Source organism: Poecilia mexicana, unplaced genomic scaffold, assembly GCF_051168715.1.
Source record: "Poecilia mexicana isolate PSO_F unplaced genomic scaffold, ASM5116871v1 scaffold_3, whole genome shotgun sequence".
Taxonomy (NCBI): domain Eukaryota; kingdom Metazoa; phylum Chordata; class Actinopteri; order Cyprinodontiformes; family Poeciliidae; genus Poecilia; species Poecilia mexicana.
In genome coordinates, this window is record NW_028263372.1 from 34,106,487 (window position 1) to 34,171,743 (window position 65,257).

General features: G+C 36.3%; 3 protein-coding genes, 1 long non-coding RNA gene and 1 pseudogene across 4 annotated transcripts; 2 read left to right on the forward strand and 3 right to left on the reverse strand.

The window, feature by feature from the left end:
• Nucleotides 1–15,867: 15,867 nt before the first annotated feature.
• On the forward strand, nucleotides 15,868–18,028 carry LOC106924050 (immunoglobulin superfamily containing leucine-rich repeat protein 2 pseudogene; annotated as a pseudogene).
• A 5,501-nt stretch (nucleotides 18,029–23,529) lies between these two features.
• LOC106924051 (receptor for retinol uptake stra6-like) lies at nucleotides 23,530–33,137 on the reverse strand. Its single transcript, XM_014997543.2, has 17 exons — nucleotides 33,021–33,137; nucleotides 32,875–32,941; nucleotides 30,522–30,607; nucleotides 30,299–30,438; nucleotides 30,052–30,218; nucleotides 29,117–29,224; nucleotides 28,825–28,892; nucleotides 27,979–28,061; nucleotides 27,833–27,894; nucleotides 27,591–27,753; nucleotides 27,413–27,488; nucleotides 27,188–27,321; nucleotides 26,401–26,518; nucleotides 26,211–26,312; nucleotides 25,231–25,394; nucleotides 25,016–25,150; nucleotides 23,530–24,039 (listed from the first exon to the last, which is right to left on the reverse strand). The coding sequence occupies exons 1-17, from the start codon at nucleotides 33,116–33,118 to the stop codon at nucleotides 23,792–23,794; spliced, it is 2,019 nt and encodes a 672-aa protein (XP_014853029.1). The 5' UTR covers nucleotides 33,119–33,137; the 3' UTR covers nucleotides 23,530–23,791.
• Nucleotides 33,138–37,936: 4,799 nt separating this feature from the next.
• On the reverse strand, nucleotides 37,937–46,387 carry LOC106924053 (photoreceptor-specific nuclear receptor-like). The gene is made up of 8 exons (XM_014997545.2): nucleotides 45,432–46,387; nucleotides 44,114–44,264; nucleotides 43,336–43,439; nucleotides 42,962–43,261; nucleotides 41,492–41,670; nucleotides 39,953–40,193; nucleotides 39,761–39,866; nucleotides 37,937–38,427 (listed from the first exon to the last, which is right to left on the reverse strand). The coding sequence occupies exons 1-8, from the start codon at nucleotides 45,520–45,522 to the stop codon at nucleotides 38,295–38,297; spliced, it is 1,305 nt and encodes a 434-aa protein (XP_014853031.2). The 5' UTR covers nucleotides 45,523–46,387; the 3' UTR covers nucleotides 37,937–38,294.
• A 2,707-nt stretch (nucleotides 46,388–49,094) lies between these two features.
• Nucleotides 49,095–51,115, reverse strand: LOC148160292 (uncharacterized). Its single transcript, XR_015762599.1, has 2 exons — nucleotides 50,831–51,115; nucleotides 49,095–50,256 (listed from the first exon to the last, which is right to left on the reverse strand). It is a non-coding gene; the product is annotated as an uncharacterized LOC148160292 (long non-coding RNA).
• A 104-nt stretch (nucleotides 51,116–51,219) lies between these two features.
• On the forward strand, nucleotides 51,220–54,366 carry LOC106924055 (tripartite motif-containing protein 16-like). The gene has a single exon (XM_088004467.1). It carries the CDS (start codon nucleotides 51,247–51,249, stop codon nucleotides 52,933–52,935), a length of 1,689 nt encoding a protein of 562 aa, XP_087860593.1. The 5' UTR covers nucleotides 51,220–51,246; the 3' UTR covers nucleotides 52,936–54,366.
• Nucleotides 54,367–65,257: the final 10,891 nt, after the last annotated feature.

Sequence of the window (65,257 nt, forward strand, 5' to 3'; positions counted from 1 at the left end):
GGAAACACAACACACAACTTTATCTTTTTGGCTCTGTCTTAAATAAATGACAAATAAATTCTAAATTTAAATAGTCTATGTGTCATAGACTGTTATAAAACAAATTATCTCCTGATACATAAAACCGTTTAAATTAAATACGACATTTTAGTTTCTTGGTAGAAAAAATTAAGATTACAGCCAAGAACTGGTCTTTAGTAGATCACCCATTGAAGAAAAGCCATTATAACTTGGGAAGGTGCCATAACTTTTGCTTTAAGCTGTGTGCAGTTTAACTACCAGGCAGCTTGGCTCTGAAATGCATGTAAATACCTTCATGAATGCTAATAGCACATTTACAATACAAAGCAGCACAGCGAAGAGGATGAAGGAGCTCAAGCATCATGCGTTTGCTGCAGAGCATATGGTTACACGGGGCTGTAAATTTTCCTCACACGAGGCCAGCGACGCTGTTGCGATGTGACCCAGCAAGTGAGGAGAATTAGAGGAAGACGAGCTGGAACAAGATGAAGTCAAGGACGAGCGGAAACAACTCGCAGCTTAGCTGAGCAGGTAAGGATGTAAACAGTTAATCGACTTATGATTAAATGTTGATTACTGACTTTTCAGATTAAAATTAGTTCCAATCGAGTGCCTATTAACGTCCACTTAGACCAGGGGTGGGCAATCCTGGTCCTCGAGGGCCGGTGTCCTGCAACTCTTGGATGTCTCCCTGGTCCAACACACTTGAATCCAACAGCTGAATCACCTCCTCAGTGCAGTCAGGCTCTCCAGAGTCCTGCTAACGACCTCATTATTTGACTCAGGTGTGTTGAAGTTGAGACACATCTAAAAGGTGCAGGAGACCCTCCAGGCCTGGAGTTGCCCACCCCTGACTTAGACCTTCTCTTGTTGTCGTTTGACCGCCATCCAGCAGAGGGCGACGCTCATCATCCTTAAGTGGAACCAGACAGCGGACAGAAACAAAGATGGCAGCAGAGAAATGGCAGCAGGAATGGCAAAAATCTCTAAAGGAAAAGCTGTAGAGCCGTTCTCCAAAGTCTTGCAGCTCTAATTAGATCAAACATTGCTCTGCAAAGTAAACTATACACAAATACACACCGCACCTTTCAGATTTGATCAAACAAACAAAAAATACATTTACAGCATCATTTATCTTCCACTTCACATTTATGTGCTACTTTATGTCGGTAAAGTCCCACTACATCTTGAAAGATGTCAATTGTATTGTGAGAAATGAAAAGTTGCAGAGTTCATAAATTTCCAGAACATTTGTATGATCAAATTTGAATTAGCCATTTTATTTTTGGGATTTTGTGGCACTGTTGGCCTTTATCTGACAGCAACCCAGCAGGAGGAGAATAAAAATAAAATAATAATTAAATGATTATCACAGGGCGGGTAATGAGGGTTCCTAACAGAGTTGATTTCCTTTAGAAGTCTCAGATAAATTAATCACTTATATTTGGACTTTCTGGACTTAAATGTGCTTTTTCTTTAGAATTAAACCATTTTAAACAAATGTAATCAAGTTCTTACTTTAATGCCTTCTATATTTTAGTTATATTTTTATTCATTCTCATTGAAAGACCATTCAAATCTGTCTGAATTGCATAATAATTTAATTAAATCAGAATCTTATTGTTTTGGATTTAACATAAACTAGCAAGCTGAATTAAAATCGGAAAAAATATTTTCAAATACAGATTTAAGTTGTGAATATAAATGTCCCTCAATTTTTTTGTCATTTTATAATTTCCTTCTTGACAGGGCTGCACAAAATCAGTCCACGGCCCAGAAATGGCTCCTGAGCCACAGTTTGAATCGCCCTGGCTTATCCACTCAGATAATCTTCTTTTTTCATGGCTTCAGAAACACTTTCATTCTTATCTCTAGAAAAAGGTTGTTTTTCTTTATATTTGTTGTTTATTGTTGTGTATCACTTAAATATCTAATCCACAAAAAATGAAACTGCAGTTCTATAAAAACAAAAAGAAACAAATTCTAAATTAATTACGTCTTCTTCTGTGTAAATAAAGAGAATCAGGGTGGAGCCAGAACCAGTAATGAGCAAAATAAAACCGAGAAAAAAACAAGTTCGGAAGATAACCAACATTTCAGTGAGACAATTATTCTGAGTCAAAGCTGAACCTGCTTTTTGTGAGCGTGTCACTGCTGGAGTAAATGAGCCAGAACAGATGACAGATCTGCAGCCGATGATAAAAAGAAACAGTCCGACCTTAACGAGGGGAAATAAAAAGAACAACAGCGCTAACACGTTGCATCTGTAAATTAAATGCTCACACCTTTCAGCTGAAATGTCCTGCATGGTTAAAACTCAAGGATTCCCCACTGTGCTGGACGTAAACTGTGTTAAAATTCATCTTTTATACACGTTTATTTTGTTTGTTTATCCTGTTGATAGCAAAGCAAAGATATTTGACATCTGACAGGGTGAAGAAAATATGGGATTCAATCATTAATGTCCCATAAAATGGTTAAAAACTGCCAATTTAAAGAGATTTTTCTTTTTATTTGCTTTCTTTCTTGTGACATGTAGTTCTGACTTGGTTGTGGTAAATTACCACCCAACAGAATAAAAAGAAAAACTCCTTACAGAATCCGGAAAAACAGGTTTGGCATTGAAAACATAAGGAATAAAATATAAACAATCATCAAATTAACAGAAGATGAGAGCAGGAATGAAACAGTCTGAGTTAATAACGAGGAATATTTTTTCTTAGTATATTCTCTGGATTATTTGGCTGTGAAAAAAAAGAATAGTTTAGCTACTTTAATTGCCTAAAATGTGTTTGTGAGAAAAAGGACCAGAAGTTGGCTACAAGTTCAGCTCCAACCAAGCTGTGTTCTCGGCAGTGTTGCCACTTATCCTTTTAAAAATCCACGGAAGTTTGTAACTTTGTAACTGACAGCCATCTTGGCAGGTAGCTGCTATGGAGTTGCTATGACAACAAACAAGCCACTAGCTCTCATCTCGTTTCTAACTATTAAAACAATATAAGTACATTAAAACTATTTGAGTACTCTACCCACCTCTGTGCAATACTAAGATAGATATCAGTGACATTTACTGTATTATCTATGGCTGAGCTAGCAAAGTTAGCTTAGCTAACGCAGCTTTTATCTGCTAGCTAAGACAGACATGTTGCCTACATGTTTGTTACTACATGGACTTACTCTGCCAGTCAACAGAACCTTGTTATTCATGTCTTTCTGTACTCACTCTTTGTGTTCACTGGGTAATTAACTAGGTTGTACTATGAGATCGGAGGTAGCTTATCCACATCGTCTGAAAAGTTTCTATTCTCCGCCTCATACGGGTCGATCCCGACAGCAGCCATTTTGTTCATGTATCTCTTGGACATTGGTCCATAGAGTCCACATATTTTCTTTTTGTTGGTTTCAAAGCCCTGCTTCGTTATGGGTAGCTATGCATTGTGCTGCGCTTGCCTACCAAGATGGCGCGGATCACTTCCGGTTCAGACAGGTGGGAAGTACATATTAAATTTATATTCAAACATAATATTTAACTGCAGTTCAACCCCTGTCTGCTCACACAAATTGATCTCCTGGCAGCATGTTTGATTCCTAACAGGAAGTCATGACTGTTTTAAAGGATTGTGATTGGCTCACACAGGTTTTAGCTTAGTGCTGCACTGCCCCCTATTGGTCTGGCATGTTTAAACAACGCTCAGTGGTGTAATTCAGTGGATGAGCACTTTTCTTAAACTGATAATGTGTGGATAAGTTCATTTTATAAAATCAGATGTTTTAAAAAGACCCGGCTATGTTTGGACTATGCCTTATAGTCTAGAAAGTACAGTATTCAAATGCAGAAATGTTTTTGTTCCCCCCCCCCCCCCCCAATGGGAGCATTTGTGTGTTGCAGAAAACTCGCTTTCCTCTGCAGGAAGTGTTTTACCATGTAGTCCACACTCCCACCAGTTAGTTATGCACATCAGTTTCTTGGAGTGATCAGTTTTAATTAAAAGAGCATCTAATCAGGGGCAGTAGCAGGAGGGAGTCCGCGCTGACAGTCGGACAAAGGCAGCGTGAGGAGGCGAAGCCGCAGTAGGCAAGTTGTTTAAATGTGTGTGTTTTATTGTGTGCTTGCAGCTCCGCTTTCCCTCGCTTCAGACTTGTGGGCGTCTAATTAATATGGATGGAGCATTAAGCCTTTTGGACTGCGGTACCTCTCGTTTCATGACTATTAATGATTTTAATGAACTGGGCTAATAAGGCCGTTTTTCTCCGCTGAGCTCTGGAGGGGCTGTCCGACACACGCCGGGGTCAGGAGGACAAGCCCCTGCCGCCCCCCACATGGGAAATTAAACCAGCACTCGCAAACCTATTAACGCTGCATTGTCCGAACACTCATCAGACACTCGAACAGTGAGAGCGCCGTGTGAAACTGTGGAGGAATAAAGATCTGACCAGCCGGTTAAAGAGGCTACAGGAAGGAAGGAAACTAAAGCTCATTTTAACTGGTTTGAATGGTCAGTTAATTTATACTCACTGGTTTTTGAATGGCAGGTGGAGAAAATATTGCCACAAAAAAATTAGATATATTTATTTAGACATATAAAATATACCAAAAATAAAAGGAATCAGACTACGTAATAAGAACACTGTAAAAACACAAAATCTTACGAAGAATTCAGCAAGAAATAGGAGATTGATTTAAGTCAATAGGGGCAGTATTACATGTTTTCCATTTTACAGCTTAGTCAAGTAACTAGGTTAACTTGAGTTGTTTTAAAAATGTTATATACATCCAATCTGACTTCAAAGAACTACCACTTCATGTTTTAATTTCTTGAAATTGGGGCTGTGTCTCTTTAAAAACCCCTGTTCTTTCTGAAGATTATTTCACTTATGACATTTTTCCCCATGTAACATGTTAACAACCAAAATCTAGGCTACATGTCCATCTTAGCTAGCAGATAAAAGCTACATTAGCCAAGCTAATTTTGCTAATTCAGCAGTAAGTACTGCAGTAAATATCACTGATATTTACCTTAGTATTACACAGGGGTGGGTAGAGTACTCAAACAGTTGTAATGTGTTTATATTGTTTATATGTTAAATAGGGACAAGGTGAGAGCTAGTTCTAAGCTTGTGGTTTGTTTATTGTTGTCATAGCAACTCCATAGCAACTGCCTGCCAAGATGGCTGTCAGCTACAAAGTTCATGGAAGTGTTACGTTAAATTATGAATTAAAACAATTTTTATTTGTCATGATGCTACTATAACATCAAACTGCAGTGATAACAACAATCAGTGATAAGGAAAAAAATAAAATACACTGCAAAAACACAATATTACCAAGTCTATTTTCTACTGCAAATATTTTATTACTCTTGAAATAAGACAAAACTAACTTAATAACTTTTCAGCTTATTTTATGTGAGTAATTCTTTACTATTGAAGAAAAAGGGCTAGTTCCACTGGCAGATTATTACAGATTACTTGTAACATTTTTCCAGTGTTATAAATGAAATAATCTGCCAATAGATCCAGAACTTTTTCATCAATATTAAGGACATTTTTTACTTAAAACAACCTCTTGTATCTTGCTAAAAAGTTACCTGTAACTTAGTTTTGACTTATTTCAGCTGTACTAATATATTTTTACTACAAACTAGACCAAAAATAGTTGGTAATATTCTGCGTTTTTGCAGGACATTGGATATTTTTGTGCAGTAGTTGCCGTTTCCCTTCATCTTCCTCTCCTTCCCGTCCTCTTCCTCTGGCTGTAATCCTCACCGGATTGCCAGCGCACCGCGCTCCCCAGCAGCTAGAAGTTATGGTTTGTGGCTGCAGAGCTGACAGCGGTACAGCAGAGGGCGAGATAAGGCTGCGACCTCTCTGGCCGCAGAGGATGAGATGAATACATTTACTCTGTGTGTGACGGGAGGCCAGGGCTGCGAAGATGAGGAGGAGGAGATACGGCAGGCCGTTTTAACATAAAATCTCTTACGTCTGGCTGTACATAATTACATTCTAGCAGAGTTGGGTAGTAACTAGTTATATTTACTCAATTACATTTACTGGAGTAACTTTTTTTAAGTACTTTTAGGAGTATTACTGTACTTTGAGTAATTTTATTATGAAGTGTTGCTACTCTTACTTGAGTAAAACTTGTTAAAGTTTCATAAGTTTTATATTAAAAGAAACTTATTTGGAAAACTTTTCTTTTGCCAGATTTTGTAATTTTGTTACATTAATGACTTGTCATTTTGGTCCTAAAAATACCAAAATTTCCACTTAATTTTATATTTTGGTCTGTCTGATGATGTAATTTATAAAAATTAAATGATTGATCATTTTATCAGTTCTCTGACATCATTTCTACTAATGAAAATATAATTATAGATATCTTAATCTATAATACGTCTAGCCAAAACCCCTGGGATCTCTGGAATCTGAGAGTGGTAGAACCGATTAAATGTTAAAACGGCTTGCCATAGCAGAGTGCCGTCCCCAGGCGCCTCGATGTGCTGCTTCTGGACTGAAGAGCGCGGCTGCAGGGAGCGAGAAGAGGAATGGGAGCACAGCAGCGGGTGGAGGAAGGTAAATATAAATGAGAGGATCGTCTCCCTTTTTCCCCCAAGGCCTGATACTGGATGATATTCGAAAATCAAGGTCTGGAGCCGCGAGGCCACAATTCATCACCTGAAGCAGATCTCAGTGTTTCTGTGCTCCATTAAAGCTCCTGCTCTTTGCTTACACTACATTAAGTCAACTTCTTAACTAAACACGTCGTATGTAATGTTTTTAGGGTTATTTTCTTCCTGGGCAACATTGTGTATCCATGTTACTGAAAAAACACAAAATCTTACCAAGTATTTTTCGTTTCCAGTGCAAATATCTTAATTCATTTGCAATAAGACAAAACTAACTTACAAGTAACTTTTAATCAAGGAGCTTATTTTAAGTCCGTAATTACTTAATATGGATAAAAAAGTTCTAGTTCCAGAGGCATATTATTTCACTTTAACATGGAAACAATGCCTTGTTATAAGTGAATATATCTGACAGTGAAACTAGAAACTTTTTATCAATATTAAGGAATTACTCCATTTCATTCTAAAAGGTTACTTTAAGTTAGTTTTTCTTATTTAAAGTCTACTAAGATATTTGTACTTTAAACTGGACCAAAAACACTTTGTAAGATTTTGTGTTTTTTTATTTTCTGTATTACACCTGAAATCAGTCTAAACTAACAAACTTTTCAGAAAGAAAAGGGAGTTTGTTTTAAGTCAGTAACTCCTTAATATTGATAAATTTATACTGGAAGATTATTTCATTCATAACATCTGGAAAATGTTTTGTAATTTTTCATCAATATTAAAGACTTATTTACTTAAAACAAGCTGAAAAGTTATTTTTAAGTTAATTTTATCTTATTTCAAAGGCGCCAGGACCGTAGCAGTATAAAATGCTAACATCTGGGTGTGATTTTGTGTTTTTGCAGTGTATTTTCACGGCAGCTCCAGCAGTAAAACAAACTAGTTTGTGAAGCAGAAACATGCAGAACATCAGGCCGAGTCTTTTCATCCCGTCTCTTTGTGCGTTTCCACCAAGGGCATCATTTATCCACCGGCTCAGGGGCAAAAACAACCTGCTGCCAGTATTGATGGCTCCTCCTCCAGTACCGGTGTGGATTGGGGTCAGAGGTCAGCAGTCACAGGCAATCAGGAGTAAATGGAGCCTGTGTAATACCAGACAAATGGCTAGAACAAAGCCAAGGCCGCTGTGTGTGTGTGTGTGTGTGTGTGTGTGTGTGTGTGTGTGTGTGTGTGTGTGTGTGTGTGTGTGTGTGTGTGTGTGTGTGTGTGTGTGTGTGTTTCTACAACTCATCCTTATTGCACTCAACCTTCGCCTCTGTAACTCGATTAATTCCTGTTTATTTCAGCCTGTTTGACCTTCCTTTATCCAAAAACAAGCCGCATATCCGTTTTTTTTTCTTTTTTCCAGCTCTCCAGCGACACATTTCCGATCCTTTTATCTCAGTGGTGAGAGGTTTAACACTTCTCATCCTCTGCCGCAGTCCGCAGGCTAATCCCGCACGGTTTTTATTGTCTTACAGACTCCGAAACGCGGAGATTCATGACAGCTAGTGGGAAGCAAGAGGCTGAGGAGGGGTTCAAACGCAGCTTTTTAACTCACTCTTACATCATCATAAAACATCATCCAATTTATGAGCACTTCCACACAGGAACCAGAACGCATTTGCATAATGCGGTGCCTCCGCTATGCTAATTCGGCCGTGTAAAAAGGACTCGTCTTTTGTGTTCAGACTTACTCCGTCCTTAGCGTGTGCGTGAGTGCATCACGCCATGCGAACATGTGGAGAGCTGTGAGGGATTATGGAGGTAAACGAGGCTCTCCGAAGCCCTTCCAGCTCCTCCTGGTCGCCGCTGATGGAAACGCTGAGGGCTGTAAGCTGCACACAGGGTGCATATGAAAGGAGGCTCGGCTTCTTCACCGTCCGCACTGACACGTATGATTTCCTGTTAATTTTCAGAAGGTGTGAAATATGGAAGATGGGTTTGATTAAATTCGTCCTCGGATGGATTCAGTCGCCTCTTCAGCTCTGATATGACCTACAGGACAGGAGTCGGAGCGTGAGGAGCTGCGATCAGTTTCACCTCCACAGATAACAGTCACTATTTCCATAAAGTCACTTAAAAAGTCTGAATACAAAGTTTTTATTCTTCTATTTGGGTTTCTACTGCTTCCAAAAACAGTTCAAGCATTTCTAAAAAAAACACTCAGCTGTGTTTTGACAATAAGCTCATATTTTTTGGTGTCTGGAATATGAGCCGTTAAAAAAACCTCCCAATTGTTAAGTCACATTCCATGGGCGCTGTTACCTAGCAACCCTAGCCGAGCCCCACCGTTACCTAGCAACCCTAGCCGAGCCCCACCGTTACCTAGCAACCCTAGCCGAGCCCCACCGTTACCTAGCAACCCTAGCCGAGCCCCACCGTTACCTAGCAACCCTAGCCGAGCCCCACCGTTACCTAGCAACCCTAGCCGACCCCCACCGTTACCTAGCAACCCTAGCCGACCCCCACCGTTACCTAGCAACCCTAGCCGAGCCCCACCGTTACCTAGCAACCCTAGCCGAGCCCCACCTTTACCTAGCAACCCTAGCCGAGCCCCACCATTACCTAGCAACCCTAGCCGAGCCCCACCGTTACCTAGCAACCCTAGCCGAGCCCCATCGTTACCTAGCCAACCCTAGCCGAGCCCCACCATTACCTAGCAACCCTAGCCGAGCCCCACCGTTACCTAGCAACCCTAGCCGAGCCCCACCTGTTACCTAGCAACTCCAGCAGGTCTCCAGTACGTTTGGTCAGCTGGTTTTACTGCTGTATGCTCTGTACAATGGCTGCTGGAAAACAAAAGTGTTTTGCTGATGACTTCAGCTTTAAGCTGGGACTCCATTTAGTAAATAAATTACTACGCAGTGTTTGGTTTTTATAACCAAAAACTATTTTGCTCAAACTTACGAACATTTCCCAGGTGCCAAGTCTGTGTTTCATGTTGACTCGAGGAATGATGTAGTTGATGTTCAACCTACTTGTCAGGCTGCGGCTAGCTAGCTAGTGTGAAGTAAGAAAATGAGCAGTGCATGATGTGAGCCACCATTTGACTCTGATTTCCTACTTTAGCCTTTTCTTTTTGATGCCGTCTGTTGTGGGTTGGTAGGGTTTTGCTGGTCTGAGGCCCAAAAGGCTTTCAATGCTCTCCAATGCAGCCTCCATTCTTAGCCAAAAACAAATAAAAATGTATTGGATTAGAAATATCAAAGGAAATCAGATTAACAACACACACAATCTGTGTAATTATTACAAACAGCCTGTGGTGCTAATGCTACATTGATCCTGTGTGAATATGGCTTCACCATCCATAAACCACTTGCTGCTTTCTAGTTGGTTGTGCAGGAACCTCTTCTTCTGCTTGTCAAAGGTGTAGAGTTGTATAATTGCATCTGTTTGCAGCCATTTTTATGTGCGAGCGTTGGGTTTATCTAAGAAGGATTTTGTTTAAAAAAAATTTAATTAATATTTTTTTATCTATCCTAACCTCTTCAAGAAAGTTGGAAAGTAATGACTGCAGCTGAAGACGTTCAGAAAACAAGATTTGTTGAGTTTCATGCACCTCCTGTCCTCAGGAAAGTGGATGTTTTACTGCATTTTCATGAGAATAATAATAAAAAGAAGTAAATATTAGATTTTAAAAATGTAGTTTTATGGTATTCCTGTGTGAGAAAAGGTTTTGTGAAAGTTGATAATTCCTATTAATTTTACCCATTTATTGAATGAACTGCTTATTTTAGCATGTAGAAATCGTTACTGCTTTTATCTGAAGTAAATGGAAAAAAATTAAGAGACAGAAGTGAAGCTGAATCGTTAAAATGTTTGCTCAACTTTCCCTTGTTTGAAATGATCCCATAAATTTCAATAAAACATTTAAAACAATAAATCTGATTTCAGATCAGGCACTTAATTATTCATGCCGTAAAAATGTAACTATAAAGTAGAACTATTTAAAAAAAAAGTCTAATAAAAAGTCAGAATAAAAAACCTGCACATTTTTATCTGTTCTTCTGGTGAAAGTTTCTCCTTCCTTTAATTTAATTTTGAGGATTAATCACTGACAAGAAATTTTCAACAAGCAGAAAAAAATAGCAGCTTCACTGATCGGTTTGACGTGTTTTTGTGTTGCATGATCATTAAAACCTTTTTTCCATAAATTAAATAGTGAAACTTTTAGAACCCGAAGCTGCATCTTTGTCAGGATCTATTAATAAACATTTATTCCCAGAAATGTTTAGATATGTATTGTGTTTTAATTATATTATTTGATTTTTTTCTTATTTTCTAATAATGGATGTGCTTTGATTTTCTCCAGTATTAAGTTCCTTTTTTTAAGTTCATTTTTACAAAATGATGGATTTCCTCTGTGTTTCCTCAACATCCACATTCAAGTTAATTTTGTTTGTTGAACCTTGTAGTAAAAATAAAAGGTGAGAGTCAGACTTTGGTGTCAGTCTACTTTATGTCTGCTGACAGTTTTACGTTGTGATCCTTCAGTAAAACAAAACATCTGAGCCGTTCAGTCAGTCAGGTCGTCACCATTTGTTTGCAAACAGCGACACCTGGTGGCGCGACGAGAAGCTGCGAGCTGCTGGTGGCGTTGGCCTGATTTAAAAAGGTTTATAAGTTATTAAAAACTGCTGCAGTTTATCTGATTACATGCAATAATTAATGAGAAAAGTTAGCTGAAACTCTTTAATGTCATATTTTCCAGGTTGGCGTTTCTCCTCACCTTTTCTCTCGGTGCGGATGTTTCCAGGTGTGCGGGAGCGATTCAAGCCGGTTCTACGGCGGCGCATGAGGGACAATGCAGATATGGAGGGAAAAAACAGAGTAAATTTCAACCAGAAAATTCTGAACGTTTGAGCGAAATGTCAGCTACTTTATGGAAAAGAAAAGAAAATTTATTAACTCCAAAGGTTGAAAAACTTTTGAAACTCAGAAATTTCACATTTTTTTCCAGGTTAATTCTGAAGTTAATCTCAAAATTTCTGCTTTTTTACTAGTGAATTTTTGACTTTCAAAACTCAAGATATTTCCTTTAATTTTTTTATTTTTCAGGAAATTTTGAGACTAGTTTAAAAATTTCTCAGTTTTATACAGCAAATTTTACGATTTTTGAAACTCAAAAATTTGCAAGTTTTTTTCTGGAAAATTCTGGGATTAATCTAAAAAATTCTGCTTCTTTTCTAGCACATTTTTTGTTTTAAAACTCAATAAATTTACAATTCTTTCTAGAAAAGTTCAGATTAAATAAAACATTTTCTATTTTTAATTTTTCAAACTCAGAAATTTGTACGTTTTTTCTATAAAAATGTTGAGTTTTTCTAACAAGTTTCTGACTTTTCAAGCTCATAAATTTTCAGTTTTTTTCTCTGTTTTCTAAAGTTGCATTTATGTCTTTGGAGGTTTCTGTGTCGTTTCCTTCAGTGAAAAAAACATGCGTGTTAATTTCACTCAGTGAAATCAGCGAGGAGTAAATTGATCCCAAAATGTCCGTTAATAAAAATAAATCTGAATATTTCTTAGTGAAACACGGATTATTCTGACACAAACTCCAGTAAAGATTGGTGGGATTAATCTGTGAAGGGAAGACATCTTACAACATATCAATTATGATCAAATGTTTGTCTTTTAAATTTATTTGCTGCATCAGGAGCAAAATGTGGAAATGATGTGAAGACCTTCAACACTGAAGAGCTGCAGCGCCATCTGCTGGACAATCGGCATCATTACAGCTTACATAGTTTTTCTGCTTATTTTGAGAGTTTTTACTGTTAATTTCTGTCTTTTTGCAGCAGAAACGGTTAATTTATCTTCTCAGATTTATTTTAATGTTTCCAAAGGAAACATTAAAATCTGTAATTTCTTCTTATTCCAAATCATATCGTTAATAACAAATTTCCTGAGCACAAAAACTGAGAAATCTGATGAACAATTAATAATTCGAAGACTGTTAAGAATTTAAAATCACATAAATCAAATTCTGCAATTTGAGCCATTTATATATATGTTACATGAATATTGTTAAAATCTTTGCTCCTTTCTTCCTACTGGACCACAAAACGTGAACTAATCAGCTGTTTATGATCAGCCAACCTTTCTCTTGTAAAATTTAAATGTAAAAATGTAAAGCTACTTTTTACATTTAACTCAAAATTATGAACTGTTTGCTTATTTACAGGTGCATTTATTATTAGAAAATGTTATTTAGCAACATTTTGGCTTGATTTTAATTATTTGGCATAAAATAGATTTCATCCAATATGCAAAATCTGTTTTTTAGTGTATTTTCAGGTCCAAAAAATTTTTTGGTTTTGCATACTCTTTTTTGTGTCATTGCATATAAAAGATTACAAATGAAAGGCATGTAGCTGATTTTTGTGATTAAGTTTGTTTTAATTTATCATAATTGATATATTGCGGCAGGTTTAGATCAATGCATAGATATGTTCAGAGTCACCTGATGATAACATAGAGCTGCGTATCATCTGTGTAGTTATGGTAGCTAATCTTATTTCTTGTTATGAGCTAATATCTAATATTAAATAAGAGGAGTCCCAGGGTTGAGCCTTGGGGCACCTCGTATCTGATTTCTGTTACCCATTGAAACAATAAAATGTCTGTTCTTTATGTAAAATTCACACCAGTTGCACCGCTTCATAAAGGCATCAGTCAGTTAGAGTTAAACTTTATTTGCAATATTTCAGGAGAGCCATCAATAAGGCTCCCCTTATAGATGGCCGTTAAATAATTTATAGATCAATTCATCTATAAACACTTCACAAATCATTAATAACTGTTTACTGTGCATTAATTAAGGGTGAGAGGAAAACTATATTCTAAGCAATGCTTATTGTGCTTACAAGTCATCACAACTCCAGGTAAAATATGTAGGTGAATAAATTTGGCTTACAGTAGATTTTATCTCTTCACTCTTAATATTTCTAATGATTTATAAGGTATTTAGAGTTGAATTATCATGGGAGCCTTATCATAAAGTGGGATCCATTTCTGCAGCTATTTCAGAAACTTCATACTTTACTGTCGTACTTCATTTTTTTATCCTAAACCACTGAGGCTAAACTATTCCACTTATTATGCTTTCCATTATAGATTAGGCTATGACTCACCTCCCTCTCCATTTTTGAGAAAATTACAGGTCGGTTCCCCTTTAAAATATTTGTTTGGGGACTCGTTGACGTGGTTCCAGAGCAGACAGAGGAGGAGGAGGAGGAGGGAGGAAGATGCTTCAGAATGACACAGATGTTCGCAGACGGCGTTCTCCCTCTGCAGCGAACTGGGGCTTTTTCCAACATGCCAGCGGACAAACTGACGCAGGAGCTGAGCTTTCTGGAGTCTGACAGCAAACACTGACTCACACGCTCTGGATTATTCTGCAGAATTAAAAAAACACAAACACAGGTAAGCTGCTCTCAGCTCTGACGCAGTTCTTTTATTTATTCTGCCTTCAGATGAACTTTGTGGCGTCTGATTTATGTAGGTTGTTGTTATATTTGGGTCAGAATCAGACCAGACCTCCTCCTGCCTTTCAGCACCAAGGACAGAAGCTGCTGCGCACTTTAAAAACCAGACGCCTCGCTGCGTTTAACTGGGACCCATTAATGTGCAAATTTATTTCTGGTTCAGTGAGATCAGAGATAAAAAAAAACAAAAAACTTCATGGACTTCTCAAGTGAAAAACGTTTTAAAACCAGGCAAAGTTGCTCATCTAAAATCTGTTTTATGGTGTGTAAAAATATAAAATATTTTCACGTTGCACTGTAGAAATCTGGATATTTACAAAAACAAACCAGGTTTATTTTCTCTATGAGAAGCTGAATGGTTGCAGTAAGACATCATGTGAGCATTCACTGCAGAAATACAAAATCTTACAAAGTAATTCTTGTCTAGTTTCTAGTGCAAATATTTTAGAAATAACTTATCCATAAAATATAAGAGCTAATTTAAAGTAAATAATTCCTTAGTATTCATGAAAACGTTCTAGTTCCACCGGCAGATAATTTAATTTATAACATGGGAAAATGTCTAGTTAAAAGTAAAATAATCTTCCAGTGGAACTAGAACTTTTTTAATATTAAGGAATTATTAACTTTAAAAAACTAATATATTTTGCTGAAAAGTTGCTTCTTAGTTGGTTTTGTCTTATTTCAAGTGGACTGAGATATTTGCACAACTAGAGCAAATATACTTAAGATTTTGTTTTCGCTTTAAATAATTTGATTAAATAGAATCTGCACCCTGCATTTCTTACGTATTGCTATTTCTATCACAAATTAAAAAAGGCCTTGCTGTGTGTATTTTTGTGTTTTCTAGTTAATGTAGTTCCTCTATTGTGTTGTCTATCCCCTGATCTATTCCAGATGCCTCTTGTTTCCCCTGATTATCTCCTGTGTATTTAATCCCGCCTGCTGTGTTCCCTGTTTCCTGACTGTGATGGACTGAGTAGTCAAAAGAGAGCAACGCACAGGTTTAAATTAAAAAAGAATTGCTTTTTATTTAACCCAAAACAAAACCTTGGGTAAATAATGAAAAATGACAAAGTTGGGCCCATAAAAGAGGTCAAAGTAACAGAATTCAACTCAGACTGACTCAAACAAACAGACCTGTCTTCATGAGACAAGGGGGAACCTTAAATACTGGCTGATCAGGCCACATAGGAGACACAAAGGGGAGAAGACACAAAAACTTAACTGAAGCCAACAGAAGAAAATCCTATTTCCCTCTTGATGATGAGTAGTGGTATGAACCAATCTGCAGTCTCAGGTTTGCTCCACCCCTTCTCCTCCACCTCTTTGTTTTTGCTTTTGATTAACCATTCAGAAACCACTTGCTGCATTCTCGTTGGTTGTGCAGGAAGCTCTACTTCTACTTTTCCAAGATGTACAGTTGTATGATTCTGTTTGCAGCCATTTTCACATGCGAGTGTAAACGTTGAGTTCGGGAGCGTGGCCAACAGCTGTTTATGGGGACTTAAAGCGACAGGACACCCTAAAACAAAGCATTAAAACTGACCAGACTAAAGTCTAATTATCTAAGAGTGATTTTGTGCAAAAAATGTAATGAACATGTTTTATTTTTAATATTTCTTATCCATAGAAGTTTATTATGCCTTATTCCTTTAACTTGTACTACCTCACCTTTTATTCCAGTCAGATGTCTCTTACTGGGGAATGATGAATCAGTCTCAATTATTCTCTGCTGATTTACAGGAGCAGAAATGGCAGCAGCAGACATCCTCCGCTTTGCTCTGTGGATCATCACATTCCTCTCGTCCATCCTCTGCTGCCCTGAGTCTTGTACCTGCTCAGATAAATACGGGCGCCACTATGCTGAATGCTCCTACAGAGACTTAGCCAAAGTCCCGGAGGGTTTGCCTCCCAATGTGACTACCGTGAGTCTCTCCGCCAATCTGATCGCCATGATACCACTCGGCAGCTTCGATAACGTCACCCAGGTGACCTCCCTGTGGATGGCCCGCAATGACATCTCCTCCATCGAGGAAGGGAGCCTCGTACCTTTGGTTCATCTTCGTAACTTTGACATTAGCCACAATAAGATGGCGGACTTCCCCTGGGGGGATTTGCTGAACCTGACGGCTCTGGAGATGCTGAAGATGAACCACAACGAGTTGGCCCACCTGCCCAGAGACGCCTTTGCCAACCTCAAAAACCTGAGGTCACTCAGACTTAACAACAACAGGTTCGCGACCATAGCTGAGGGGACGTTTGACAGCTTGGTGTCTTTGTCGCATTTGCAGATTTTTAACAATCCTTTTGTGTGCACCTGCACCTTGGACTGGCTCAGAGACTGGATCTCCACAACCATCGTCTCAGTTTCGGATCAACGCTTGATTACTTGCGCATCTCCCAAGGAACTTAAAGGTGAAGTCATTTCAAAACTGCCAGAGTCCAAGTGTACAAGCCCAAATGTCACAATACTGACTGAACCGCACGTTATCAACATGGTTTTCCATGAGAACTCTGAATTAATTTTGACCTGTGAGTTCAACGGAAACCCAAGACCTCTGGTGGTGTGGAATATTTCCAGCAAAGGCCAAAAACATGAGGTGGTTCTGTCTGTCACTGAGGATGACTCTGCAGAATCTAATGAAGGCTCTGACTCCTTAAAAGTGTTTAACAATGGCACGCTTCTCATTTCAAGCCTGAGACAAGAGGATGATGGGGACTACAGCTGCTCTGCAACAAATGCGTTTGGCAGAGCTGAAGATTCAGTGTCTGTTAAGGTGATTGCAAGTCCAAAACCAACACCAATCAAAGTGATGACCACAGTGCTCACTTCCACTCACACCAACCCAACAGTTCACCCACAAACCAAGAGAAAATCAGTCTTTGGTTCTCTAAATCGTCCAGATTTAGAAAGAAAAGACCCTACAATCCCTCCAACTTCTCACATCAATCCTAAATTTTATGAAGACACAACAAGATACCTGATTCGTTCAAGCAAATGTGGCTTAACTGCAAACACAAAGAACATCTCCAGCCACATCCTGAACGCAAGCCTGGACGATGTAAAGCAGTACACCTTTGACTTTGGTGTCATTGCACTTGGGGTGTCAGAAACAGAGGCAATGGTGCGACTCAATCCTCTACTTATACCCCAAAACAGGAGCCCCAGCCAAGCCAAGAGCTTCCAGAGTGACAGTGAGGAAAACTCCGGCTTTCCGGATGTCCTGGAAAACTTCCAATCAAGCGGTATATATCTTTGCATTGCTACCGACAGCAAACACTCCGCTCTTCAGTGGTCACAGATCAAGGAAGGCGTCAACACCTACATGTTCAGTGGCTTACAACCCGGCACAAACTACTCCCTGTGTCTGACCTACAGAGGGGAGGACTGTGAAGTCCAGGTGCTGTTTGCCACCAGACGGAGGGTACCGAACCTCCTCATCATCATCTCCGTCAGCATCTGCCTGCTCACTGTGTCCACTGTGCCTCTGCTTGGCGCAACGTGCTTCCACCTGGTCTACAAGTACCGCAGTAAGACCTACCGTCTGATCCTGAAGGCCAAAGACCAGTACCACCTGGAGAGGAACCTGAACCTGAGCATGCACGCTCCCGTCAGAGAGTCTCAGAGGAAGATAAACGAGTATGAAGTGGAGACGGAGAGCGTAGACGATGGGGAGAAGGAGGCAGACACAGAGGAAAGCATCGTCACCGAGTCTTTCACTTGCAAGGGAAACGTAGACGACTGTGAGATGGGATCCGAGTACAGCGACAGGCTGCCTTTGGGGGCCGAAGCCGTCAATATTACCAGCAACTACAGATATCCCGATGACTAATCTGCAAACATGTTCTGACCCAAATCAGTCTTATTTCTCATTGGTTTGGTTTATTTTAAGCCCCAAAGAAGTTCTACTCTCCTTCACATTGATCTGACATGGATGAAGGTAGATTTGCTTTAAAGCAGAACCAAAGCTGCTGATGTCTGTAGCAGAACTCAAGCTAGACCCAAACTTCTGAGTGAAAATGGGCCCAAACCTGGGATGCAAATGGTTGATAAATGGGTTATTAGAATCAAATTTGTTTCAATCGATTAACTAATAAGTCCGATTAAACCTTTTGTCAGTGTTGTAGTTTGAATAAAGATGGCCGCGAAGGTATCCCAGAACGGGAAAGAGAAACGGTCCAAGTAGAGTCCGTTATGCGGTTCTGTTTTGAAATATAAACACTCAACAATAGAGTTGATTCTGCTGATGACGGAGCAGCATCAACCGATTTGCTACGAAGGCGAGGAGGATCTGATGACATAAACGTGAGGGAATAATGCAGAAAAATTGCAACATGATAGAAAAAACCATGATGCCAATAAGCATGGTTAATGTTGAGGGTTGTCTAAGTTTAATACTGTAAGAGAGTGTTTCTCAACCCTGGCCCTCAGCGCCCCCTTGCAATGCATGTTTTAGATGTGCCTCTATTCCAGAACAGCTGATTCAAATGACTGCATGATCATCAAGTACTGCAGAAGCCCAGAGATACAATTCAGGTGTGGTAGAAGGGAAACACCTAAAACATGCAGGACAGGGGGCCGGTGAGGACCAGGGTTGAGAAACACTGCTGTAAGAGAACCACAATTTTCTATTTATTCAGTCAGTATTTAACACAGCTGATACAAAAATAGTTCAAATATAGCGATGTGCTTCTTTTTTTTTAAGTTCACCATATTATGAAAAATTTAGCCGGTCGGCCATCTGGAACTCATTATTTAAAAATTTGCATTCCTAGACCAAAATAAACAAGCTGTATGATTTTCAAGATAAATGTTGCACCACAGAATCAAAGCAGTCAATGTCTGTCTTTTTATAATTGATTTGACTGAAATGCTGAAGCCGCTTTCATGTCTGATGAGAAATGATGCAGCCAGAATATCAACAAAGACTCAACAAACAGCTTTAGAGATAATTTCACTGTTGTCTGTAGAAACACTGAAAATCTCCCTCATTTTCTGTTCTTTTAAAAACATTCTGTGTTTTTATGTATATCATGAAAAAAAAAACACTGTCTCTTTAAATGTAATGTCTTTATAAACAAAATTTGTACATGTTTTGTACTCTCTTTGCACAAAACAACATAATATTTATTCTGAGAGGGAAGGGACTGAAAATTCTTCTTTTCAATAATTAAATTTGCAAAAGTATTAATAATATTAAAATGTCGTTTAATGGGTTTTTAGGAGATAGACTGACCAGTAAGGAAATGTGGATTGGAAGAATTTTTTTTTTCTCTTTCTCTCAAATAAAAATATACAGCATGCATACAATATCAGCCTTCCTAAGTCAGCGCCTTATACAAGGTCTTTTTCATCATATTTTTGCTCTATTGGTTCTCTACTTTGACTAGGCCACTCTGATACATCCAAATGCCTTTATCTAAACCATCTCGCTATTGCTTTGATTGTTGTCCTCTCGTCGTTCTCTGGTTGGACAGCCTCATATGCTGACGGAAAACATCCTCAAAGCATGATGCTGCCACTGCCATGTTCTACGGTGTGTTCAGAGTATTCTATGTGATGTGTTGTTTTTCTTATATATGGTATTTTGCTGTGGGTTACACAACATTTAATAAGGTATCAGAGTAAAGAGACTAAAAATAAATTAACATATTTTTAAATATTTAGTTTTAGAATTATGCTCCATTTTATGTTGTTCTGTCACAAAATCTTAACTAAATATGAGTAAAACTGCAAAAACACAAAATCTTACCAATTATTTTTGGTCTAGTTTCTGCTGCAGATATCTTAGTGAAATTGAAATAAGACAAAATAAACTTATAATGTACTTTTCACCAAACATAAGAGCTTTTTCTACATAAATAATTCCTTAATATTATTTCTCTTATAACAAGATTTTACCTGTGTAACAAGTGAAACTAGTAATCAGCTCTCTGGGGTGAGGATGGAAAAAGTGAAAAATGTTTTGGTCTTAGAGTAAATTATAACACTTAAAAAAACAGCTAAATGTGAAAAACATGTAATTTACTGTTGTGATTTTTGTCTCATTAGGGATGGAGCCAAATCTCAGAAACCTAAATTCTGCTGCTTTAAAGGTAATCTCTTTGTCCTGTTTTAATGTCAGGATGTTCTGTGAAAATAAACAAAATAACTGTAAACTTGCTGTTGGTAGAAATGTGTACAAACACTTCAGTATTATCTAATTATGTGTTCTGGGTGCTTCCCCAGTGGGCTGCTGTTTTAGAGGCCCTGCATGCTGCCTGTCTTCAATGTTTTCCACTCAAAATTCAACTTTATTTCTGTGCCTCTTGTCTGTTTAACCCAAGTGATAAAGGAAGTTGTCTGTTTTCATAAATTCCCATTTAACCCTCCATGTGCCTCAATAAAATGTAAAAAGTGGGATAACTAATAGTTGTTCAACTGTTTTTATTGAAATGTGTGGCTGTTTTTTCTGCAAATGCTGGAGAATAAACTATATAAAGACGAAACTTTATATATCTGTGGGCTATTTTGTGAAATTTGAACGTAAGAAAGATGAAAATAATTCTTTAGTTTAACAAACAAAACAGAATTTGAATGATTTTAGTTCAGAGGCAAACAAAGATGGTCAAATTAAAAAAAAATCTTGATAGTCTGCAAATCATCAGAGCACTAATGAGAGTCCAGCTGTTGTAAGCCGTTAGCCTGCGATCGACCTCTCTCTGCTGACACAGATGCTAATATTGATTAGCACCGTCAGCCTGACTGTGGTGAACATCAATATGGAGTTAAAAACTAGCCTCTCAGAGCAGTTAGAGGCACAAAACGTGATCCAGCTGAAGATAAATTTCAGCTTCAGCTTGCTGTTATTCATTTGTCTGTTTGCAGAATTCACATGTTGCACGTTTTTGTACTTCCATTGTGGTCTCTGCTGCTTCTAAAAACAACCCAAGCACTTGAAAAAGAAAGAAAGAAAAACAACCAGACATTTTTTTTGGCATTTGGAAAATGGGCCGTTTCAAAAACCTCCTGCTGTACCGTTACCTAGTAACCTAAGCCACGTTCAGCCCAGTTACCTAGCAACATCAACCACGTCCAGCTCAATTACCTAGCAACCCGAGCTGAGCTCCAGCATGTTTAGACTGTTGACTTACAACAAAACACACAACTTGCTGCATCTTGTTGGTTGGGTAGGAGGCTCTACTTTTGCTTTTCAAAGATATACGGTTGTAGAATTGTAAATGTTGAGTTAAACAGCTTATTTGTATATAAAGTGACAAGAGTCCCTAAAACAGCTCATTCTGACTAAAATCTCATTACCTAAGAATGATTCTGTGGAGAAATTGTAAAGAACATGTTTTGTATAGACCACAGACCAATAACCTGTTCAAGGAAGCATAGCAGGTCACATTTAAATGTGCTGACATTTTAAATGACTGGCAGATGTGGATTCACTGCCTTGCCACGATTACGTGCCGTTTCCAGAACAAAGGTCCTCAACTGTCTCCAGGGGGAAAACAAGAAACTGCCTCAGCATTGCAGCCAATTCTCTCTCCCTGTTTCAACTTCACAGAGTTCAAACCTGATTGATGCTCTCTTCTAGCCAAAGGAGTGGCAGGAGGAGAGAGAAACCAGATCCAGGTAACTTTGAGGTTAATGATGTCTTCACTTTAAACGCAATTCAATTGGGGCAAAATGTTACATTTTCCGATGGTGTAGTTCGCTTTCACACAGCACTGAGTCAAACCAAACAAACCTATTTACCTCAGCAACTCCTCATCTTTTACTAGTAAGACGTATTTTGCAGTAAAATAAACTTTAAACACTTACTTTCTTTTTAGAATGCACATTCCTTCTTCACAAATGTCAATAAAAATGGAGAGGCGTCAGAGTTTAGGGGATGTTGAATTTCTCTTTTGTCCTTGGTAAAAGACCACTTCTCCTGCAAGCGTATTTGTTTTGTTCCATTTACCCAAAATGCCTTGCGCCATCGTCTGCTTCCTGCTTTTAGAGCGACCTCCGGTCCGTTTGGCGTTAACGTTTGCATTCGGTTCGTTTCGACCTGACATAGGTTCACATTTGAGTTCAGTTACGAACAAATCGGACTTTCTAGGCAAACGAGCCAGAGTTTGTTGACACATCTGTGAATATTAAATCCACACTTATTAACTCTGTATGAGTTTACTGACAGACACACGAGGTAAGCTTGTATAAAACACTTCCTAAATCTAAAAAACATATTATTACCACTGTATAATATTCTGTAGAAATTAACATGATAATGTTAAGTCCTATTAGAGTGTAGGATTTTCACAATAACCAATTTCATTTATTTCTTTTTCTGAACAAAAGTGAGGATATCTCACACGTTTGTGGTCTGTAAACAGAAAATATACAAAGAAACTTTTTGTGTGAATTATCGCTTTCAGATAATCAATAAACAAAAACACAGAATTTGCCGTATTTATTCAGCAGTACTGCACCAATGTAATATACAAACGATGCCAACGGCCAAAACACGAACGTTAGCGTTAGCAACATTATGCTAATTGGCTTTTGTACAGTCAAGTCAACAATCATAACTATCAGTGGTTCGACTCACAGACAACACAATACGTATTTAGCACTAAAATAAACTTTAAAACAACACTTACTTTGTTTTATGAACGCACAAACTTCAGTACGTTGGTGTGTTACATCTAAATAGGTCCGGGCGAAAATCAGGCACGTGATGTCAAAGCAACATTAGTAGGAGGCCCTGGTTCCTGTTACGTAAAGTTTAGAGCCTAAAACAGTTTTTACAGCAGATACAGTGACTATAGCATGGTGATTGCACTGATAACATCTTACAACGAGGACCAGACAGAATGAGTAAGGGAATTTGTATAAAATAAAGGCAGTTAGCCCAAAACTTGTTCCTCATTAATTCCTGTGTAACAAAGCTGATTTTATAACCAATGTCTAGCTCTCCATTCAGTGCATTGCAATTTATTTTAATTGGGGGAAACTGCAGACTCTGTTGTATGGGGTGTCGTTTGTAACGTTTCACAGTGAAAAGTTTACTTGGCTTATTTAACCTGTCAGAGGAGAAAATATGTTCATATTCATATTTTCACTATGACATTCATGCATTTATAAATGTCAAAGCTCCTAACTAAATATTTAATTAACAATCTAAATATTTAGTTTGGAATATTATATATTATTATTGTTTGCTAAACATTCAAATTAAATATTTAGTTCCAAATTAAATGTTTAGTACAGGAAATAAATATTTTTATTGAGTTAGAAACTAAATACTAAGTTAGAAAAATAAATATTTATTTGTGAACTAAATATTTTGCTTGTAAGTAAAATATTTAGCTTCAAATTAAATATTTATTTTAGTTTGAAAATTAAATCTTTAGTTTGGAAATGTAATGTTTTGTTGGAAAATAAATATTTAGTTTAAGAACTAAATATTAAATTGAGCTCTAAATTAAATATTTATTTGATAACTAAACATTTAATTTAGTGAATTAAATGTTTAATTTTGAACTCTGATATCAGTAAAATGTCTAACTTGGTGAAAATATACCGGAAAATGATCCCAGCCAAACTTTTTTCTTCATGACAGGTTAAATAAACCAAACTCTTGCTGTTCATTTTTTACTGTGTAACTTTGCAAACTGTTGCACATGCTAGCGCTCTCATTCAGTTTCATCTTGACTCGACGCGCCCTCAGAGGATGGGGCGGCCTCGGCTTCCGCCTTTTCCGCCTCCTTCTTGGAGCTGCGGTTGGGCGTGCCGTTCGGGACGCTCTCGGACGTCTGCAGGGTCTGGAAGTGTTTCCTGGAGCCCAGCAGGGACGGGTTGTTCACCAGCGTGTACAGCAGCTGCCAGCGAGTGCGAATCCTCTGACCGCTGGCCGCCTTGTTGGGTCGGTTCTCAGGGGCTCCTGAAAGCACCAAGGGGGAGCTGGTCAGGTCAAAACGTTTTGACGTACAGGTCAAAACTTTATAGACTTTTTCTCTGGGACATTAGTGCAAAATAGCTCCTCATTTAGTTCATTGTGCAAATTTAATAGGCAACTATGGTGGCAAACGGCCAAACGCTGCAAAAACACATGAATAACAGAAAATCCAAAACACACAAACACCAATCCAACAGAAAAATACTGCAAAAAAATTATACAATCACAAAAATGCAAGCTAAAAACTAAATGTTTTTTTAATAAAAAACATTTATCAAAACATATAATAGTTTTGATTAGCAGAATAAAGATGTAATTTTAACAGAAGAATATTTTTAAATTACAAGAAAGTCGTTTCAATAGGAAAAAAGCTTCTAGTTACTGAGATCAGTGCAAGTGGTTCTTTCGAAATAGACACAATTCTAATTTCATAAAATAAAGTTGTACCTTCATCTTATGAAGTTTAACTACATAAAATAAACTTATACTTAATTTTATGTAGTATAACTTCATAACATTTTACTTCATAACTTTATGAAGTATAACTTTAGCTCCAAATTAAATATTTATTTTGTAACTAAATATTTAGTTCCCAAATAAAAAGAAATATAGATTTTGTTGTGAAGGAGTTTTTATAAAATTATTACTTCATTCTCCTGATAGTGTGACTTTTATTCTCACTTTGTTTTGATTTTACCGTAAAATGATTGTGGTCTCATATTATAATGACTGATTTATTGAAATATTATAATATAAAAAATTAAAAATTATAGTTTGAAAGTTAAAGTTAACCTGATTCCTAAATAAATAGAAACTGTAAATAATGTTTGTCAAACAAGATGGCTGCCTTAGGTATGATGATGTCACTCTGAACAACAAAAATCCAAGGAGAGAATCGGTGGGAAAAAATCCAGATTTTCCAAATCTTCCATTAGTCGTTTGTAGCTCAGCGTCTTCCTACCTTCTTCTGCGTCTCGTGTTTTCTGTCCTCTGCCGACCTCAACCATCATGTCCAGCAGGAGTCCGCAGAACGCCTTCAGCACCGGGTGGGACTGACTCACCTCCACCTTCAGGAACTGGGTGTAGTATCTGTAGGCTGGGTGGCGTCAAAAAAAACAAAAACCTCCAGATCAAAGCTTTAAAAAAATCCAAATATTAGAGTTTGAATGTGTCTACCTGGATCGTAGGACTCTGCGGTGCGATGGAGGAGACTGATGTCAATCCGACCGAAGTGGACGATGTTGAACAAGGCCGTTATCACAATTCTCCAAATACCGACAATCAGACCCACAACGACGTTCACCACAAACAGCAGGTAGGTCAGGAGGAAGAGGCTCTCTCTGAAATTCACCAAAACATTTATTTATTTTTTCAATTAATTGGTATATAGGTTTTTTTATTCATTCTCTGAAATCCTGCTGAGAAAATTGGTACCAGTTAGTTTTGATTTGAGGAAATTCAAAAATAGGTGGCAAAAATTTTGCTGAATATTTTGCTAATTGTGCAACATTGTTTTGAATCTTGCTGAGAAAATTGGCAGAATTTTTGCCAAACGTTTTGCAGAAATTTGGCAAAAGTTTTATTTATTTATTTTTTTGCTAAAACTGCAAAATTATTTTGAGTCCTCTTGAGAAAATAACATATTTTTGAATTAATGAAATTCTAAAATAGGTGGAAAAATTGGACTAAATTAATAATTTTGAGAGAAAACAAACCCGAGTGAGATTCCTCAAGGCGCCATTTTCAGACAGTTTATTAAATATCTAAATGCTCTCCCAGGTTTAGCACTTTAAAACATATATTTGAATAAATGCTATTTATAATTATAAGGTTTTCTTATAATAACCAATATTATCTTTTAGAAGCTTATCAGCTTTTAGATGTTTATTTTTTACATAATATTGTATTGACTGCTTTTTTCTTTGCAAATAATGCATTATTTCTAAGTAAATCTCATAATATGAGTCTTAATGTGTACAAAAAAACTTGTCTTGTTTTTTTAACATTATTACAAAATTAAAGGCTTAATTTCATAAAGTTTATTGAAAAATTCAATATGTTTGCTATGATTTGCAGATTGTTTTGTTAACTTAATAAATTGTTTCTAAATCTTTATAATAACTATACATGCATTAAGCAGAACCCAGCAAACAAACCTGTTTTTTAAATCTCTAGTACCAGAATCCTTTTTAACAAAGAAAAACTGAGCAGTCACATGTTGAAGCACTGTCACCAGAATGACTGTCACCCAAACCGGCCTGAAAAATCACCAGAATGAAAAATGTATCAGTAAATTTATCTTCTGATCCAGTTTAAAATGGAAAGATCTTAGTGATGCACACTCACCATGATTTCCCAGCAACTTCAAAAACGATAATGTTGCGGCCATAAAAAACAGGGATGATGATTAAAAACACCAGAAATAAGAAGCAGATGAAAAACACCAGGGTCTGGATAGCCATTCCTGCCAACACGACAGAAATTAAAATCAACTTCAATTTTCAGAAACACATTGCAATATGTCACTTTTATTTTATAAATATTTACAAGGAAGGAAGAGAGAGATTGAATAAATGCATAGTGGTGATATATTTTAAATAAACTGCAGTTGGACACAGTTGTGAAGGAGTAGAACTCATTTTCATAGAAAGCCATTAATAATCTAAATAAATTGTATAAAACTGCAGAACTAAGCAAAGGTGGTTGCTAGCAATGCAGCTGCACTTTGTTTATGTTGAAGAACAGAATACATACATATAAACATGATTTTATTTACTAGATGTGAAATAATTTAATTCAAAGTACAGCTATAACATTAACAGATGCAAGTTAAGGAAGCTAACATTGCTAGCATTGATGCTAATACCACTAGTAGAAGTGTACAATAACATTAGCATAAAACCATAAAAAGAAGTCTAGAGTGTCTAGGAAAAGGTAAACAGATAAAGTAAATAAACCAACATGAATTAAATAATATATATTTATATTTCCTACATTAATTTCAGCTTGAGGACATTGTTTATTATTGACATGTTGTTGTTTAAGGTTAAACGGATTATGTGCCAGAATTATGCTTCAATTAGTTCAAATATGTTCTGTTTTCCTAATTTATTTGATAATATTTAATAATCACCGAGGCAAACGATCGCAGCTTGATATCCGGTTAAACCCATCCAGCAGAAAACTCCAGATCTGGACGGACTGATGGTCTTCTGGGTGTTGTAGTTCTTATACGCGTCTCCTTTATACAGTCCTTTCAGGTTCGATCTGAGATTAAGTTAAAGATGAATAACATTCAGATATGAAACTATGGCATGTTATGAGCTGAAAATGTTTCCAAAGAGAAATATTTTTCTACCTGTGAAGAACCATGGACCTCATTAGCATTACGAGACTGACCAAACAAGACAGCGTCATGGCACAGAGGTAGCACACTGTCACAAAGAGACACAAAACAAAACTCTTGTTTTAAAAAGCTAGACTTAGAAGTTTTTTGAAAATACAACATAATAATAATAATAATTTTCTCCGCCAACCTTCCAGCAACCAGGTGTAGAAAGTCACGATTCTGACGACCTCCATCCTGTCGTCGGACAGAATAATCCCAAATCCCAGCAACAGGAAGGCGATGTTTTCATCTATTCCTGCGCGGACGATGTGTAGAGTTGGAACCACCAAGACAACCAACAGCAGTGCAGTCTATGAAGAGAAAAACACAAACACTTCCTCATATGTTCACCAACTAAACGGGCAGAAAGGTTAAATCATAGAGGCGTACGTGATAGATGGCCACGCAGGTAACAAAGGACAACACAGCCAGCTTCACTGGGAACTGGAACACTGGAGGTAAAACAGAAAATTATTATTGGATCTTAAAGTTTATGGTGTTAAATAAAATATCTGTATCAGTGTGAATAATCTCACCTTTTTCAGGTAAATAAATGTAACTCTTTGGCACCTCCAGTATTCTCTCCACCAGTGACGGTTTGTCTGTTTCTGAGGAGCTGCTGTACATTATTAACATTTAGTAATTTCACTGATCTCACCAAGTATTTTTGGTCTAGTTTCTAATGCAAATATCACAGTATGGAGGACCAATGCTGACATAATTAAAAATAAAAGCAGAAATGCATTTATTTTTGTTATTTTGGATATTAATACCTCTAATCTATTTTATAGATTCCTTATATAAGCACAAATGTATGTATAAGGAAAAGGAGAAACAATTTTTGTATGAAAAAAAGAAAAAACAAAAAGCATATATTTCTGCTTTTATTTTTAAGTATGTCAGTTTTGGTCCTCCATATATTACATTTGTAATAAGAAAAATTACAACTGTACAACAAGACACAGGAGCTTGTTTTAGGTAAATAATTCCTTTATCTTGATGAAAAATTACCAGCTATAAGTGACATAATCTCCCAGTGGAACAAAACATTTTTCCAATATTACAAGTTATTATGTTTGTTCCAGAATTAAGGAATTATTATTAGTCCTGCTGAAAAGTTAATTGTAAGTTAGTTTTGTCTTTTTTCAAGTATACTAAGATATCAGCAGCAGCAGAAACTAGGCAAAAATACATACAAAGTTTTTATCCTGAAATAAATGTGCAGCTATTTATTAAAATATATTTTAAACTGTGAAAACTTAAAATCTTTATGACATAGTGGGACATCATGCAACCAAAATACTGAACATTTGATCTTTTGTGTTTTCTTCAGATGTTTTATTAAACCCATCAAACTAAGTCTCAGTTTTTTCTCCACTCACCAAACGGTTGAGGACTTTTTCTTGAGGAGTAACTTGACATAGTCGGTGTAGTAGCTGCTGTCAAGATCCTACAAGCAAGACCAGTTTGTTGTGACATCAGTTTTTACCCTTCTGATCAATATTTTTATTCTTTTTTAATATAGCGGCAATTCTTCCTTCTTACTTTGCAGCAGCTATGATCTAACAGACATGTGTTCAAACTGATGTGGTTTCACACATTTATAGTAAATAAAATCCTGTATTTCTCATCTTTACAAGAAAAACTTAATTACTAATAAATCTGAATCCTCACCTCGTCGGTCTTTGGTCCTTTCACAAACAGCACAGGAAACTGAACACAGAGATACGCCAGGCAGGCCAGCTGGGGCAGACTGGCAAGGAGGGCGTAGTGCTTATAGATCTGCAAAATTAAAAGAAACAAACATATTTCTAACTAAATATTCACCACAAATTCTTCTCAAGGCTACGGAAAAAGATTAAGGCCACTATTTTTTTTAAAAGTCTGAATTCTTTTCTCAGAATTCGGAATTTAATCTTATGAAATAAAAAATCAGTGTCCTGAAATTAAAGTCAAAATGCTGAGAAAATAGTCAGAATTGAGAGAAAATGTCAGTGTTTCTTCAGTGGCACTAATCATCTTCTGCAGTACGACGGCATATTTGGGAAGAAAAATTAAGACGAGTAAAGTTCTGCCAAAAACGTAAGAATTTTTTTAAAAAATTGTCACGTTGAAAATTTCCTAAAAAAAAAAACAGAACTCAGGAATATTTAAATTAATTTTAGAAATTTGTGAGAGAAAAAACACAGAAACTTCTAGAGTTTCAAAAGTAGAAAAAGTTCCTTTTTTAAAACTTAGAAATTTTGATGTTTTTTTTTTTCTTTAGAATATTTCTGAGAATAATCTAAAAATGTCCAAGTGTTTTCCAAAAAGTGACTCTTCCTTTTTTATGTACAATGGCCTCAATATGCTGTTGTAGAACAGAGTGGTGTTTGATGCAAAATGCACTTTACGCAGTTCTTGTCATAAGTGAAATAATCTGCCAGTAGAGCGATAACTTCATCAATATTGAGGAATTATTATTAAAACAAGCTCTTATATCCTACTGAAAGTAGGTGTACTAAGATATTTTCACTAGAAACTAGACCAACATTAATTGGTAATATTTTATTTTTGCAGTGCATAGGACCCTCCTAAACATGAGGGTTGTGTATTATGGGTTGCTTCACCTCTGGCGTCTTTGGACAGTCAAACTTCTGCCATACCAGGACCCCAAAGTGAGTAAAGGACAGCAGCGTCCCAAACACGTAACTCGCGTTGCGCTGCAGCGTGCCGCAGACCAGCAGAGGATAGTACAGGACCGGATAGTAGAAGATGGCAATTATCTTCATGTACTCTGCAAAAAAAATGTCATTGAGTTCTGCTTTGTGTGATTTAAATGATGAAAAATGTAGTTTCTGTCTGATCTGACGACACCTTTGATGTTTGCCGGCGTGTCTTTGATGAAGGGCAGCGGATCCGGGGCGATCATCAGCATGGCCAGCTTACTGAAGACCAGACCAAACACAGCCATGACCAGGCCCTTCTGCTGGGTCTGGTCCAGGAAGTTGGCTGGACTAAAGCAAAAACATGCACAGAACTGTTACACAATCTTAACCTTAAAAAACAGCTAATTTATTCCATATGTTCTTATATTCACCTGAAAATGCTGGATGAACCTCGTGCGAACCCCTGGCACAGTTTGTTTTTCCGGGTGAGAGCTGCCAGGATTAGCATCATCACAAACTAAAGGCAAAGAGGAAAACATGCCACATTATTGTGATATAAAAACTGTATTTAATTCCACGTCATGCGCAGAAATAAAGAGATTTATTTCCAAATAAAAATCTGAAAACTGGCTTCGATAGTTCGTTTTTATGGGCAGGTGTGAACCGCTCCAAAAGCAGGAAGTGCGTAAATACAACCAAAACAAACATGTCAACTTTGCGCTAGCATTAGGAATAGCTCTTGGTTTTTATCAAAGACAAAAGAAAAATCCTACAATCACTAATTTGAAGCTGCTACATTTTTGTTTAAATTTTGTGAAGAAGGAAGTTGTGTTCCGCATATGGTGTTCCGTGTCTTTTTCTGAGGTTTTTCTTCAGTGGTTCTTGGTGCAGCGCCCCCACAGGCGAGGGGGGGAACAGGTTTTTAAATTAGATTGAATCATTTCACTGAGTGCAGTGAGAAAGAGAACCGCAGCAGCTGAAAATGTAACAAATGTTGCAGCTTTGGTCCCATATCGAACCGAGTCTACCAGACCAACAGGAGGGAGGAAAACATCCGGCTCGTTGTTCTGTGGGTAGGCAATCGTTTTGCCCATCTTTGAAGATATTTGTTAACCTCTAATGGTTTTTCTTGTGTCTTTTATTGAGTTTCATCCATTTCCCAGTTTCCTCCATGTTTCAGGATCGGAACTGTGTTTGGTATTAGGTTTCCTCTTTAGCATTTTGTATTTAATCAAATATTTCAATTCTAGTCTCATTCAACCAGATCACCTTCCTCCAAATGTCTGTGAGATATTTAATGCTTTCATAACCTAATCCTAGTTTAAACTTCTCCAGAACTGTCTTCCTGTCTGATGTGTTTATTGGTGTCGGTGATGTTTGCTCATTATTGCTCTCTCAAACCTCTGAGGCCTTTACTGAGCAGCCAATTAGGCAATTCCTGAAGGTAACTGGTAGTGCAAACATTTGTTTTTGTTGTAACAGGGTAAAGGTTGCTTAATACAAAGGTATGCTCTGCTTTTTAGACTCTTATTTGTACATAATTTCATATCACTGTCCTTCAACTTCACGATTATGCACTAATTTGTGGCTGCATGACAAATAATGAACCTTGACTGAAAGAGAAAGTTTGCTTTGGAGAAAAAAAACCTTTTCAGGCCAAAGTGTCTCATTATGTCTGGAGAGTAGAAAAACTCCTTCTGCAGAAGTTTACATCAATTACTGAGAAAAAAACAAGGTCAGGTCTGTAGAACAAAATGTTATCTGACCGAGTTTTTAAATGATTCACTTGTAAACAAATGCAGTCAAAGAACAAGAATCATTATAAACTAAAAGGTTTGACTCACAAAGTTTTACAGCAAAAATGCTATCAGGGCTGAAACGATTGTGAGATTAATTGTGATCAACTAATTTAACGATCGATGAATTGTTAACAGGAGCGTACAGACTCAAAACAAAAACCAATTCCTGTAAGAACAAGACACTCATAATAACAATTAAGAGAAAAACTATACAAAAAACATGTACAATTTGAATTTAAGATGGAAAACAAACTCCTAAAGTTGTATGTTCAAAATGTTGTAAGTACTGCTGAAAGGATTAATCGGATTAATCACGATCAACTAATTTAATGATTGATTAATTGCTAACAGATACAGATAAAAAAGAACTAATTGCTGCAAAAACATCATAATCAGACTAGCAATTAAGCCAAAATATACAAAATATATACATGATGCATTTAAGATGATTAAAAAAAAAATCCTAAAGTTTTACATCCAAAATGATGTGATATGGGCTGAAACAGTTAATCAGATTAATTGTGATCAACTAATTTTGACATCCAATTATTCATTGCTTAACCCAAACTATAACAATCAAATCAGTACTACACTGTTCTGATGTTGATTCAAGCAGAAAGGATGAGTTTTTTACATGTTAGAGGCATCCTTTGCTATTAAATGATAAAGCGTTCACTAAAACAATGCTGTTGTTACATTTTAGACAATAAAATGTTTTTATTCTTTAATTTTTTAAAAGTGTATTTCTATACTGCTTTGCAAAGTCATAAATAAAATATATGCCATGTTTTATCTGATTAATCGATTAATCGTCACAATGATAGATTAATCAATAACTAAAATAATCATTAATTGAATTTCCAGTTAAAAGGGTAAAGCTAAACCTCTCTACATCAGCTCAAATATAATAAAATTGCTTTACATTAATTAGCAGTTTCTGTCCAGTTCCCCTTAACTTGTATTAATGTTTCCTGCATGTACTTACAGATATTGACAGGATGCATATGTGGAAGTATTTCTCATCTGCAGTCGGGTCACAAGGTAAAATGACTCTGAGAGAAAAGGGGGGATTACATTATAAACAGCAAATGTCTGAAAATATTAACTGTGCCTCAAAGTTTTCCTCCTCACTCCTTCGGGGGTTTGGTCGGCTCTGGGTTGGAGTACCAGTCGGCGTAGTCGTAGTAGGAATACTGAAAAGGCTCGACTTCCGGCTTGCTCTGGTTCATCTCGGCTGTTTGACTGGAAGCAAACAGGAGAAGAGTGGAAAACGAAGATTTTTTCCCCTCAGAACAAACCCTGCTGGTGAGAAACGTGCCTGAGAAAAGTTTGGCTTGTGCGCCTGATACAACCCAGTGCGACTAGGAGATCAATGCAACAGATTAACAGCAGGAAGAAAGGGAGGGCAAAACAAGCAAGATTTAAATTAACAGAAACAGAGAAGAAGAAGAAAAAATATTTTCATTTGTTTTCTCTGAAATACCTCAAATACCAGTCACTTAGCTAAGTACTGATTATTTTAAAGTGCAAAATAACAAATTTTAGCTTTAGGACAAAAGTTTCTACTTGGGAAAATACAATAAAACTACTTGTCACTTTTCAAACAAACTAATGTTTTTATAATTAATCATAAAACTTTCATCAAAGGAGCTGAGAACTAAAAATAATTCAGTTTATTTACATCAGATATTTACATCCATTATATATTTCTAAACTCTTCCTGTTTTGGGTTGGTTGGGATTAAAAAATGTATGTCAAATTACTAAATGTCAGAATAATGATGGTATTTTTTATTTATTCCTCTTTCAAAAATAACAATTATTTCAGTAATCGATTATTCTGTTGATTATTCTCATCACTAATCAAATAAAAAATTACACATTTTGTAGAATTTTCATCCAACTTTAACCTTTTCATACAATTTTATGAATACAGTAAAAGAAAAAAAACAAATAATTCAATTCCTTTTTAAAATAAAAATAAACATTTTATTGCCTAAAATGGAATAATACAAGATTATTTTAGTGAATTTGAAACAGGTTTTGGGAAGAACATATTTATCTTTTTTATCTAACTGTTTTGTTTAGTTATGGTTTACTTACTGCTCTAAATATGTTGGCGGGGGGTTTCAGCTAATTACCTCTTTTCCGACTGTCTTCTCTAGGTTAACGATTAATTCATTACTGAAGTAGTTGACTATTATTTTAACAATCGATTTATCAAGATTGATCACAAATAATCATTTCAGCTCTATTTAAGTGCGAAGATTATTTTTTTAAAAGATGATATTGTTGTTTTAAAACCTCTTGTGGGTGATTTCTACTTGTGTTTAAAGGCAACAACTCAAATACACTATTTCTATTTATCATTAACCGCTCCAAATACAGAAACTACAGCGCAGGGCATTCTGGGTAAATACAACCAGAACAAACGAGCTAAGCTAGCGCGGCGCTAGCGGGAGAAATGACTCGTGGTCTTTCACCAAAGAAAAAAGAGAAATTCCACAACCGCTAAAATCCGATGTCACTCCGTTTGTGTTAAAATTTTTTTGAAGAAGGTAGTTTTTGTTATATGTCTTCTTCATTGGTTTTCCTGTCGTTTCCTTCAGTGATTCTTGGTGCAGCGCCCCCAGATGCGAGAAGGGGAACGGGTAGGGATACCCTAACATCTACCAGTAATTTCAGAGATAAATGGATCATTTAAACTGATTCCGTGTATACCGATGAATGAATAAAAGATTGTTCTTCATTTGATTCCATTTATTTTATATGTATGTGAAATGCAACATTATTATTATTCATTCTTTTGTTTGTTTTCATCTTGAAACACCAGATTGAGTAATTTCTTGTCCGGATGATGTTGTTATGCCATGCAGGTTTTTCTGCAACTCGGCAGCAAAAAATATTTGCTTACTGCCTGTTGCTTAAGAAACTAATCCTATAATAAGGTGAAAACCCCTTATTAAATAAAGGGAGGCTTTGTCTGAGTCAAGCTGAGGAAAGGTCAAAATTAGAGCACGGACACGTGAGTTACAGCTTTTCTTCAGTTAAACTTTCTGAAAAAAAAAAAAAAAAACAGACTCTGAAAGAAATTATACAGCAAAAACAGACAATCACACCAAGTAATTTTGCTCTAGTTTCCAGTGTGAATATCTTAGTACACTTTAAGCAACACAAAAATAATTTACAAGTAGTTTTTCAGCAACCGGCAGGAGCTTGTTTGAAGTAAATAATTCGTTCAAATCTCAGAAAAACTTCTAGTTCCACTGGCAGATTATTTCACTTGTAACATGAATGTTTTTCCATGTTATAAGTGAAATAATCTGCCTGTCACACTGATACTTTTTTCCATATATTAAGAAATTATTGACTTAAAACAAGCTCTTATATCTTGCTGAAAAGTTACTTGTAAGTTAGTTTTATCTGATTTCAAGATATTACCTCTAGTAACTAGTTTTTGTGTTTTTGCATTGTAAAGTTAGAGGAGCTATGTGGGAGATTTTGGTGCTTTATAACAACAAACCTTTAAAAAAGAGTTTTATGCCTCCCAGTCTCAGTGCATGAGCTCATTCATGTGACCAATCAGTTTTTAATCACGTGCTAGGGGATTTCTGACACTCGGCTGCAACTATTTCAATAAAAAAACAGCTGCAGTTTATCCACTGGAGGCAACTTCCTGTCCTGAATTAGATTTTAATTACACCTTTGGACTCATTAACTGCAAATTTTTCATTTATGCTTTTGAGTTTCAGATTTCAGCTCTCAGCTCTGAGTTGAAAACATGTTTGTTCTCATATCTGAATGTCTCATTCTGTTTGAAGAAGAAGAAGAAGGAAAAGTGAGTGGCGGTTCTTATCAAGCTGACATTTAGCTGAAGTATGTCAGCCGTCACTTCAGTCACTTTGCAACCAGGCTGTTTCTGTAGGACATGATATGAAATTAAAATTCACTCTTTTCAAGTTTAAACTACTGCAAACCACAGTGAAAAGGATTCTCACTCATTTTAAAGGTTATGTATTTAAAACGACAAATAAATATACAAATATTTATCCATGTATGTATTTTAAAAATTATTTAATTGATTTTAAAGTTGTTATAATTTAGTTTAGTGGAAGAATTTCAGACCATTTTGTCACATATAGGCTGCTTTCAAATTTTCAAATTAATTAACCTTCCAAAATGTGTCCATTGTTGGAAGTCTTAAATTGAGCATGTTGGAATACACTGCAAAACACAAAATATTACTACATAACATTACAAATTACTACCTAATATTTTTTGTCTTTTAGTCTAAATATCTTAGTACACTTGAAATGAGACAAAACTAACTTACAGGTAACTTTTCAGAAAGATATGTTAGCTTGTTTTAAGTTAATAATGCTTTAATATTGATTTTTTTTTTTTTTCAAAGTATTAGTTACATTGGCAGATTATTTCACTTGCAACATGTGGAAAATGTCCTATCTGGTGGGGTATCTGTAGTACTGTGGGCCATTTTTCTCTTCCAAAGTCCTTAATATGCATGCATCTTTGAAGACAATAAAGAACCAAAACACAACATCAAAGCAAAAAAGAAAAGAGACCAGAAAAGAAAATGTTTAAGGAAAAAGCTGGGAATGTTTTGGATGTAATTGTCCAATAAGTCAGAGACGTAGTAACTTTCAGTTTGAATATTGTTAGTAGGACTTGGAAAATGACTTCTGTTTCTTCTCTAAACGCCTGTCATCCATAATGAACTCTCATTATGGATGACATAGGCGAACAGAACTTATTATCCATGCCGGTCAGGACCAGGAATGTACTGCAGTAAATCAGAAAGGATGTCAATCTGATTGTATCTCCCCTCGTTATAAAGAGATAAAGCAATGGTTCAGAGTGTTCATACATCCTTAAGAAGTCTTAAATTCATATATCTAACATTTAGCCCTTCAAATGTCTTAAATGATCTTTTTAAGTAAATTGACTTTTAATACATTAATCATAGTTCTTAAATTATATCTTGACGGGACTATTTAATGTTGTATATTCTAAGGGTTTTTTTCTTGCTGGACTTTTCCTTCAGCAGGATATGTAATAATATGTATCCTTCCAATGACTATTAGTGCCAGCATTTTATTTTGAAACCAACTGTTGTTTTTACTGCAATGATGATGTTGAAGCAGACCTTTTATTCTTTCATTAAGTTCTCTAATGCTTTTTGGCAAGAATGCTTTTAAATGGTTATAACTAAGTACTTATTTATTTCTCAGTTGGGAAAATTCTGTCAGAAAGACTTTTTTTTTGGTCTTTCCCTCAACTGCAAAAAATAAACTCCCTTTTTGTGAACTCTGTTACTAATTCTTGTAAAATCATACACAAATAAAAGTGTATTAAAATGTCTTAGGTGTTGTGTTTTTCTCATTGCTTTTCCATGCTATGTAAAGACCATTAAAGTAATGATGAACCCTAATGCTAAGAGACTTCTCAACATTATTGTACAACATAATTTAGCAATTTTGCAGCCCGAATACATCCCGTTTTCAGTGTTTTTAAAATGTACTTTCTCCTTAGTTTATTGTCCGTTCTGCTCCCGTTTCTAATTTCTGATTTCTATTTGAATAAATATTTGTATTACTGCCTTGTTGTTTGTACAAATCTGTCAATAATAATTCTAGCACTAAAGTTAAAAGTTAAACTAAAAAAAGAGTCGTGATAGTTGAAGTAAAAAGCCGTCTCGAGTCTAGCAAAAAAGCTAATTAGCCAGCTACTAACTAGCAAAGAATCTAGCTACGTAGCTAGCACCTAGCTTTACTGCGTCACGAGTAAGTGCAAATTTATCGCCAGTTAGCAGGACGAAGTTTATATATTTCTGTGGCGATATAGGTCTGAAATTATAGTCACAATGTTCTTAAAAGTATTTAATTTGGGTTACCGGAAACTGCTGTAATTTATCATTTTCTTTTCGAGGTTTTATTGTATCCAGACCGCAGAGGGCGCTGTTGCTTAGCGTCCTTGAATAACTCACTTTTAATTCGCCATAATGTGGAGTGACGAAATAAAGGATCAAACTTATTAGAGTTCTTTACACTTTATCAACACACAAAAACACAAACAAGGGATTCCCATTAGTGACAAAAGATATAAACAGTTCATCTATGAACAAACGATAAAAGATCTGGGTCACATTTCCAGAAAAACAAGTTGTTTTTTTTCAGAAACAAATCAGCCTCTAAATATGATAAAAACTGACAGAGGATGAGCTGGATTTTTAATCATCCAGAACGACCCAATATGGAAGCAATTACCCAACAATAAAAGGACATTTACAAAAAATAACAGCATGCATAATTATTAAATATTTATACAGAAGAAAAAAAGCAAATATTGAATCCAATTAGGCAGAAATTAGATGACTGCATGAGATCGTTTAGTTTTTGAACATGTCGCACAGGAGTTTCTCCATGGGAGTGTTTCCGATGGTTCTGTGGAAAAACAGCAGCTCTATCCGCTCCGAGTTCACGAAACGCAGCGAGGGAAGGATGAGAAGCAGCTTTCCGAACCTGAACACAGTCAACAAATCATAAAAAATTCAGCATCAGAGGGAAACACAAATCAAATCATAATAAAATACCAACTACAAGGTCACAAAACCTCTAAAATAATCATTTTATTTCATGTTAATTATATACTTAAGTCACTTTTATTCATGTAATTTTTACTACTCATACTTTTACTAATTTATATGTATTTATTTTATTTAAATTAATTTTACTCTAATTTATTTAATGTTTTTACTTTATTGAGACTGTGATTATTTTATATATATCAATTTTTAGTTTTGTAGTAAATTCATTTTTTGGCTGTTGGTTTGGGATAGATTTGCTGTTAAAGACACTAAAAACAATCATCCACCTCTATTTTGTATTTTTGAAAAGCTGTAAAAGAAAGAAAAACGTATCCAAATACATAAAGCCCAAATACATAAATTTGGGCTTTATGACATAAAGCCCAAATTTCAGGCTACAGAACATTAAAATGGCAAATATAAAACGGACTTCTTTTGTGTTTCGGTGCCATCTATTGGCCATAACGTGTAAACATCTAAATTAGGGTAAATGTATTTTGTTGAAAATATCTAAACACATTGGGTTTTTGGCTTTTCTGGTTTAAAAAATGTGGTTTTGTATGTGTATATCTTTCATTTTATTGTTAAAAAGTTATATATTTTAGAGCTACATACAGAGCCAAAACAGTTAATCATGATTAATCGATTATTTAAATAATTGTTAACTAGTTTGGTAATAGATTAATTGTTAACTGAAGTACACAGATTAAAAAAATAAGGCAGTTTGCTACAAGAACAGCATATGAAGAGCAGCAATTTAGCCAAAACCCACCAAAAATATATACTTCTTACATATAAGATTAAAAAAAACTCTTAAATGTAAATGGTTTACACAGAACATTTCAAATGGCAATTTTAGCTTAAACAATCTCCTATAAAACACCTTTTGCATTAAATTATTAATCAGTTAATTAAATAATAAACCGATACACACTGTATTGATGTTAAATCTAGCAGAAAGCACTGATCTTTTCTCATGTTGATGTTAAAAATATATTTTTTTAGCTGCAGATGCTTCCTTTGCTACAAATGATCAAACATTAATTAAATTTTAGGTAATAAAATGCTTATCTTCTTATTTTTAAAAGGAATTGAATTATTATTTGTGTTTTTAGAATTTATTTCTATAAGTGGTTAAATGGAAAATCTGCAGAATGTGACTTTTTTGTTGTTTATATCAATTAATCGATTAATTGTCAGAATGGTAGATTAATCAATGACCAAAATACTCATTGCAGCCCTATAAATCAGCACAGTGAGGATTTTACCTGGCAGGTTGGGTCGGGTAGTGTGAGCGGATGTGTTGTCCCAGCATGACTTGGGACTGATCCTGGAGGTTCTCCACCTGTTCTGGATCCTTCAAACCTCGAGTCTCTGTTTGCACAGTTAAACCACATTATTAAAGAACTAAAGCTTCAACCAACTCTTCGTCTGAAAGGCTGTTTTGGTTTGACGCTGACCTGGCTTGAAGAGCACGATGGCCTTGAGGCAGGCGAACTCTGTGGGGTCGACAACGAGGGCCTTGAAGCGGCTGAAGGCCTCCTGCAGGAGGCGCAGGTCCAGGGTGGTGTAGCTGGTTTTGCCCTGCATGCCGGGGCAAAGGTCAGGCAGGGAGAGCAGCGGGCAGCTCTCCAGAGGGAGAGACCACTGGATGGCGCAGAGCAGGAACAGCTCGCTCCACGCCTCCTCCAGCAGGATCACCTGACCAATTAAAACAGGAAGATAATCATTAAAATGATCACTTATTGATTGTTTTAAGCCTATTAAGTAGTGTTGTGTGGAAACTCAAGCTTCTATTTTAATTGAATTAAAATAAACTAATTAGTTCTAAAAGGTTAAAAAAACAGAAAAAAAACCTAGATTATTATAGGGCTAAAACGATTAATCGGGTTAATCGTGATTAATCGATTAATGACAAAATTTTCGACTAATTTTGTAATAGAGTAATTGTTTACTGGAGAATACAGACTATATAAAAAAAGCTACTTTGTTGATAGAACACAGTCAAAACTATACAAAAATAGTTGCATTTTGGACAAGAAAATATATTTTTTCATATTTTAAAGATAAATTGAATTGTTTATTTTCATATTTTATTGTATTTAAGATATTTTATTAAAATGCTTAGGTGGTAGAAAGACAAACCTGCAGAATGTGCAAAATGTATATCCAATTAATTGATCAATTGTTAGAAAAACTGATAGATTAATTGATTAATAAAGTGTTCGGTAGTTGCAGCCCTAAATTATACTTTAAAAATATGTTATTCCCTATTTGGAAAAATGTGCTGATCAAATTAATACATAACATATATTACAATATAAATATGTTGAAAATAAATATGTTTTATATAAATTAAATAATATTAGTTTCATTAGTATTTTAAATATAGCCATAAACATGCTTTACATTACATATGGATGACTTATTTCATATTTAATTTCTTTTTTAAAATATTTAGCAAACAAACAATAGGCTAATAAAAATTTATTTTATATAAATTAAATAATGTTAGTTTCATTAGTATTTGAAACATAGCCATAAACATGCTTTACATTACATATGGATTACTTATTTCGTATTTAATTTCTTTTTTAAAATATTTAGCAAACAAACAATAGGCTAATAAAAATTTATTTTATATAAATTAAATAATGTTAGTTTCATTAGTATTTGAAACATAGCCATAAACATGCTTTACATTACATATGGATTACTTATTTCGTATTTAATTTCTTTTTTAAAATATTTAGCAAACAAACAATAGGCTAATAAAAATTTATTTTATATAAATTAAATAAAATAACAATAATAGTATTTGAAATATATAATATTTGTCTTTGTATGCTGTTTTGCCCTATGGAAACTGCAATAAATTGAATATTTTAAGTAGATTTTCTTCCAGTCTACTTGAAACCTTAATTTATTTACAATTTATCCTGTAAAGTCCAGCAACCTCGTTCTGATTAAGCTTTTAAAACCTTCTGTGTGAATCTCACCTGGTCTCTGAAGGGCAGGTTGGAGAAAACCGGCAGGTTCTTGGCCCATTTCACCGACATGAAGAGCAGCCTCGCCGAGGTCTCGTAGACGTTTTCGGAGCTGGACGGGTACAGAGCCATGTGGTACTCCGAGGACGCCCTCTCCGGCTCGTTGCTCGTCACGTCAATGTTTTCATCAACTGAAAACAGAAAGAGGAGCTTTAGACCCAAATAAATTAATCGTCTTTCGATTAAATGTTCATTAATGGTTTATTAGATTAAAATTAGTTTCAAATGATTAACTAATAAGGCACGCTTAGCCCTTATTTAGTGTTGTAGTTTGGCCTCCATCCAGCAGAGGGCGCTGCTGGTCATCCTAAAGGGGAGCCATTTGAAAAAGAAACTAAGATGGTGGATGGCACGTTTCTTAAAAGAGAACAGGTCCAAAGTGTCCGCTGTGCGCCGGTATGTTCTGAAGTATAAACACTTGACAAGCTCCTTAAATTTTCACCTTAATATTGCTTCATTCAGCCGACCGATGATACAAAGGTGAAGGTATGACGACAGAAAAGCAGATCAGATAAAACATTTTTTAACATGTTATATTAAAAAAAAACATAACGACGCTGAATAAGCACCGTTGATTTTAGTTCACTCTGACTTTAATAAGGCGCGAAAACCACAGTTTCTATTTATTCACTCAGGACTGCAACTCACGATTATTCTGAGGATCAATGGCTGAAAAATGGCCACATTCTGCATATTTTTCACTTAATCACTTCAGCCTTTTTGTGCAATATCAGGAATACATTAAAAGATGAAAATAAATAATTTAGTTATCTTTTAATAAGAAAATAAACATATTTACTTAAAATTCAATAACAGCATTCATTTAGTAACTGTAGAATATATTTACAAAAAAGTTTTTTATTTTAGTATACATTTGGCTTAATTACGGATAGGACTGTGTTATTCTTCAGTAAAATGCCTTTTATGAGTGTGCATAAAATTAATTGATCACTAAATTAGTTGAGGATCATTTAAATTGGATAATCACAATTACTGTATTAAAAGGTGCAAATAAATAATGCAGTTCCTTTTTCAAATAAGAAAATAAACATTTTGTTGTCTAAAATGCAGTAATATATCATTCTTCAGTGAGTTTGAACTGGATGCTCGATTGCTATTTGACGATTGACGATTTGAGTAATTGATTCATGGCGATTAATCGTTTCAGATCTAATTCAGTCTGTATTTGATGCAGCTTACAAAAAAGAAATTTAGACTTTCACGTTCCGTAAAAACAGTCAGCCTTCTTGACAAGAGAAAACTCAGGTTTTTAAGAAAATTGTCAATCGTTACTCGATCAATAAGATTGCTTAATTTTAGATTAGACTGAGTGAATATTAAAATAGAAAAGTTTTTTCAGTAATATTACAGTAAAGTGTTTCTCTTTGTCAGTGTTTCTGCCGGGAACAGTTTCCTCCTCACCGTCCTCGGGCTCCAGCTTGGCGCAGGTCTCGGCCGTCATGAGGCTGGCCATGAAGCGGTGGTTGTTCTGGGGGCTGACGCAGCGCGGCGGCGCCACAGAGGAGCTGATGGACATGGAGGAGGTGATGTGGGGCCAAGTGATGACAGAGCCGCTGGAGGCTGAGGAGGAGGACGAAGAGGAGGACAAAGAGGAGGAGGTGGGCTCCCGTGTTGTGGCCAGGTGCTCCTTCTCAGGGTCGACGTCGATGGAGTCCAGACGGACCTGAGCGGTGCTGCGAGGCTGTCGCTCGTTCTGCACGGCTGCAGGTCAGAATCCGGTTACTTTAGGAGAAACTACAGTTTTCCCACCTTTATTAAAGCTTCTGGGAACGTACCATCCTTATTCATGCCCGCCTGCAGACACTTCTTTAGCCGACACGCCTGGCACTGGTTCCGATGGGCTTTGTCAACGGGACACATCCCAGTACCGGCCTGGCACCTGTTGACCCAGTCAGGCTTTTAAAAGGGAGGCAATGGTTTCTCATCCCCCCACTAGCCTCATAACTTATTAATAAACAGCTCTAAAGGGGCGGAAAAAGATTAGGACCACTGGAAAAAAATAAATAAATTAGACTTTAATCTCAGAATTCTGGCATTAGAATTCTTTAGAATTCAAAATTCTGATTTTAAAATTCTAAAGAATTATAAATTCTAAAGTCAGAATTCTGAGTTTAAAGTCTTTTTTTTTCAGTGGCCCTAAACTTTTTCAATATTTTTCAATATTTTCTGTAAAGGTTCTTGAAAATAATTTTTTTTTTCTCAATCAACTTAATAAAATTAATAAAAACAACTTAGTTGTACTAATTGAAGTGTCAGAAATACAATAAAATGTTTTTTATTTTTAAAATTGGCTGAAAATACACAAAGTGTGACTTTAATTAGATTAAAGCAAATTTTAGTTTTTTCTAATTAGACTTTTTAACAGAATGTTGAAAGTTTTCTGAATTTTATAAATTTCTTCTAACCTGTTACACGTTTAGTGCAAATTTCTTTGACTTTATGAGTTTTCTGCTGTAAAATTGTAAATCTGATACGACTTGTTGGATAATTTGCCTTGTTTTCCCATCATTCACCAGCTTTATTTCACAGAAACCGTTTCTGATCCGTTCTTGCCTGTAGATGAGCCTCCTCCTCACGCTGCGCTTGAAGAAGCCGCTGCAGCCGTTGCAGGCGTAGATGCCATAATGTTTCCCGCTGCTGGTGTCGCCGCACACTTTGCACACCAGCGCCGGACTCAGAGCTTTTCCTGGAGCTGGACTCTTGGCTGCAAGTCAAAAACAAAAACGCACAAAGCCTCCGGTCCGTTACGGTGCCATTCATCCGCAGACTGGGTATTGTTTCACACACAAGCCTACCATCTGCACCAACAGATAGATAAAAAGTTTGTGTGTCATCTGTCATCGTTGACTTAAACACACATATTTTCTATCAGACATTTAAAAATTTTTTGTTTTTTTGCAGTAATCTTTCTCCATGCTTCTCTGTGTCTTTAATAATTGTTTAAATATACAATTTTCATAAGTTAATGTTTGATGCAAATGAAAGAGAGTTGAATTTTTATAAAAACAAAAGATCAACAACTGCTAATACAAATAAAACAGAATTTATTTAAAAAGTTTGTCTTAAACACTTTATTGTATCATCTTTGCTTTGATGAATTATTATTATTGATAAACGTATAAAATAATGATTAATTTAGTTTTGTTTTAGATGTGAAATTTTTTTAATGACAAACTATTGTTTAGTTTCAATATTTAAAGTTTCAATATTTTATTCAAGTTGCAATAAGGCCAAGGTAAATATTTGAAAACAAATGATGCTGGGTGTAGAAAACTTACTAGTAACTTTTCTTCAAAAAATATGAGCTTATTTTAAGTCAATAATTCCTTATTATAGATGAAAATATGCTATTAATAACCAAAATAATCTGCCACATTATAACTTATAATATGGGGGGAATATTTTGTTCTGCTGCAGATTATTTCACTTATAACTAAAACTTTTTCATCAATATTAAAGAATTACTCACTTAAAGCAAGCTCCTATGTCTTGCTGAAAAGTTTCTTGAAAGTTAGTTTTGTCTTATTTTGAGTATAATAATATAATTGCCCTAGAAAATAGACAAAAATACCTTTTTTATTTTTGCAGCGTCAAATCGCAATTATTACATGACCTTTTTAGAAAAGTGCTAATTCCATCACCAGATTATTTCACTTATAAGATATTTTTCCCATGTTATAAATGAAACAATCTGCAAGCGAAACTTATATATTTTTCATCAATATTAAGGAATTACTCACTTAAAGCAAGCTCCTATGTCTTGCTGAAAAGTTACTTATAAGTTAGTTTAGTCTTATTTCAAGTGTTCTAAGATGTTTGCAGTATAAATAAAACATATTTAGTTTTTGCCGCTGACTTGTGGCCTTCGTACCTCCTCTGCTGTCCTCCGTCCCGCCGCTGGCAGAAGATTCAGCTGGAGAAGCTGAAGGCATCATGGGGATCTTCGTCAGGTGATCCTCCATAATTAATCGCCAATAAAGAAGTTTTTCTTTTTTTTTACTTTAAGATATAAAAATGCAGACTTCCTAAATTTCTGGGCCTTGTTTGAAGCAGTGTGGAGTCAGAGGATCTAGAGTGGCCCCTTGTTGAGCATCAACAAGTCCGTGTGTCCTCCCTGCTTGGAACGCCGCCGCCGTCTGTGAGTCCGCCTCGGCAGCAGGTCCTCAAAAGGGACCCGAGGGGTGGAGGGGTGGAGGATTAAGCCCCAAGTGCTGTGTAAGCAGCATGCCTGTTTGTCATCCTCTTAATCTTTACTGTTCATCTACTGGGTCAATCAGTCACATTGGCAGAACGATGGTGCCGCTCAGACACGGATCATTCTGAGGATTCCTGAAGCTGCAGGACCTGTAACATTAGACCAGCGCTCCTCGTGTCCTCATCAGTCGACGCTTCGCCTCTCTGTCTGCATTCGACCAGGACGATCACAGGAGATTATTAAACTTACCTGCCTCTTCAATTTGTCCCAGATTCCAGCTGCTGTATATTTGATCTGTGTGATTGCTTCCCATTTATGAAGACCCCCAGTGTTTGCAGAGGAGCTGCCTATTAACTCATGTTTCCTCCACTTTTTCCCTCCGACCTGGTCACAGAGGGAATAATGAAGTTTGGAGTTGATTAAGAGGCAGAGCCGGCCCAAGGAATATGCAAGTTCACCAGCTGCTTAGAGCTCCAACACCATCAGGGAGCCCCTAACAATACCAAGCTAGCAAAATAAAATATACATTATATATGTTTGAAATAACATTGAATAATGTTGGACTGAAATGATTAATCGTGATGAATACATTAAAATAATCAACAGTACATGAGTACAAGTTACTCAGATGTTTCCACTATCATGCTAGCATCTAAAAACAGAACTAAATCATCCATTTTAGCTGAAAGGAAGTTGGATAGGGTCAGGGCTGAGATGATTAATCATGACCACACAGCATAGTGCAGCATGTTCTTAAAAAAACATGGAGGACAATGGAGATATCATCAGAGAACCGTCTCTGGAAATCTTTGTCTTAGAAAAATAGGAAATAAATCCAGCAAAACCAGCCAAAAATTATGTTAGTAATTAATATATATGATTAGTCGATTAATCTGATTTAAAAATGACATTCTACAGATTTGTCATTTAACCACTTAATCTTTTTTTTTTATTATCCAATAACAGATGCAAATAAATTATTTTAAAAACCTATTTTATAACCTCTGTGACAGACTGTCCAGAGTGAACCCCGCCTCTCGACCAGAACGTTGGCTAGAGATAGGGACGAGCAACCCGCCCGATCCCAACAGTGTTAGAAAATGGATGGTTGGATGGATTTTATAACCTAAAATGCATTAATAGCATTCCTTTAGTCAATCCAAACCCAGGAGGTAAACTGTCACTTGAGGAGTTTTGCGTAGAACATATTTACAAAAGTGTTTTTATCTTAAATGAAATACTTTTGTATAGTTTTGTGTTAATTTTTTTTCAGTAAATTACCTCTTTTGAGTCTGTATATTCTAGTTAATGATTAATTGATGAATAAATTAGTTGACAATTATTTCAATCGATTAATCACAATTAATGTGATTAATAATTTCAGCCCTTGTATTTTTTTATTACATAAATAGTTAATATAAATTATTCTACATCTAATTCGTCACAGATTTACACATCTGTCATCTTCATCTGTTTCATGCTCACTTAAATCGAAATAGACGTTTTATGCTTGTGAAGTATAATTAATGTTGATGTCAGTATGTTTCAGACCCTCAACAAACAGATCCTCACCATAATTGGAAAAACAAAGTGGAAAGCAGTTAAGTAGATTAGAGTTTGACCACATTTTGTCTACCGGGGGCCTCGGCCACCGTCACCAGGAGTAGAAGGGGGGGTACAATTGGCTCAAAAGATTAAAAGAGCAGTGAAGACACACTACTAGCATCTTTAGCCATATGGTGGCTCTTCATCCTTGGTCGGGACACGGTTGACCTTTGTGAGATTTAACAGTTAATTAGTCGTCTGAGGTCAGCGGTCTGAAGCGGGGTTTCCACAAGGATTCACCCAATTACACACCGATTCCTGATCTGAATGGTGACTTTGTTTTCTGAAGCAGATACTCCTCTCACTGCTTTAGTTCAAGTGTTACTGCTCATTTTTACCATATAAATAAAATATATGGGGGCCAATCTCAATGGTACATGAGTACCAGTTACTCAGATGTTTCATCATCATGCCTGTCATTTAATACAAAATATCTTTCAGCTGAAAGGAAGTAAGTTAGGATCACGGTTGAAATGATTAATTGGATAATTTGCGATCAACCGATTATTAAAATAATCATCAACTAATTCAGTAATCAATTAATTGTTAACTGTAGCATACAAAATCAAAAGAAGGCCATTTACTTAAAAACATATTTAGAACATATCACAATAAAAGCTTCCTAACTAAATATTTAACTTGGGAGCTAAATATTCAGTTTGCAAAGTAAAGCTTGTGAATTAAATATTTAGTTTGGAACTCTTACATTTATAAATGTATTAATAACATGGTGAAAATATGACTTGGAAAAATTAACAATTGCATTTTTTAAAAACACATGGGCAGGCATTATAGACTTGACGCAAAGATTTAGTCTGAGAGGCAACTGAAATCAATTAAATAAAAAAATCCTTTCTGAATATCATCTCATGGTCTCTGAACTAAATGCGTCTTTCTGACCGGAGCTGACAGCGTGTTGAAGAGTTATGGACCGGACGCTTTGGAGCGTCTGGTTAGGAAGCGCATTACAAACCTTTGGTTGAAATGGCGCGTTAAATTCAAGTCTCCGTTACAGACCAGAGAAAACTAAAGAGAATGCAACGTTGTGTTAATCCATTTGAGGAGCCGGTAGTTTATCTGGAGGAAATAAATGACGATGCAAAAGTTAATTAGACTGTAACATGCGCAGTCCGCTGCTAAACCACTGCGGACGTGGCTCCGCCGCTGCGAAGAATTAGAAACCGCTGGAGCTGCAGACGTAACATCTGTCCGTTTCGGAGAAGCGAAACCACGCAAAAAAAAAAAAAAAATAATAATAATAATTTTAAAAAATCCTGGTAAAACCGCACACCGGACCGCGCAGGGTAAAACACTCACAGAGTTGATCTGTTTGGATCAGACAGATCCAACTGACTGATGACTTAGCGCAGATTTTTCTGCAGATGGGAACCAGGAGGAAGTTGTTCAGACCCCAGCGGGTGAAGTGATGCTAATTTAAGTGAAGTCGCTAAATTTAATTTATTAAAAGTTATTGGGGTGGTTTTTGTCACTACGAGAAAAATGTAGATGCATTTATCTGCTTAATCTGTGATGGGATCTGGATTCACGGTGAATATTAACTAAATCGCAAAAAATGCGGCTAAATAGCGATGTTAATATGATTGTAATTTCACGGATAAAAATAGTACATGACCGATTTTTTTTATGTTGTCGGTCAAGATAACGTCTAGCGCGACCTGCCGCCCTGACACCAACTCACACACATCTTCATTCACAGTCTTACTTGTAAATCGATTTTTCTTTTCTTGGACGTTTTGATGTTAGCTTGTCGGTGTCTCAGTTTTATTCGCTGGGAAAATCAATAAGCAGCTTGAGGTGACTGCTGCTCTCTAGTGGCGAGAAGCCGTAATATTAGCTGGTAACAATCGGAATGCATTGTGGGAGATGTAGTTTGTAGTCAATTCGTGCTCAAAACATTTTAAGTCAATAATGAGCCTATAAAACGCTGGGGGGGAGGGGGCACAAAAAATGACATGGCGGGCCACACGTGGACCGTGGACCTTGAGTTTGATACATGTGCACTAGAGCCTTCGAATAAATACCATTTAAGAATTAAGAATATATTCTCTTTCACTGTCATAGCAGTGCAGAGAGACATGCCAGGTTGCACACCGTTGTTATGTTGAAAAGTGGATGCCTTTAGAGATCCACTATGGATCCAGTATACTAGAGATCCAGTATGGTGTTTTTATGACTTCTTTTTTGCTTTATGATGTAAAACACTTTGAACTGCCTTGTTGCTGAAATGTGCCATACAAGTAAACTTGAATGAGTGTTGTCACTTCACTAAAACAGGACAAATAGAGTAATTTCTTACACCAGTTATTCAGTTAATCATCTTCAAGAAATTCCCCAAGGCTGATATTCAAATTCAAAAATACTTTATTAATCCCAAAGGGAAATTAAAAGTTTTTTTTATTGGCTCTAGTGGCCTTTATTTGATAGTTAATTGACAGGAAAGTGAGTAATGAGAGAAGGGGAAGACATGCAGCAAGGGTCACCAAGGCCGGGAATCAAACCTGCGACAGCTGCGTTGAGGACTAAGGCCTCCATATGTGGGTTGTGCTTAGCCCCTGTGCCACCACAGCACACCCCAAAAGTTGTTATAACTCAATAATTCTTCAAAGAGTTATTGAAGATGGCGATGGCTATTGGCAGGAAAGATTTTCTGAAGCGGTCTGTACTGCATTGAATCTGAAGAAGTCTTGAACTGAAGACACTCTGTTTTCCCAAGACAGTCTCATGAATTTGATGGTCAGGGTTGTCCATAATTTTCTTGATCCTATGAAGAATTCTTCTTTGCATTGTCATCTTCAGAGGTTCCACAGTCATCCGCAGAGCAGAACCAGCCTTCTTCATCAGGCTGTTGAACATTTTTAGTTCCCCAGTTCTGATGCTGTTGCCCCAACAGGTGACAGCAGAAGAAATGACACTCAACAACAGACTGAATCTTAGATTAATTTTTATATTACTATGCAGAGGGACTCCTATTATTGAAACCCAGAAAAGGAATTAGAGCGCATCTAGAATCCAGAAAAAATTCTTCCAGAACAGGAACATTTAGTTTTTATCATTAGAAACTGTTGAGTACTCATTACTTTTACAAATTTAGAGCATACTTAGAAAGTTCAGTGAATACTTGCTTATATTTATCTAGCAACCCAGAAGTCCAGAGGATACTTACTTACTTACACTTATTTAGCAAGCCAGAACAGAGATGAGAACAAACTTAGAATCCAGAAAAACTACCTTAGCAACTACTTTTTAGACCCCTTCCAACCCAGAAAAGGAATTAGACCAGATGATACTTACCTATACTTATCTAGAAACCCTATATACTTTGAACAGATCAACATTAGATTCTTTTTCTTCTTTTGCTCTTTGTTTTGTTATTTTGTTTGTTTCCTTTTAATTCATGTAAAACACTTTGTATTGCTGAAAGTGGGCTGTATAAATAAAATTACCTTTACCTTTTACTGATACAAGATATGCAGCATCTTCGTGCAAACCTTGGAGGATCTGAGCTTCCTTAAGACCAGTCTGCTCTGTCCCTTCTTATAGATGACTTCACTGTTGCATCTCCAATCCAGTCTGTTTCCAAGCGAACATGGAGGTATTTATATTCCTCAAAAACCTCAACTTCTTTTCCCATGATAGAAATACGGTTTGATCTGACACTGTTCCTCCTGAAATCAACAATCACCTCTTTTTCCTGTATTTCCTGCTATAAAACAAATATTATGGCGGGTTGGGTCCAACGTCTGCTGAAGGTGAAAGCTGATTGGCTGCAGCCTCTCTGCTCTGACACGTGATTTACAGACAAAAGCTCAAACCGGTTTATGTTTTCAGTAAATGAAACTAACATTCACTGTGACTGAGAGCAGAAATGGAGCAGAATCAGCTGGACCAAGAAACTTTCTCCTGTTTGATCTGTCTGGATCTACTGAAGGATCCGGTGACTACTGCCTGTGGACACAGCTACTGCATGAACTGTATTGAAACCCACTGGGATGGAGAGAGTTGGATCCACTGGGATGGAGTTAATTTGATGAGAATATACAGCTGCCCTCAGTGCAGGGAGAGGTTCATACCGAGGCCTGTGCTAAAGAAGAACATCATGCTAGCAGCTTTAGTGGAGCAGCTGAAGTTGATTTGGCTCCAAGCTGCTCCTGGTGACCACTGCTATGCTGGACATAAAGATGTGGCCTGTGATGTCTGCACTGGAAGAAAACTGAAAGCCATCAAGTCCTGTTTAGTCTGTCTGGCCTCTTACTGTGAGAAACACCTTCAGCCTCATTATGACGTGGGTCCATTAAAGAAACACAAGCTGGAGGAGCCGTCCAAGAACCTCCAGGAGAACATCTGCTCTAAGCATGATGAAGTGATGATAATGTTCTGTTTCAATAATCGGAAGTATATCTGTCTCACCTGTTTCATGGATGAACATAAAGGCCACATCACAGTCTCAGCTGCAACAGAAGAGACTGAGAGGCAGAGAAAGCTGGAGGAGAGACGAGGAAACATCCAGCAGAGAATCCAGGACAGAGAGGAAGATGTGAAGCTGCTTCAGCAGGAGGTGGAGGCCATCAATCACTCTGCTGATAAAACAGTGGAGGACAGTGAGGAGATCTTCACCAAGCTGATCCGTCTCCTCCAGAAAAGAAGCTCTGATGTGAAGCAGCAGATCAGATCCCAGCAGGAAACTGAAGTGAGTCGAATCATAGATGTTCAGGAGAAGCTGGAGCAGGAGATCACTGAGCTGAAGAGGAAAGACGCTGAGCTGGAGCAGCTCTCACACACAGAGGATCACAGCAAGTTTCTCCTCAACTACCCCTCACTGCCAACACTCAGTAAGTCGACACACTCATCCAGCATCATTGGCCGTCCTCTGAGATACTTTGAGGACGTGACAGCAGCTGTGTCAAAGCTCAGAGATAAACTACAGGACGTCCTGAGACACTCATGGACAAACATCTTACACAGACTTAATGATGTGGATGTTTTACTGCCAGGACCAGAACCACAGAGCAGAGCTGGATTCTTAAAATACTCATGTGAAATCACTCTGGATCCAAACACAGCACACACACAGTTGTTACTATCAGAGGGTAACAGGAAGGTGACAGGAATAAATCTGGATCAGTCTTATTCTAGTAACCCAGACAGATTCACTTATTGGTGTCAGGTTCTGAGCAGAGAGAGTCTGACTGGACGTTGTTACTGGGAGGTGGAGAGATGTGGGGCAGTTGATGTAGCAGTCGCATACAAGAATATCAGCAGAGCAGGAGATAAGAATGAATGTGGATTTGGAAATAATGAAAAGTCTTGGGCTTTAGAGTGTTCCCAAAACAGTTTTCACTTTGGTCACAAGGACATCTGGACCCCCATCTCAGCTCCAGTTCCCTCCAGAGTCGGAGTGTACCTGGACCACAGAGCAGGTATTCTGTCCTTCTACAGCGTCTCTGAAACCATGACTCTCCTCCACAGAGTCCAGACCAGATTCACTGAACCGCTACTGGCTGGAGTTTGGGTTGGTAACCCTGGAGACTCTGTGGAGTTCTGTAAACTCAGATAGATTTTCACTCTTTTCTCTGATTGTTGATCAGGATTTATTGTTCCGATGTCTCTGCTGTTCTGTTCTTTATTTTTCTGGTTTAAATGTAGTTCCCTATGTTCCAGGAAAGAAAATCACTGCTGATATGTTTGGTCAATCTGATATGATAGAAATGTTTCTCCACACAAAAGTCTAAATTTATTTGAGTTTATTAATATACTCACAGAAATATTTAACACTAACTTTTAAGATTTATGTAATTTTTATTATATGACAAATTTCCATTTACTTTTTTTAAATAATTTAAATGCAAACCTATCAAATAAACTTTACACGATTCATCAATGTAATAAAGCCCATTTACTATAATGGCATAATCTTTAGGTTTAAGTATTTGATATTATTAAATACTTGAACTATATTAAATACTTAAATTATATTAAATTAACAATAACAAGTGTATTTATTTCAAACACGTAAGGTATATTGTTTGAATTGTATAAAAATCAAGTTACCTATATGCAATAAACTGAACTATCACGTTTATGCAATTCCTTCCTATTCAGTCAATTGTGATGATAAATGGACTGAACTTACATAACAGTTGTTTAATCATTTTTGCCTACTCAAAGCACTTTACACATTCACAAACATTTTTATACCAATCATTAGGTAATTTGGGATTAAGTGTCCTGTCCAGAGTACATATGGCAGAAGGAAACTAGAAATGAAACTACAACCTTGCAATCACAAGACAACTACTCTTCCCACAGAGCCACAGTCCCATGTCTGTCACATGGACCTGAGTGCTGGGGAAAGTACGTCCTCTTTTTCTTTTCCCTTCTTAAGACGGGTGGCAGCCAACTTAAAGGGACTTTACTGCTACCTACAGGTGCAGGACATTGTGTCCGATTCCCTATTTCACTTCTCATAATTTCAATGAAAACCATTCGCATAAAATTTAAATACCAGAAACTCGTTTGTTTTACAACTTTAATTATTTAGACTTTGTTAGTATATATTAACTAATTATATTCAATGCATTCTAAAATTTATTAGATTATGTAGATAATAATTAATTTAAAGGCATATGTATACAATACGAGTTTTAAATAAAATCAAACAGATGTAAATGCATAAAACGTAACTTTGCTATGAATCAATTATGTGAGTGTATTTGTGCCTTAATATTTATATTGATTTATTTGGATGGTCTGGTTTCCCTTCTGCTGTTCTGCACATGTCGCTTTTGTTTTAATCAGGTGATACTGAAGGGAACTGAACTTAATTCTGATTTCTTTATTGTGATCCAAAGAAGAAACCAAAACTAAAATCAACTTAAAACTGGTGCTGCTTGTTTTCTTCTCAAGTCTTTAGATTTAGATGGTAAACCAAAATGTCTGTTGTTCTGTTTCTTCGGCTTTTTCAATAAAACAATTTGATTACAAAGAATTTTTTTTCTTCTATATTACAATATATTTGTGAGTTTTGTCATCTAAAGTCCAGAAACATTTCTTTCAGAGGGTCTCATGTGATGCTGCAGAAAATCAGATACCAAATGAATACCAGGACAACAGGAGCAACAATCTGACCTGAGTTAAAGTGGATTAAATTTAGCTTTAAGATCAAGTTCCTGGCCTGGAAAATGGTCCATTCCGCCCCTGGATGAGCTCCTCTCAACCTCTTGGTGACGTTCAGTTTGTCTCCTGATCAATGATTGATTTTGATCGAATGGTTGGGAACCCGTTTTAGATTAACCTGTACTAACCAACTGCGTGTTTTCACTTCGTCTTCATGAATAATGAAGCTTTAATTTAAATATAATGCACTGGTTTAAATATCTGATGAGCCAGAACTTTTATTGTTTATTAACATCAGGTGTTTAAACGAAGATTAAACACCTGATGTTTAATCTCTCAATATTAAATGTAAGGTGCAATTACTAAACACCATGTGTGGATATTTGATGGGTCTAAATATTAATTTGAACTTCATAAATGTTCAATCTTCTGCTGTTTTAAATGATTTCATGAAGGATTTATATATTCACTAAGAATCTGTTCCCGCCATCCAAGATGAGAGCTCTCCTCTTTATGATAGTGATGATAGGCAAACTGACTGTAAGGAACAATATTTTGTTGGATGGATAAGGGGTTGACAGAATACAAAACAACTCCACTAGTATATCAGTCGCGACACTGGGCCAAGACAATCCAGCATGTTGAATCTCCCCTTCTTTAGGTCGGAGTAGTCCTGACATCCTTCTGAGCGAACCAGACTATACCACAGACAATAGGAGCATCCTTAAGAGAGGGAAAATTGGGACTAAACTAACTTTGCATAAAATTATATTTGACCATCACATTTAATATTATATTTAACATTATATTTGGATATCAAATATCCACCGTCACACAAGTTCCAAGTTTAAAAACTTGTAACTTGTGTGTGAATATATATATATAAAGAATAATATGTAAAGTAAGACACAAGAAGAGGGCAGGTGAAATAAGTTGACTTCTATTCTGTCTGCCTTCTTTTCAAAAACAATAGTTACATAAATATATGTAATGCTATTGCTATTGTAAAGGTGAATATATTATATTAATAATAAACAAACTGAACTAAAAATCTTGTGTATATTAGGCGTTAGCTACAAGTGTTTTAAACGGTACAATAAAGGACGCTGTAAAATGTCCAAAGGTTGTTTAATTGTTAAATAAGACTTACAGATGGTCGGAAACAACAACACAGTTATGTATAGAATAAAAAGTATTTGGACTAAAAAACAAGCTTACGGACTGAGTTCAGTTCGACGTCCAACCAGTCAATACGAGCTCGGAGCCCGTTACTATGGAGATGTAGCTGAAACCTGCCATTTGTCACGTACGCCACCAGGAGCAGTCAGGCTCTTGCACGTCACGTTCCGTTATGTTGCTTGATAATTTCTATTGAAAATGTTAAACTATTACAGTGATCCCTCGCTATAACGCGGTTCACCTTTCGCGGGCTCGCTGCTTCGCGGATTTTTTTTTTGTTTTTTTTTTGTGCAGTTTTTTTCACAGTGCATTGTTTTCTGCGTCCTGATTGGCTAAAATATACGTAATACAGATTGTCCATTAAGGAGATGGAAACTGAAACTTTAAATGCCTGCTGAAAAAACTGGCCGGAGGCTCTACCGTAAATACAGCTGTGATTCTCGCAAAGCAGCTTGGAGGACACGCCTTAATGACACGACTCCGGATGACATTAATACCGTGATTGATGCACACGCACATCCGCTGACCTGAAAACAGATTTTGTTCTTTGGTTTCAATGTAGAGTATTTAATTATGCTCTGTAATAGTTGCTAAAAAAAAAAAAAAAAGGTAACTACTTCACGGATTTCACTTATCGCGGGTTATTTTCGGAACGCAACCCCCGCGAAAAACGAGGGATCGCTGTATATTTGATTACATATTACAGTTTAAACATAGTACAAAATAACAAAGAACAAAACAACATTTTTGCATTCAATGATAAAAAAATAAAAAAATAAGGGATGAAATAACATTCCCAAATATAATTTGGATACACACACACAAAAAACTGTGGTTAAATTAATGAGTCTAAATTATTGTTGTCAAAAATATTAATTATAATTTCTTAAAATTATTTTAATAGGACTTCATTTAAGAACTGAGGTCATATGCTAGAATGAATTGTAATCTCATCATGAAATGATCAGAAACACAGCTATAATTTGGTGTGTTGCTCATTTTATGTCTCTGGAAATAAGAAAATTAGTCATATAGTCTTTAGTTCTTAACTTGCATACTGTTCCATTGTGCTTTTGGCCAATTTCAGTCTCTCAGTCCAATTTTGTTGTAAATCACTTATTCTTCTATTGTGGAGCCACATATTTAAGACTTCTGGCAAGGGAATGTCTGAAATGTGTGACATACTAAAACTTTGTCACCTGGGAAGATTTTCTTCAAATCAAAAATTCCAGTGTGCACCACTTTTACCATACTTTATGCTGTCTGTAGTATATTAAAGTAATGCCGTCATGCCATCATTGAAACTTGAGTCAGATCTGGACTCTGTATTCAGAAGAAGACTGTGTGACCGACTGCAGCCTGGAAGCAGAGTCAATATTAACAGTTTACATAATAATTATAAGCTGCAGTACATAGTGACACCATCAAGTTTTAGGTGAAGACTTGCTTACATGAGCAGGCCATAGATTATGCCAAGACAAATAGATTAGCATGGGAGCAGTCTAATATTAGGATTCAAAGAATGATTAGAAGATGCGTGTTATGTAACCACGTTAATGAATCACTGATGAGACGTTCAGCACAGGTTCAGACACCGTACGCATCTCCGTCCGTTACTACAACTCTGATAAAACCCTTTGCTTGGTGTTTTATGTATTCTAGAATCTACCTAATTCATTTTAAGCCAGCCATATAGTGAGACAATATTTTATTTCCAGGTAAATCTACTTTCCAATCTGATGGTTAAGAGAGATGTCCAACAGCAACCGGAAAGTCAAGACAGAACCAAACTTGTTGAAAGAATTGACAAGATCTTTAGTAAAACCAAAACTAGAGAACCAAACGGTTTCAAAATCAAGCTAAAACATAAAAGGAACCAACTGAACTAAAATCCCAGACATCTTCAAAATCTTGTTGTTTGCCTTAACTGGAAGAAACTTTTCTGCAAAACTGAGCTGATTTGTTTGTTCAGTTTATAATCTGAATCCACAGTCACTCCCATGTTTGTCACATGCTGTTGGATGTTGGACTAAAGGCAACCAAAGTTAAGTATGACTAAAATAACCTTTTTTTTTATTATTATTTCAGTAAAGCAAAAAAAGAGGCTTTTCTTTGAATAGCAGTGGAACATTTTCTGGATTGGACACCAAACACAGAAAGAGGAAAAAGCAGAAGAGGACCAAGAACTGAGCCCTGAGGAACCCCACAGGAAAGAAGGGCCCCTCAAAATAAAAACACCATTCAGTTGGATACAAACAATTTCCTTTAACATTTTTGAACAGACTAGTTTTAAATTTGTGCAAAGAGAGAGATAATTACCAATTACCAATTTACAGTTGCATGTCTAAAAACGTCACTGGAGGTACTACAGCAAAAACTAATGTTTCAGTCAAAACAGAAACCTCTTTAAAGACACATGCATGGATGATGTCAACAGGACAACCTGAAGGTTTTTTGACTAACCACCTTTTTAAGAAATATAAAGTAAAGGATGCTGGCATATTTTCTTCTCTTTACAGGAAAACCCAGAGTTTATGAAACAGCTACACCTTTACCTTCTATACACATCAGCATTGGGATGCAGATTGATTAAACCAGTTGACCTTATAAGATTTGAAGATAATCCTCCTAACTGGTTTGAATTATGTTTTATGATTATGCTTCACATCTGCAAAAGTCACTTAATTTACGTCAACACCTCTTTTAATTCTCAGTCCTGAGACTGAGAATTAAAAGAGCTACTGCTTTTAACAAAGTCCTGTATGCCAATGTGATAGTTTTTTTCACATTCCACTGGCGGTTTGTCAGTGGAATGTGATGTCACATTCCAAAAGTTTTCAGTCCTGAGACTGAGAATTAAAAGAGGTGTTGACGTAATTGTCAATAAATGTAATTCCCCATTTTGTGGCATAGGTACCTAATATATCAAGGCCAAATTTGTTACAGTAAATAGCCACACCCCCAACTCAATGTTTACACTTGCACAATGAAAACGGCTGCAAACAGATGCAATTATACAAACGTGCCTCTTTGAAAAGCAAAAGTGGAACTTCCTACACAACCAATAGTAAGTCAACAACAAAACACTTGTCTTTTCCTTACAGTGATAAAAAACAGCTGACCAAACGTGCTGGAACTTCCCAGGGGTTATAGGTAACGTGTCAGGCTTTCCTTGAGTTGCTAGGTGACAGCAAACCGCCAGTGGAATGTGATGTCACATTCCAAAAGTTTTCGAAACGGCTCATTTTCCAGACACCAAAAATCACTAACTTATTGCCAGATAATGGCTGGGTGTTTGTTTGTTTTTTTGTTTGTTTAAGTGCTTGATGTTTCTGTTTGACTGCACAGCTATGAAAGAACACTCATACCTCCTGTTACCACAACTATTGTTTACACATTACATCACCCTCCTCACACTCTGTAACCTCACTGGCCTCATATGAAAGAGGATAGCACACACACACATACAGAGGATTATCACCATGGATCATGAAGGAAACTCAAGAAGGAGTGAGGGGAGGGCTTGAAGGGGAGGTTAATTCTGATCTGGCCAGTGCTGACGACGGCAGTGTGGCTGCATCCTCACATCAGCCTCACATCAGTGTGAGTGTTATATAACAGTGTGATAAAGCTGCCTTTGGGATCTGACTGTGGCTGCTGAGCCTCTTACCTGTGCGTCAGGTGGAAAGATCTGGCAGCAGCTCTTTATCCTCGCCATCATCATCACCATCTATGAAAGTACACAGTAGAATAATCTGTGAATAAATCTTTTGTTTCTATGTATATAGCATAAATTTCAATGTGGAACTATTATGCAAATTCACATTTGTATGTTTTTTGTACTTCCACTTGGGTCTCAACTGCTTCTGAAAACATACCAAAAGATTAAAAAACAAAAAAGAACAAAAAAAAAACACCCAGACAGTTTTTGGCAATAAACTCATATTTTTTGGTGTCTGGAAAATGAGCGGTTTCAAAAACCTCTGGAATATAATGTCACACCAGCCAAAACTGGGGGGCGTGGCCAGCAGCATTTTATTTAGATTTAAAGGGACAAGATGCCCTAAAACAGAATGAAATCTCTTCATCTATAAGAATGATTTTCTTAAAAAAAATGTATTGAACAACTTATTCAAGGAAGCATAATAGGTCACCTTTAAAAGAACATAAACATAACATGGCGATTGGGTGACCAATGCAGCAATAGCTTTACAGGATGTTTCTGAAGCAACCAAAGGAAGGTCACCAGAAACAGAATGTGCATTCTAGATGCCATAAGAGAAAAATATATGTTCATTACAAAGTTTTGAGGTTTTGGTAATTTGGGTTTGAATGAGGACGGATGGTAGTGTTTCAGATGGAATGGAACCAATGAAACTAGAATTTTTTCAACTTATTGACTCTAAAGGCGCTTTCGCACTGCACGGAACGGTACGGAACGGTTCCGAGCGTGTTCGCATTACAATTTGCGACCGGTTCCACCCGGCCCCATGGAATCACAAGAGCTGTGGTTCCAATCGTGCCGACCAAGCGGTTCTCCTTAGAACCAACAGCTGATTGGCCGCTGGTTGTCATGGAGTCAGACGTTGATTTTCTGATGACAGCTGGCTCTCGCTACTATAGTTTTAAAAATAATGACGTCCGGCACCGCTTCGATGGCGCCCTCAGTGTAATGCGAACACAACAGGGTTGGAACCATTCCGTTCCGTGGAGTGCAGTGCGAAAGCGCCTTAATTTAGTTTTGTCTTATTTCAAGTGTACTAAGTGCACTAGAAACCAGACAAAAATAGTTGGAAAGAGTTTCATTCATGTGAACACAATGTTAGTATAGACTGGCTCTCTGTACGACCATGTCTTTCTGTCTGTCCTGACCTAGATCTCTGACAGTAAACAGCTGCTTCCTAAAGCGACGTCGTGCTGCCATCAGCAGAACAGCCCGAAGAGATAAATGTCAGATTGGAGCTCAGCTCAGCCTCTTGATGCAGCTCAGGGCCTTACAGTTTGTTTAGGAGATCCACAAACCATTAGCAGCCAACTGCTGCTGCTGCTAATGGTTTGTTCAGGGTGATTATTGTTGTTTTGGCTTTAATTAGTGCAGCTTGAATTCAAACAATGCTCTTTTATTAAAGTGAGGGACTTATGTCTGCTTCAGTGAAGATAAATTACTAGGAAAAAGACCTTTTTCAAATGTTAAACCTGGTGGATCATCTGGATTACTAATTTTAGATTTGCTGCAACCTGGACAAAAAATTTATAAACTTCAAAAATTTACAAAAGCCCAGAATTTAGAAGAAGAAAAAAATGAAAAAAATAAATAAATAAATAAAATACATGATTGCCCTTCACAACTTTAACAATAAAAAAATGAGTTACGTAAAAATATTTGCAACTCTGTTGGTTGTTTGCAATAGAAAGGACATGTATATATTTTTTCATAGCAAAAATATTTAATAAGATAACATAACTGACCTAATTTTGCACATTGTAATTTTTTAATTCGCCCTTCTAGGAAAAAACATTTGTAAATATTTGAATCTAGACAGTTCTTTTTACTTAAACATGAAGGCGTAGATGGAAAAAAGGAATAAATTTCCATCAAAAAGTTCAGAAATTGTTTAGATTGATCTCAGAGATTTTCTAGAAAAAACAAGGAAATTCTGAGCTCCAAAAGTCAAACATTTTCTAGAAAAAAAATCTGAAATTTTGAGATTAATCTTAGAAATGTTTTATTAAAAGCTTGGAAATTTCCAAAATGGAAAGGTTTTTGACTTTTCAATCTCATAAATTTCCATGTATTTTTCAAGAAAATTTCTGAGATTAATCTCCAAATTTTGGGCGGTAGAAACATATTTCTCAGTTTTTTCTATCTACAGCCCACAACACACCTCTGCTGAGAATCAACTTAAAGAGATTTGGATAATCCTTTTCAATGTCAGCTATTGTCAAAGAGTAGCATTACAGCTTCTGGGTATTTGTTACACATCACATATGCACACACTGAATCTTTAATGTAGTATAATACTTACTAATAAACATACTGAAAACACATTATTTTAACCCAAAAAAAGAATATACAAAAGGTTAACATAATTTTTCTAACAACCTTTAAGTTGAAGAAATGCAATCTAACACAAACAGAATATCTTATAACAAAAATGAGACCAGGACAATAAATACATCCAGCAGTTATGGGTAAAAATAAGAGTACACCATAAACAAGTTGTCAGTCCATAATACATTCATACAAATGAATTAATAAAGAAGATTCCAGGAATCTTAAATATGAGTCTTAAATATGTTTCTAAACATTAATTGTTGAACTAAAAAAGGTTTCTGCATGACGTCACACTACCGCACTCTGTCTCCATCTTGCAGCTTTCAGTTTCATTGATCGCAGGTAAGAGAACCGTACAATAGGGCATTAGGACCATTGTAGATACAAAAATGAGTAAATTTCCGCCAAAAATCAGATTAATTTCGAGATTAATTTCAGAAATTGTCGTGAACAAAAAGGAAAATTTTGAGCTCCAAAAGTAAAAAACTCAAAAACGTTAAGATTTATCTAAAACATTTTCTACAAAAAAACATTTCTGACTTTCAAATGTTGAAACTTTCAATATTTGAAACTCAGAAATTTCCTAGATTTTTTAAATAGAAAATGTTTCAGATTAATATGAAAATGTCTGAGTTTTTTGGTGAAAATTTTCTCTTCCTTTATTTTCCTCTCTGCAATGGCCCTAATGTGCTATCGTATTGGTATGTACCTCCAAATATGCCTTTTTGTTTCCGCATGATGTACATCCGGGTACTCCGGGGTCGCCATCTTGGTTGTACGGCAGCAGCGTTCCACTTCCTTGGTCGCAGGTAAGAGAACTGCGATTGTTGGATATTGTTGGATTCATAGGTGTAAAAAGAAAATCGATTAAACAGTAAACATACGTTTTCTACGGAAGCGCATTGCTATCATGCAGTAAAAAAAAAATTTCGATCGCTATCTCGTTATAACGAGTTACGTATCTCGTTTTAATGACTTACGTATCTCGTTATAACGAGTTACGTATCTCGTTTTAACGACTTACGTATCTCGTTTTAACGACTTACGTATCTCGAATTAACGAGTTACGTAACTCGTTAAAACGAGATAATTTTAGGTCCAGGAAGTGGCGGTATTATGCTAGGCTAGTACAGTGACTAACATGAATTGGTCAGGTTTCCCTTCATGTTTGGTCTACAACATGTAGAGATACGGATGCTGCTTTGCACTGTGGTTAAAACCATTAACAGCATGACTACTCTGACAAGATCCTAAACAGAACGGGACTGCACAGAAGGAGACGTCAGTCCGGTCCTCTAGCTGTGGCGGCGTTCCTGACTGGATCGAAGCTGAAGTTGGCTTTCGATTGTAGCTTCTGATTCGGGAAATGGCTAAAGGGAGATTATAACGGAGGCTCAGATGTATTTGATGAACATTTTCTGGTCAGATTTTTTATTAGAACAGTACACTTGCTGAACAACGGTAACGGCTGTTCGTAACCAAGCAACCGAAATCAACAGAAGGCTAGGTAGTGGCAAAAGACAAAACTAGATCCTGTTAAGCATTCTTCAAAATAAAAGACTTCCTCTCTCCAAAATAAATCATACACGAAGCTTTGAATTTAATTATTTTTCACGTCACCTTTTGGAATTGTGTACAATCAAGTTAAATTCGGTGAATAATAATTATCATGTAAATTATACTTAACATATGACTTGACATATGACTGTAAATAAGTAACTGGAAATTATATTTAACATATAAATGTTAAGAAATCATTTGTTCTGCTTTAAAAACGAACATACATCGACACTTCAAATCTGGAGTAGATTATTCTAATCTACGCTAATGGCAGAATATTTCAAACCTAGTTTGTGATTTGTGAAATCTTTATCTGAATTGAAACCTCAGTAATGAGAGATTTAAAAATATGTTTGCATCTGGAGTGCATTAGAAATAAACTCCTATCACATTTACAATATTTGTTATTATTTTAACCTTCTGTTTTCTTTCACTTTTTTGTCCTAGAGCACCTGCCTTTTTGTGTGGCTTACAAGGATCCATCAGCTGGGATAATAATGCCAACAACTTTTCAGATTCCGATTTATAGTGATGCAACATAGCATCAGAGATGAATAATCTATTCCAGGTCGGAAGTGTCTAAGTATGTTAGCTTTAAAAGTTTAATAGTTAAAGATGCTACTCATCTCCTTAATTGGTCACATCAATATTATAAAAATTACAATATTGCCAAAATTCTTATATGTTTTCCAATCAGTTTCAATTTCCTCACTCCCCTTCTTCTTTAAGGAGCTAAATATAACTTTTTCCAACTTCACTTAAATGGTAAACGCCCGATAATGAAACTGTTTCTCTTATATCTGCCATATGACAGAGGGTGTTAACAATTATCAAACCTATTATGTTATTTCAACCCAGATCAGGGCAGCAATGTTTTACTTTACTGCCAGTCAGCCCCCAGCATGGGTTACTATTGTGTCCCACTGGATCTCTATTGCTATAGACTTGTACATGTACTCATCAGGCAGGAAAAGGTTAATTAAACAAACAAAATACCCATTTCTGAAAAATACAATGATGATCTGGCTAAAAACACTTGATTATTTGGGAGAAATGCAACAACTATCCGATGTAATGTTCATCCATGTAGAGCAGGATTTAAACTGCTAAGGATATAGCTAAAGTGTCTGATCTTTTTCCTGGGAAGGTATTTATGTAACTTGAAGAAATTAAAAACAAACATGATATTCCTACAAAATATTTCTATAACTATCTTCAAGTTCAGAGTTTTATTTTATCAAAGCAACACAATAATCTTTATCTACCCTCTTTGTCTTCATTAGAAGACATTATTGTAAGTCACCTATATGGTAAAGGAGAGGTGTCTCTTCTTTGCTCCTTGTTTGTCGACAAATATTAAAAATCTTTGACCAATATTTAACAAATATTATAATTTATTTTTTATTTTATTTTATCAGGTAAACCCCGTTGAGATACACATCTTATCTTATTTACAAGAGGGACCAGGGTAGAAGTCTGCAACACACAGCAACCTGGTTACAAAATAAAATTAATTATATGCAGAAGTGTAAAACAGTAGAAAAGAATTTAAAAACAGTGACACCGTTTAAGAGAATCTCGTCTGTTTTTAAGAATTGCTCGAAATAAGTCCAGTGGAACCAGTTTTGACATCTTTATTTCAGACTGGAGCTGATTCCAGGCTGTAGGAGCCATCACACTAAAGCTTGCTTCCCTTTTTCAGTTTGGAAACGTGGAACATGCAAAAGAAAAATATTGTAAAAACGTAAAGAATGGGAATTAACAGATCTATGTTAAAGAAAGTTTAAGTATGCTGGAGCCAAGCCGAGTAGAGATTTATGAATCAGGATCATTAGGTGATTGTTTCTCAAGACGCTTAAAGGAGGCGATTCAGCTTTTGCTGATTTATGATTTATTTTGGAGAGAGGAAGTCTTTTATTTTGAAGAATGCTTAACAGGATCTAGTTTTGTCTTTTGCCACTACCTAGCC

Coding starts and splice junctions, on each gene's coding strand:
- LOC106924051 (XM_014997543.2), bottom strand. CDS start 33,118: ATGAACCAGAGCAAGCCGGAAGTCGAGCCTTTTCAGTATTCCTACTAC. Junction 27,895..27,978: donor CATTTATTTACCTGAAAAAG/GTGAGATTATTC, acceptor TTTTACCTCCAG/TGTTCCAGTTCCCAGTGAAG. Junction 27,489..27,590: donor CTACACCTGGTTGCTGGAAG/GTTGGCGGAGAA, acceptor TCTTTGTGACAG/TGTGCTACCTCTGTGCCATG.
- LOC106924053 (XM_014997545.2), bottom strand. CDS start 45,522: ATGGAGGATCACCTGACGAAGATCCCCATGATGCCTTCAGCTTCTCCA. Junction 41,671..42,961: donor CAAGCTGGAGCCCGAGGACG/GTGAGGAGGAAA, acceptor TTCTGTTTTCAG/TTGATGAAAACATTGACGTG. Junction 40,194..41,491: donor ACCTGCCCTTCAGAGACCAG/GTGAGATTCACA, acceptor TTAATTGGTCAG/GTGATCCTGCTGGAGGAGGC.
- LOC106924055 (XM_088004467.1), top strand. CDS start 51,247: ATGGAGCAGAATCAGCTGGACCAAGAAACTTTCTCCTGTTTGATCTGT.